The 57005-nt window shown below is 34.5% G+C and overlaps 5 protein-coding genes and 1 pseudogene across 5 annotated transcripts; 4 read left to right on the top strand and 2 right to left on the bottom strand.

Annotated features, from left to right (window-relative positions):
• The first annotated feature begins 4177 nt into the window (after nt 1-4177).
• Nucleotides 4178-6682, top strand: LOC108207614 (short-chain dehydrogenase TIC 32, chloroplastic). The gene is made up of 7 exons (XM_017378050.2): nt 4178-4468; nt 4790-5021; nt 5293-5526; nt 5724-5802; nt 5913-5997; nt 6084-6130; nt 6294-6682. The coding sequence occupies exons 1-7, from the start codon at nt 4363-4365 to the stop codon at nt 6468-6470; spliced, it is 960 nt and encodes a 319-aa protein (XP_017233539.1). The 5' UTR covers nt 4178-4362; the 3' UTR covers nt 6471-6682.
• Nucleotides 6683-12912: 6230 nt separating this feature from the next.
• On the bottom strand, nt 12913-18276 carry LOC108207613 (mitogen-activated protein kinase kinase kinase YODA). Its single transcript, XM_064086902.1, has 13 exons — nt 17750-18276; nt 16954-17607; nt 16590-16677; nt 16428-16490; nt 15628-15788; nt 15359-15434; nt 14979-15038; nt 14774-14881; nt 14393-14614; nt 14215-14286; nt 14059-14070; nt 13385-13476; nt 12913-13156 (listed from the first exon to the last, which is right to left on the bottom strand). The coding sequence occupies exons 1-13, from the start codon at nt 18274-18276 to the stop codon at nt 12913-12915; spliced, it is 2379 nt and encodes a 792-aa protein (XP_063942972.1).
• Nucleotides 18277-23078: 4802 nt separating this feature from the next.
• Nucleotides 23079-25427, top strand: LOC108206021 (small ribosomal subunit protein uS4y). Its single transcript, XM_017376181.2, has 3 exons — nt 23079-23230; nt 23734-24115; nt 25071-25427. The coding sequence occupies exons 1-3, from the start codon at nt 23203-23205 to the stop codon at nt 25252-25254; spliced, it is 594 nt and encodes a 197-aa protein (XP_017231670.1). The 5' UTR covers nt 23079-23202; the 3' UTR covers nt 25255-25427.
• Nucleotides 25428-32097: 6670 nt separating this feature from the next.
• LOC108207612 (ABC transporter B family member 19-like) lies at nt 32098-35019 on the top strand (annotated as a pseudogene).
• Nucleotides 35020-37441: 2422 nt separating this feature from the next.
• LOC108210227 (uncharacterized) lies at nt 37442-40645 on the top strand. The gene is made up of 3 exons (XM_017381525.2): nt 37442-37580; nt 38397-39983; nt 40348-40645. Exon 2 carries the CDS (start codon nt 38399-38401, stop codon nt 39938-39940), a length of 1542 nt encoding a protein of 513 aa, XP_017237014.1. The 5' UTR covers nt 37442-37580; nt 38397-38398; the 3' UTR covers nt 39941-39983; nt 40348-40645.
• A 3016-nt stretch (nt 40646-43661) lies between these two features.
• On the bottom strand, nt 43662-45499 carry LOC108207930 (uncharacterized protein At3g28850). Its single transcript, XM_017378362.2, has one exon. It carries the CDS (start codon nt 45022-45024, stop codon nt 43870-43872), a length of 1155 nt encoding a protein of 384 aa, XP_017233851.1. The 5' UTR covers nt 45025-45499; the 3' UTR covers nt 43662-43869.
• Between the last annotated feature and the right edge of the window lie 11506 nt (nt 45500-57005).

The raw sequence follows: 57005 nt of genomic DNA, 5'->3' as shown, positions 1-57005 counted from the left end.
TATGATTGAATTATAATATTAATTAGTTATTAGTTGTAATTAATTTAAAATATCATTAAATTGATATTTATATAGATTTTTGAGTCATTAATTTCATTTTGTATTAATAATTTACATGAAATGATATAAATAATAATGAAATAAAAGAAAAAGAATCTGATTCCAGAAACCCATGTTCCATACCCACCTTCCCTCGGGTATCAAAATCTCATACGTTGTGGGTTTGAGGAATGGGGTTGATAAAAGAATATTTTCAACCAAACACCATGTATGAGTTTGGAATGAATAAAAATCATACCTGATAAGCCCCAACCAAACGATCCATATTACGTTTCGTATTATCAAATAGTAAAAAATTGATGTTATTAGGAAAATCGAATCTTTAGATTAGATATTACGACTAATAAAAATTTACTATATATGATAAAAAGTAATTATCAAAAGAATATAATATACATGGTTTCAAAAAAAAAAAGAATATAATATACATAATATCTTTACTTGACTGTTTCGTGATATTATAATATTTTTCCTATAGTAGTAAAATGAGAGGCCCGGCCCTTTAAAATATATAGCCCCTATAAATTTAGCAGCTGCCTATAACGTTTTCGCCGCATTCTCTAGCAAATCTCTCAAGTTACCTCACAGAGAGTACTCCACAAAAGAATAAACAAATTCCTTTCAAAAGAGTAGCCATGAAGAGAAGAGGGTGCAGCAGCAGTACTTCAGCTGCAATCGAAGATATGAAGAAATTCATGGATGACCAACTAGAATTATTCAAATCTGAAACTGAGAAAATGTTGGAACAGATGATAAATCAAGTGATTGAATTGGCAGCTGAAGATTCTGCCAAGCTGAAGCGACTAAAGAAGAAGGCTGAGCGTAAGCCTAAGACTGCAGGCCAAGCACAAAATGAGAGAAGCTCTCAATCAGGTATATATAATGTTTATGCAAAATTAATTAGCATACTGATTTCTTCAGTTTTTTCATTTGGTTTTCTCCCTGTATTCGTATTTACCCTCTATCTGTCCTCAGGGCCACAGAACGTGATTGATTCATCTTCGAGGAACTGCAGTCCGCCACTGAATGATGTGAGAGCCGGCTCAGCAATAGTTGCAGTGGATAATGATTTAGAAGCTGAACGCCAGAAAGATGGCTCGAATTACTCAAAAAATGAAGGCGAGAATGAGAAAGAAATAGAAGATGCTGGCATAGAAGATCTGTCTTCAGTGAAGGGTCGAAGAAAGTCGCGAAGGACCATCAAGGAGCCAGCATGGATGAAGGATTTTATGACGGTTTGAGAGAAAATGGGAAGCAAGATATATAACTGTTTATTCACCTAAATTATCTTATTCTATATTTCCCTATATGAAGCATATATAGTTGAGGTAGGTTATATGGCTTAGTGAGTATAACCCTAGTTATTTTACCAGGTGGTAGAGAGAATCAATGGAATCCTCAAACCGTTCTATCTAAATTTAGTGTATTTTTTGCTTGCGTTGAGAGTCACCCTAGCAGACCCTATATATCTAAAGTTCGTAATTAAGGTGTATACATATTTTATGTACTATCTTTTTCCGGAAATTAACAAGATCTCTTTGTTGTTGCATTTGGATGGAGTGGTAGCCTCAAGTACCTCATATACTATCAGGACAACAGGAGTTAATTTTGACAGTAAAAAGTAGGGGTTTTTGATAGATTATTTTCGACACACAGCTTATTAACTATGACAGCTTTTCGTCAAATTGATTATTAGTTTCAACAAAATATTTTTATCAGGTTTTAAGTTCGACGGAATCCAATCGAAAATATCTAAACTAAATTAGTATTTTTTTTTCTTTTATAGCAATGGATGGCCGACGAGGACTGACACTACAACAAAACAAGGTATTTACGACGGAAGTCTTGTGCGCCTAAATTTACGACGGATTCTGAATTTCCGTCATAAATTATTATGACAGATATACGACGCTTGACTATACTTACTACGCATGTGAACTACTTGAGCAAAAACAATGGAAATATTCCGTCGTAAATTCGGAACTTACAACGGATAATGGGCTTAATTTCCGTCATAGATACCCTGTTTTGTTGTAGTGTGATTCATTGTGGCAGCAGTTTCTTCGTTTTGCTTTGAATCTAGGGGGACAAGCTAACTGAATTTTTCCGGATCTTTACCCTAACAGCTACATCGATCTAGTCCTAAATCTTAAAATGAAATAGAAATCATATATAGATTCTTAAAAATAACAAAAATAACATAATTCTATATCCACTTTTGGTACTAAAATCCGTATATCCATTTTGGAATTTCAAATTTCCGTATAAAATAATTTCTTGTTGTTTTAGAGTATGCTTGACCTGGGCTTTGTTTTTTACCCGGCCGGCCTTTGGAATATAACTATATAGGACACTCGAAGCATGCAGGGGTGGGTTTTTATTGGCATCGGGTCGGGTAAGAATTTTTCCGAATCACGTGTAATTTATTAATTTAATTATATTTTGACATATATATATACACACACAATATAGGGTCCATGATACACTGATATAAAATATTATTATAATAATAATTTGGTGATAGTTATATATATATATATATATGTATATATATATATATATATATAGGCTCATGATCAAATAGAAATCATCCTTAAAATAAAAACTAGAAACCAGTTTCTCTACCACTATTTATAACTACGGGTATTACTAATTTATACTGCACTAATCACTATTTTTATACAGGATGTAAACAGCGATTTTATTGAGAAAATCTACTTATCTAAATCATTGATAATCGATTATAGATGATTAATTTCATCTGTAGGAAGGTTCTTGGTGATAGGAAGCCGCAAGAGAAGTTGTATGATGATGGTAAGTAGTCGTTAGTTTTGTAGGTTATGATGGAAAGTGTATGTGACTATTGGTGATGATAGACAATGGTGGCAAGTCATAAAAACGTTTGGTAATGGTGGTAAAATGTCCATTATTACGATTTGGGTGAAGATGATGGTCATATACGTCGCATATATGTGTATATATATGTTTATATTCGCGTGATATGCTATATATAAATTAGTGATATGTTATGTACAAATTAGTGATCTCTGTAGTTAAATATTGTAATAAAAAACTGTCCAGAAATTGATTTTTAGTTTTTAGGCTAATTTGGTTTCTATTGGAGTAGGACTATATATATATATATATATATATATATAGGGTAGCACTCCATAGCATACCCTCTTATATGGAGTTACGTAGCACACCATTATAAATATATACATAATATATATTTTATTATATTTTTTATGAAATATAATTGCAAATTTTGATTATTAAACCGAAAACGAAGTTATACAATTTTTTTATTCCAAAGATCATCTAAAATTATGCAATATCTCAACATGATTCTATAACAGAATAGTAATTATTCAGAATTATTCTGTTGTAGAACCAGTTTCAAAAATATATCTTTTTAATCAAATTTTAAGTGTTAAATTACTTAAAATAGATATATTTTATAGTATTCTATATTAGAATCACGTTTTATATGTATTCTATAACAGAATTTATAATAAAATTGATGATTTATAGTGCCGCACTATGTAACTCCATTTAAGGAGTCCCTCTCTAGAATGTTGGCCTATATATATATATATATATATATATATATATACATATATATATATATATATATATATATATTCGACCAATCGATTACATATTTATTTGACGTAGATCTATTAAAATAATAAACTTACGTCGGAGCTAGAAGCAGTAAATTTGTCGTAATACCTTACGATGGAAATCCAAAAACCGACGCGCAAGACGTCATAAATATCCTGTTTTGCTGTAGTGTTTATAAGAAATATATGAATAACGTAGCTAGCTACTGCTTCGATCTCCTCTGTGTTTGCTTGAGAATTGCTATGAGCATTTCCACTTTCCAGAGGCGGAAAAAAAAAGTCAACGCCATATATTCATATTTGAGGCATAATCTGTTATCCAACGAGCAAGGACCATCATAAATTTATGAGCCTGAATATATATTGGTGTATAAATAGTCAAGTTTGTAGTTGAACCTAGTCTATTGCTGAGGTCTATATTTAATGATACCTATAACAACGGAAAAATTAAAAACCAACCAAAAATACTATCATCTTCTTCATATTCTTGTGCATACAAAACCAGTAGGTTGATGAAAAACTAGGCTCTTAAACCCCTCTTTTAGAGAAGCCATCCTTCTCTAAACAACATAGGGAGGGAGCCGGAACCAAGTAATATGACATAATTATTGTATTGTTTTTTCATAATTTATTTGGTGTTTTCCTTCTATTGAATCCTCCAATTCTTTCTAAAGAAATGTGGATTTTTGGAATCAAAGGAAAAACTGGCTTCTCATCGAATAACACAGCCGAGGAGGTCACGGAAGGAATTGATGGAACCGGCCTTACTGCCATTGTTACCGGTTAATTTTTTTTCCTTGTTATATGAAAACTAATTCCATGCCTCAAAATTGATAAACGAGATCATATGTTGTCATCGTAATCAGAATACTGGATTATTGCTCCAGTTTTATTCTGGGTGTTTCATGCATGCATGATTGATTGATATATAATTTCATTCCATTTCCACATATTTATCTTTGTTATCATAAGTTTAATAACATTAAATTTGCAACTTATCTATGCAAATTGATAAAGGCAGGTGCACCTTCGGAAATAAGTAAGACGTTTTTTTGTACAGGTTACAAGAACCCAAGTAGCGCTAATATTGTGTTTGATTTTAGGGTCGACAAATGGGATTGGATTGGAGACTGCACGGGTGCTAGCCTTGCGGGGAGTACATGTTATAATGGCAGTAAGAAATGTGAAAGCTGGTGAAAGAGTTAAAGATAAGTTACTAAAGAATATGCCTGATGCTAAAATTGATGTCATGGAATTAGACCTCAACTCCCAGGTCTCCATCAGAAAATTTGCTCAAGAATATATTTCCTTGTTTCTTCCCCTCAACATCCTTGTGTAAGAACCAACACTTTAGCTTTCGTATATAGAACCAAGCCTAGCCAAGAAGCACTTGCTTCTTAGCAGCCAAGTAGCTTTCTGTTTATACTGTGCTAGTCGCAAGAATGTTTAATAACTTATAGCATTTATTGATATATACTTTGGCTTTTGTAATTAAATTCTACTGTATTTCTGTTAATACTATTAGTTGCAAGAAATTAGCACCAAATTTCATGGTGAGTACTTGCAGGGAAGTTATATTACTAACATAACTTTTTGTTGCATGAAGTAATAATGCAGGGATTAATGGACCTCCGTTTTCCATTTCTGAAGACGGAATTGAACAGCAATTTGCAGTTAACCATCTGGGTCGATTCCTCTTGACAAATCTTTTGTTAGATACCATGAAAAAGAGTGCAAGTGAACGCGGGATAGAAGGTAGAATTGTCAATGTAAGCTCAACTCTCCATGCTTACGGGTACAAGGAAGGGATTCGTTTCGACAAAATAAATGATGAAAAGAGGTATACTTTTACATGCCTAAACTTTTACAGAACACACACACATACACTATACTTATTGAGCTCTCTGTTTTGGAGAGCCAACACGGCATATTCAGTAAACGTTTGTAAGGGCTTAATCAGCGTAATTGCTGGAGATAATTAGCAAAATTATTCAAATTGAAAAGAACTTGATGTTTTAAATCATTATTAATTTCCAGTTACAATCCCACGGATGCATATGGACAATCAAAGCTCTGTACCATGCTGCACATTCTTGAGCTTTCAAGGCGCTTAAAGGTAAAGTACATTTTAAAAATTCTAATTTTATTCTAATTAGTAAGATACAAGCCATATCACTATCATCGACTGAATTCACATTATTTTGTAACCTGAAATTGATGTTGCAGGAGGAAGGAGTTAATATTACTGCAAATTCACTTCACCCGGGAATGGTTGCTACTAATATTAGGAAAGATCAAAGTACTGTCAGCAGTAAGTATTTGAGTAATTCGCCTACATTTAACGCGTTTCATATGTGTGGGTATAAAGTTATAATTTTTACAATTTCTGAATTACAGAATTCATTGGTGTGATTGGGAGAATTGTGTTTAAAAATGTCCAGCAGGTAATTTCTTATTATTTACTTCCTTAATTATCCCCAGAAACGTATATGAGTCATATTTAGTGCACAATACTATCACATCACATCAGCAATTTTATTTTCTTATAAGTTGGGAGAGAATTAACAATTGAATCTGCTCTTATCAGTTTTAATTGTTTACATATAGGGTGCATCAACGACATGCTTTGTGGCTTTAAGTCCTCAAGTAAAAGGAGTGAGCGGTGAATATTTCATGGGAAACAATCAGAAAAGCCCCAAGGCATCAAGTTCCATGGCCAAAGACACAGATTTAGCCAAGAAACTCTGGGACTTCAGCTTGACCTTGACCCAGCCGCCCCAGTAGTTTCTCATGATTTGAGACGAGGCCTCCTCTTGTTAAAACTTTGGCACATTCACAAACAAATTGTGATGTATTTATACGTATTAAATATAAGGAGTTTCTTAGTTCATCATGATTCATGGGTTTGATTAAGCATGATACATCTAGATGTACAGTTTGAAGGCAATTTTGTGTATTAGAATACATTTCATTTTTGCAAAGGTAAATATTTTAAGTTAGAATATGTTCGCTAAAAGTTTTTCCTATCAAATTCAAACAAATTTAAGATAACCTGAAGTCAAATCTCAATTAAATATAAATTTGACTGAGTTTGTTTGTATTTAGTCGATCGTTTTAACGACATATTGAATTTAAATGGTCATTTTTATTTATAAAGCTGGATTTTCTGCTCGCTCCGCTGCGAGCAAGTTACCAAAGGAGTTGATGACAAAGTAGCCATTGTTACTTGTATTTTTTTTCTCCCTCTGCTATTCCCTACACACACTGTATGTATTTTTAGTATGGTATGAATGTTTTGGGGGGTGTTCATTATATAGTTCTTGTTTATATATATATATAGGCTAATGATCATATAGAAACTAATCTTAAATTAAAAATTAGAAACCAATACAAGTTAGTGATATTCTCAATACAATTTAGTGATATTCTCTTTAGGATTTAGTGATCTGTGTTGCAATAATTAGTGAAAACTTGCAGAAATCGCCCAGAATCTCCATATATGTTTCAAAAACTGCTCAAAATTTCCAGATCTGTTCACGTTTTCGATTCAGATGGTGGTGACGGTGGTGGAGATGGTGGAGGTGAAGGTGGAGATGGAGGAAGGATGATTGTAGCGAAGGTGTGGGCGGCTTGAAGTAGAGAGTTGAAGCGTTGCCGGAATAGTAGCGGCTCCGCCGCGTTTTGAAGTTGAGCCGAGGTGGAGAAAGAAGTATGAACGTGGCTGAATGAGGTTGAAATAGCGACCAAGATGGGGTTGGTGAAGATGGAGGTGGAGATTGTGTTGTTAGAGAAATAATGGAGGTGGAGATGGAGTAGGCAGGCAACATAGAGGTGGTGGTGGTGGTTATGGAGGAGGTGACGATGGTGGCAGTGGTAGTGGCGGATGTGGAGGTGGGGTTGGTGAAGATGGAGGTGGAGATGGGGTTGTTTAAGAATTTAGTGGTATTTGCTTTAGGATTTAGTGATATTTCAGCTTGGTTTTTAGTTTTTAGAATAAGGAGGTTTCTATTTAAGTAAGACTCTCTATATATATATATATCAGAATTAGACTGTCAGAAGGCAGATACTCTGTTTTCTTGATACCCTTGTGATTGCATTAAATAAATGAAAATACGCTAAAGATATGAAATTGGGTCAAAACTAAATATCAAATAACACGTGTCATTTTTATTATTTAGAACTTAGATAATAGTAGACACGGTATTTAGATTAGTCTTTCTAAATAAATTATTTGAATCTACATGTACCCAATTTTGTACATATAGCATTATGCTAAGTAAATTAAGCTGAATTGTTTATATGTTTAAATTAGTCAAATATTGCTGTATGATTGAATTGTGACTTCATCCTTATTTCTCCAGAAGAGAGCTAAGCCCCCACTATGGCCTTGTGTTTCCACTGCATGCACACCTTCAAAACCTATAATGTCTCTAACTTTTGCTACCCTTTCTTTCTTACACAGAGTCTCACTTAGAAAAACAAAATTCAGATTTTTTTGGAGTATAGACTCCTTAAGGAATTGAATAGCCCACGGGGTCCCAATCCCATGGCAATTCCAGCTCCACGTACTCATAATCCTTGGCGGACCCCTGTTGCAGAGCCCGCCATTTGCCCGTTTTTTGAACCATCGAACTTGTTTGAGTTCCTGTGCATGTCTTGATCCATTCCCATAACGTACTCCTCATCTGAGCCCATATCTAATTCTGTGTTATTGTTTGTTGGTCCATCTAGATCCGGCCCATCACCAGTCCTCCGTTTTTTATTTTCGATAACTGATATCCCCCTTTTGTTGGGATTTGATTTATTATTTTCCTCCCCCATAACTATTTCTGTTGGGATTCCCTTTTTCCCTCCAGCATCATTATCAGGATTGGGCTGTCCTCCTTCATGTAATGTTTGAAGACTTGAATCATTAATGAAATCTCTTCTTTTTTTGGGCAAAAAAAAAAAATTAGTCAAATATTGGAAATAAGAATATGTGTGTATGTGTGAACAAAGTTCCTTGTAGACCATATTTTCATTGTAGTATTGTAGATCAACATCTTAGCCATTCATTTCTTTTAATCTAACAGTCCTTATGATTCTCCTTTAACCAGTTTTTAAATAATATTTAGTGGGTGAATGTTAGATATACCACTACATTTTCAAGATATATGGTACTGCAAATCCGTATACGGGATTGTTATAATTAATAAAATATGTTTTATTTTCTAAATAATCTTAGTCATTCGTTCGCTTTATAGAACAAAGTTACTTGTAGACCACATTTTCATTGTAGTGTTGTATACCAACATCTTAGCCATTTATTATTTTATCTAACGATCCTTATTATTCTCCTCTTATTATTTTTTAAACTATGTTTAGTGGATGAATGTTAGATATATACTATATAAAATAAGGCAGTTATATTTTTTTAACAGTTACAACCACCAGCTACAATCAAGGTAGTAATATTTATAGTTTTGTGTTTTATGTATCTCTTTCCGGACTCTACAATAGTTCTGCACATCTATTCAATTGTTTGCCTACTTCGTTCATCATCGATTTTCGTTATTCTTCTTCATCTTGAAGTCAACAACCTCCATCGTGTCGCACCTCCATTTGTCTGGTTAATTTTTATTCTTAAAATAACTGAACATGATTAATGTCGATGAATCTTCAGGTTTTCACGATCGGGTTTCTAATATATGTTAATAGAACCATTGAGTTGTAGACGTGATTACGTACTACATCAAAATAAGTACTACGCAGAATCCAAGGTTCTGCAGCAGATCTGCATGAAAAAAATGCGTTTATGTATTATATTTTAAAATTATTTTTGAACAAACACAACGATGCAAAAAACATGTATTTAGATTTAGATCCTAAAAATCTATTTACAATTTATGGTTCTGCACCAAAACCTTAGTGGTTCTAAAATCCTATTTTAAGGATGGGTTCTCGTTTGAGCACAACCCATATACATATGTGTGTGTGTGTGTGTGTGTGTGTATAAACCAGATGCATGAGATCGTGAAGGAGTCATAATATGTCAAATATTATGTACACGTGTACATCATAGCAGATAACACTTGTATAAAGCAGTTACCATAGTCGTATACAAATAGTTTAGGCCCGGTAGTAGGAAATTTCACTACCTTCTTCCTCTCTTTATCTCTCACTATGTTTAGCATTTTTATGACGATAATAAGATCAACAAAGTAAAAAGATTGCATCAAGAAACAAAATATTAAATGCATTAAATGTTGCTGCTAATTTTTACGAGCGGTTGGTAGATAGCTGACGAACGACCTCTTTACTTTTGAGGGCCTATTTTGGCTATATAAAGCATCGAAACACGGTTCGGTGAAAGCATCTTCAAGAGCAAGTAGTTGAGCAGATCTTGCTCCCATAACAAATATACATAAATATATTAACATATATAAACAATCAACACGAAAATTGATACAATCCAACGGGATGTATCCAACGCATGTGCACCAGTGGCTGTTATTACAACTCTACCTCCACCACTTTCTCCCTCACGGAGAAAAAGAAGGCGACAACAAATCACAGGCAATCACAAATAAAATATATATGTAACTAGTAAAATGATAATGGCATAATAAATTGCACATAACTTATTATCAATTGTAACAAATTTAACATCTTTTTCCCTTTCTCCTGCAGATGATGAGGATGCAGAGGTTGTTGCACTATCAGCAGAGGAAATTAAAGCCAAAAAGCTGTTCTTTTGCTAGTTGTGCGACAAGTACTTTATCAGAGAACAAAATCTGATAAGGTGTATGTGTGTCCCATGACCTCCTGTACACATCATGACCGCCCTAATGCATTAAGCGGTCTTATAGTTAAAAATCAATACTAGCCCCCAAAATTTCTAGTTACAGACTTACAACTACCAATTTTCTGGTTTCCGGTTGTGATGTACAATATTATAATATAGGCAATTCTCAGTTTCTGGTTGAATTATTATGTGATCCAATGGCTTAAATTATGTCAGTATGTTATGTTGTAGTGTGTAGATGGGTTGAGGATTGTATAAATGCCCCATGTATCTAAGTTTATTAATCATCAATTAAATCTCTTCTTGAGTTTGAAAAGAAAAGGTTTGTTCATATTGGTTTTTACTTTACCTAGTCCAATTCTTTTCTTAAGATATTAGAGTTCATATTGATTGTATCCGTTATAAAAGAAAATATAGTACACCTGTTCCCCTTAAGCCCAAACATGGTAAATGTTTTTCAGGCTGAATTAGGGACCTTGCGTTTTGCATTAAGTTTCATCATATCAATCTAAATTTGAAAAAGCGGCCTAGATCTGAAATGTACGATGTCGCTTCCAATAAAGATCACATCTCTATTTTTTGGATAACAGTTCTCATCGGCAAATAGACAAAAATTTCTCTGTTTAAGTTATTGTATGCAGCAAAAAATCTCAGTCTTTATTGACGGACAAAATGAAATTTCTCTATTTAAATCATCGTATCTTTTTATCTTTGAATTAATTCTAGTTTGTAATAAATATTCATAGATAAGCATGCAGAGTGAGAACTTTTGCTTCATGTACTTATAAATTATTATGTTGAAACAAAATCATAACAACTAATATGGTATGAGAGTATAAATTGTGTCAATTTAAGTTAAAAATGTTAATATTCTGCTCCATTTCTTTTAAGTTTTTTAAGAAATTTTCATGAAACATTACAAAAATTGTAGTTATAAATTTATCTCACCTATAATAAATATACATCTTGTAACTTGATCAATATTTCTTTGTGTGAAATAATTTTAAAACTTAAGAAAACTCCAAATTATGAAAAATAATAACATCAATTATGATGATCTATAAAATAATCCTCATAATGATGATGAATATAAATTATTATTTAATAAAAATATTCTACTAGCATCTTGAAACTTGAAAGTTTAGAAAAATTAATAATTTAACATGATAAAAAAAGGACTTCAGCTTATAAGGTATTTTAAGTTGATTTTCTTCCATCCTTTTTTCTTCTCAATTTTATCAAATGTCAATATTTTTTTATTATTTTATGAATATTTAGATATTAAATCAAATTAACTGAAATTTTTTAAGATTCGTTCAAAATATTTATTAAAACGGTCAACATCGTGTGGGGATTAATAGATATCATTAGATATCATTGTGTTAAAATAGTTATACTTTTTATTAAATTTCTTAACAAAAGTTCATCAATACTTAATAAAATATAAAAATATGAATATTAATTATATAAGACATTATCTTAATCATATTTTGATAATATTAGTTTATGTATTTGTTGCGTAGAAAGTTGTTGTCAAAGTGATATACACATTGAACACTCATCTTAAAAAAAATTAATTATTCATAAAATATAGTCATAAATATGTTTTTAATATAATAAGAATTATTTTTCAATTATTGACAGAGCATAACAATTGAAATAATTAAAATTTTACATATTTATAAATTTGTATCAGAACCTTCTATCCATTTCTCTTATTCTTTTTGTATCTGTATTGAATTATAATATAAATATAATTTATAATTTATTCATTATGATTATTCATAATCTTGAAGAAAAAAATCTTGAGTATCCATAATAATAGACATCATTATTCATGTCAAATAGGTAAAAATCATTTGATATTTTTATAATAAAAAATAGGAAATTTATCAAAAACACCACATTTTCTAATTTTTTTTGCGATTTTACTATCTTTTGACAAAAATTGCAAAAATACTAACTTTTTAAATTATATTTACAAAAATACGGTCCGCAGCTAATTGCAATCATATGCAACTTCAGTTAATTGCAACCATATGCAACTCCAGTTAATTGGCCCCGCAGGGGTTGCATCTGGTTGCATTGCATACAGTATTTTTGCAAATATCATAAAAGTTTTGTATTTTTGCAAAATCTTTAAAAAAAATGTATTATTTTTGCAAAAACAATTTTGGACTCTGGTATTTATGAGAAAACCTCTAAAAATTATTCTTTGTTAATAATTAATTCATATAGTAAAATCTAAGTATTTATATTATTATTTTCGAGATATAAACCATCAAAAGGTCACCCGCTTTACACGGTTCACCCATTTTACCCTTTTTGAATTGTGCTGCTCTATTTACAGAGGTTCACAGTTACAGACCGGCTGAAGTGAAACCCTTTCTAGATTTGACTACTGCTTCCTGATATATATGATATATAAGCTTTTGATGTATCTCAAAATAGTTCAGGTTGCAGCTCTTTGTAGGACATGCGATCATTGGAATTAAGACTCTCCTGGGACCTGGAATTCATTGCCATGCCTTCATGCAAACGACCACTTGTAAGAACCCTGGATACACCCGGGGAAGCACATAGCATTGGAGTCGGATGCCAAGGTGATGATGGATGCAGCAGAGAGCTGGTAGGCTGTGGAACTGCTGATGGTAATGGTATATTCCGCGGAACATAAGCATTATTACTGCATATCAGGAAAATTAAGATGTCACGAAACTTTAAAGTAAAAATTAACTGAAACACAACCGACGTATGGAAGTGCGAATAAAGTAGACAATCTCCGGAAGTGTGAAGAGAAGCCACTGTAGGGCCCGTTAATTTCTTGCAAAGTAAATATTCAATAAAAATTAGGCCTGCGTTTAAATGCAGGAAACTGAAGCAGATTTTTTGTGTGTGTGAGAGAGGAAGAGACCTGGAGCCTGAAAATATGTTTGGGCCTCTAGAATGCTTTCTCGCTGCTCCTTTTCTGTCCAAATGTGGAGGATTTTGGGCATGTCCATAACCCTGAAAGCAGATGTGACCAACAGTTGAGACAAATATTATGTAGCTAAAATATCCCCATTTCGACCAATGAACTCTTAGTTCAACAGTACTGCATCTCTTTCGCTCCTTTTACATGATGGCGAGGGTTAAATATCCCCATCTGGCTCCTACTTAGCCACACTCAAGAAATAATCACACATTGAACCTAAATTAGCTATATTTAATTAATAATGCTCCCTCCGTGCCAGATGTTTTATTTGACTTTTTTGTCGTCAAATTGATCAAATTTTGACCAAATAATTGCACATAAAATATAAATAGATCATATATAATAGATAATTTACCACTAGAAAGTACATTTTATCTACTTCAATATGTATTTTTCAAATCTTCTAGATTATAAAAAGATAAAAAGTAAATGATTGTCAAAATTATGTCTATTTGACCATAAAAAAAATTAAATAAGATAAAAGATTTGAGGCGGAGAGAAAACGAAAGTAAACCTATTACGAATCATATAATGCAAGACTATTGGCTTTCTGAATGTAATATAGAACATGAAAATTTCAGAGTTAGTGGCATTTACATGCTATATATACTTACATTATTAGCATTCTGAACGTAGAACATGAAAATTTCATTAAAAGTTTATTCATATCCACTTATCTACCTTTATCTTGTTTAATTGTCTTAGAGTTTTAGGCGATCTCAAATCAAGACCAGTCCTGATTAAACTCTTGGGGTGGACCAGAGGCAGACGAGATCAATTCTGGTCTCAGGAAAGCTCTCAATAGCTATAACAGTGTCATAGATACAGTTCATTGCTGAAGCCTGAAGAGAAAACCCTCATGTCTTCGGCTTTATGAAGTTTCACTTACAGGATACAAGAAGTCGCAGTGGGAATAATTTAATAATATGAAGATACTGGTGACCTTACTTGTACTGATGGCATTGTTTGTAAAGGCTGTAGACATGGCACAAGCATTGGCGGAGGTGCAGCATTTTTTACAAATGGGTGCTCCAGCAGCTGAGCAGCAGAAGGGCGATCTAATGGATTACGCTGCAAACACCTTCTAATAAAATCCTTACCATCATCTGAGAGATTTTGGGGCATATCGGGGAGCTCCTTGCTGTGACCAATCTTGAATATAGCAGCAACCTAAAGAAAATTCATATGATTGATATCAATCACGTTAAGATGAAGCATATAAAGTCACTGGTTAAGGATAAAATTGACGTCAATATCTGTTAATGAGTTGGTAAAAAAATTGAGGCATCCAAGATTCAGTGAGTTCACATGTAATCATTATTTACTAACCCCTTCAAATTGGCTCCAAGGTGGTTTCGTTGTGGCCATCTCCAAAATGGTGCACCCAAGACTCCATATATCCACAGCTACATTGCAGCTACTTGAGTTCTTTATAATCTAGACAAAGAATAAGATCGAACTCAAACAAAAAAAAACACAATTAATTAAAAAGCTTAAAATTATATATATAACATTCTATTAATATTCAGCCTACCTCTGGTGCCATCCAGTAAGGGCTTCCCTTGAATGATAAATGGCACGGCTGTCCAGAAATCTGCAGATGTTATAAATGAAATAAGGTGCACATATTTGATCTGTATGAGCCAAAATACATTCTGAAGTAGTCAATATTCCCCAAAACAGCACTATAAAATAAAATAAAAACTATCCTCTGAAGTTACAGAACAATTTCAGAAGAGATGTGGATATTTACGAGCAGTCCTAATTTTGTATCAATATAAATTCTAGTGATAATAAGTTATGATCAAAGCTATGTTGCGCATTTTCACATCCAAAATATTACTTCTTTTTACTTTAATAACTTATCCTTGTCTAATTAAGAAAGCTGAAAAACTAAAAATTAATTTCTCTTACATGCTTGGCCATTCCAAAATCTGCCAACTTCACTCGCCCATTTGGATCAACCAATAAATTTGCGCCTTTAATATCCCTGAGTAAATTTTGAACAAAATTTCAAACAATAATCAATAGTCTTATAGGGTTCTGGCTCAGCGCAATTTTAAAGGAGAAAGTTAAGACCGGTCAGCCTTTTACTTCTGCCTGATAAATATGCTACTTGTTCAATTTGTTTTCCTCAATAGTAAAATAGTGAAAATAACCAAGGTATCTGCAACTAGGCTTACCTGTGAATTGTATGTCTAGCATGTAAGTATGCCAGACCGGATAATATTTGCTGAGTATAGCTTCGGATTGCAGCCTCGCCTAACTGACCATAGTCCCGAAGGAGTTTGTAAATTGAACCACCTGAAACATACTCCAGATATATATACAGTTTGTCGTCTACCTGCAGAGGAATACCAAAACCATGCATGAATGAGCATTAGCATCATGGGAGGCCCTATTAAGAGGTTTCTTTTTATGTTATATGAAATGGATTCGGATGATGTTAACGTTAATGAATTAGAATGTTTTTTTCCTCATCCATGATTTTTTAAAGTACAAGTTAGTCTCGTGATTGCAAATCCTGGGCCTGCCACTGATTAATATTAAGGCTTTATTGACATCAAGACGTAATGATTGATCTATTATTTCATTTTTTTATCAGTTTGTCTAGTGTGTGCCCATTATTTCATTATTTATCGGTTTGTCTAGAGTGTGCGCATGGGCACATGCTATGGGCACATGCTAAGAACGAAATTCTATGCATTTGGCTCATTTTGATTGGTGTGGTTGTTGTATATGCAAGGGTCCACCATTATTAAAAAGTAGGAGCCAATCAAAATGAGTTAAATGCATGAGATTTAGCGTTTAGCATGTGCCTATGGCCACACCGTAGAAAAACCGTTTATTTATTTACACGCACACACAAGTATACAGCCATGCTAGTAAGAAAAGCTTTAGGCTGCAAAAGATATGTGATGCAATGCTAATGCTAAACTACTCAAAGAAAGCATATAACTCACAGGAAGCAAATTAAGCTTACCACTTCAGAACCAAGATATTGTACAATGTTTGGATGCCGCAAACGACTTAGTAATGCAACTTCCTGCCAATAACAACAAAATTGTAAGTTCTTAGAAAAGAATTAAATTGTTTATCTCCTAACAAAAATTGAATTCCAGGACACTGTATGGAGAAAACTCACCTGCCGTAGCTGTTGAGCACTTTCTTTTGATTTTGGGTCATCGGAAAATAGTGTTACCTCCTTCATTGCGCACATTTCGCCGTTTTCACTACAACAAGAAGGTAGAAAGGATCAGAATGATGCTAGAAGAAATTGAGGACATCTTGTTTGAGGTAATGATGATATTTTTTATGTTAATATTCTGCTCAATATGCGAAAATGTGATTATACAGAAAGTTGAAAGGGAAAAAAAGTTTGGTATCAACTATCTGTTTGAAATAATGCTTCAAAAAAAGACAAAAAATTAAAATATTATGTTGAATTTAGTAACCGGAAAGATCGATACTGAATGAGCTTATATCTCAGTATGGTGACAGTGACAGACCTATCAAAACCAACATACACATGACCAAATGTTCCTCGGCCAAGTAGCTGCCCCTTCTTCCAGCGAGGGCCATGACTAGCCCGACTAGGACTTCGAGGAACTGGAGTTGTTTCAGTCGAATATGAAGTATAATTTATTGGCGGAAGGGGAAGCCTGTGCCCTTCATGCTTTCCATCAGGCCAGTGTGCGGGTAATTCTATTGCCTTTCCAGCTCGAGGGCGCAAAGGGGTGACAGCTCCACTCTGTATTTTGGGGCTGGGCCCGGGGCTTGTGATCATTCGGGGACTTGGTATTGGCGAGCACTCGGGACTACCCCTACTGTGCCGCCAAATCATGAATTGATCAGCCAAATTTTTACCAACTGAATTGTGACCTGAACCTGGATTAGAGCAATGTCCAGTCCCAAGCATAGGCAGATCCGCACAAGGGTTTTCTGCGCAAGCACCAGAGTTCATGACTAACTCTGGACCACAGAGTCTCACTTGACTTGGGGAAGGACTGGACATCTTGCTGTCAGGATCCCTAAAATATGCATCATGCCGAGGAATTTGTAAATTAGGCAGATGAGAGTTTTTGCCACTCGGCTTAAGTGATGCAGGGACTGGATCGTTCAAATTTTTCACAGACTTGGGCGACTGGTTCTTCTTAATTACACTGTGAAGGAGGATTAATAAGGTTATTATATAAGCGTAAAAATATAAGGGTTAAATTCGATAAAGGAAGAACCAAGGAGAATATATATGGCACAAATTGAGTGAGCTTAAAAACCCAACACATAGCTTAATGCAGAACACACCTAGAAGGACTGTTCCTTGCAGCTTTTCCACTTTTGTGACCAAAAGCTTGAGGACTTGGGAAACATGAGTCTGATGTATTATCACTATCCGAAGATTTATCACTAGAAACAGAAGCAGTCCCTATATCTGCCTCAGCATCTTCAGGATCTGGCCCATATGGAGGTTTAGGGAGGGGGCAAAACATAAATGATTTGGAACCATTGCTGCCTTCAGCTTCAGTTGCTTCTATGTTACTAGAAACATCACGATGTTTTCTGTTATGTTGCAGTCCAGGAAGCGGAAGTGGGAGGGCTTGAGGCCTTTCTCCAAAGCTCTCACGTCGGGATACTTGTGAGGAGGGTGATATTGGAGAACGAGATGCATGTTTACTGTCACAATGTTGCTTACCTGCAGAATCTCCTGATCCACTGTTGTTTTTCCCTTCCGATACAATCCTAAACTTCTTGTGTATTGTATTGATAAGACTTCCTATGTTTGATTTCTTATTTCCGTCTTTTGATGAGGATTTTGGCCACCAAGAAGGCATGGCTATACCAAAAATTTTGTTATTGAGCAATTTTTTGAGAAGTAGCTCGTACAAGGAGAGTAGGAGTTGTTCCGACTGAATTGTGCACCTTATAGCCTGCGTTAAGTTGCATCATATCAGTCTAGCTTTAAAAAAGTAATGTAGATGGGGAAATGCATGTCTTGATACGTGTCGGTCAGTAAACATCACAGCTCTACTTTTTTATCACAGTTCTTATCGGCAGACACACTGAAATTTCTATATTAAAGTCATCGTATTTATCATGAAATCAAGTTATTCTAATTTGCAGAATCTATCCTGCGATCAACTAATTCTAGTTCAGAATAAATGTTTACAAACAAGCGCTAGAGTGATGAGAACTTAAATTCATTTCCTTAACGGCTGCATTTACTTATAAATTACCAAGCGGAATAAAAACCATAACTACCAATGTACGTGGTATGAGAGTATTACGTGTGCCAGTTAAGCAGAAAACGATGTATTCTACGTCATTTCTTTGGAATTTTTAGAGAAATTTCCACGAAGTGTTATGAAATTGTATACATCACAAAGTCTTATCTCTTCTGCTCTCCATAGTTGTACATTAAGTAATTTAACTCTTATTTCTTTTATGATAACTTTAACACGTAGCATATTTTTGCATAAGTAAATAAAGCAGTGGCGGAGCCACATTGGGCCTAGGACCTGCCTGGGCCCCTCCTGAAATTCTTATAAATACTTGTTATATAATATGTAAGCACAAGTGATATGTAGTTCAAGTGGTTTTACTTGGGTTATAATTTCCTGGAGAGCTGTGTTCGATTCCTTGTGGAGTCATTTTTTCCAAAAAATTTTAACATGTTTTGACCCACCCTGGTTCCAGTTATCGGGGAAAAACATATTTTAATAGTACCCGTTGATTAGAAAACTCATCAACAAAAAAGTCATTTTTAAAAATTCGTAAATTAGCGATTAATAGTACAATTCATTGATGGATGACTTAGTAATCGATCAACATATATGTAAATAGGACGGTAAATTGTACATGTCGTATGTCATATAAAATAATTACAAGTGAAAAGAATATCAACAGACGAATCTAAAGTTATCAACGGATGAAGAGTAAATTACTACCAACAACTAGCATTTCAACTCAACGGTTAAGGGTTATTTGTTTATCAACAAATGCAAAAAACATATTCAACGATTAATCTAGCAGTTCCAATTTGAAAGCAGCTATTCATACAAATCAACACATGAATTGACACAATTAGCAGATGAACTTGGAAGCCAAACAATTTTGAGTTGGAGAACCTCGAAGAAAGAAGCTTACAATTCCGTAAAAATATTTGAGAATGTATTCAAAGCAATCAGACACGGGACACACAATATTTTCAAATAAGCATAGTAGCATATCGTACTAGAACAAGAAAAAGAAATGTCATGCGATCTAGTTTGATGATTTGTAAACTAAGGTATATAAACAAATGTAGTAGTGTGTTTACAAATAAGAAACAACGTTGACTTAATTAGAACTGATAGGAAACTTTTTGTAAGTAAAAGCACTGTAAACTACATTTGTGTATTCAAGTTAAATATCACAAATTTTATTTCAAATTATATACCTAGGGTGGATCAATCAAATCCCCTCGAAATTTAAAAAAACTTATATCTTTTAAATTTTTAATTTATTCAATTCAAATGTGTTCTTTATCTTTTTAAAAAGAAAATAAGTTGTTGAGATGGTATTCAATCTCCATCTACAGTCTATTGGTTGCATTGTTGAAAAATAATAGTGACCGATAAAAAAAACCTTCATCATATAAATATATATTATCATATAATAAAACTTCTTTTAAAATTTTGAGATTTTAGAAAATTTATAACTTAACATGATATCAAAGAATTCAGAGAATGCATAGATTCGATTTTCTACCACTTTTACATCCCTTTCATTTCATCTATTATCAATATTTCTCAATTGTTTAATATGATGAACCCTAAGATGAATTATCTTCTTAAAGATACATATGACTTATAAAATATATATGTTATAAGATGTGACAATTAATCACGATCAATTACCGAGCAATCATTGTTTGGTAGCTCCTCCGATTCAAAATTTATAAAATCAAGTCTGATATATGAGAAATTTGGATGATGATTAATAAATCAAACCAAAAATCGGATTAGTTGGTAAAAAAATTGTTGCCTATAAAATTGTTAAATTTCTTATGTTAGATGACTACTTTACGAACTCTCTCAATATTTTTTCTCAAAATGACTTCAAATTTAAAAGTCGGCCTTTTAGATTATAATACTCCAATAGTAAATTATTTCTTGACTGATCCCTATTTTCTAATAAAGCTACATATAAGTGCTCAAACCCAAATTACACTCTACATTCGATGCTTTGACGTAAGTTTGGAAAATTGGACATTCCTTTCTGTCAAATGCATGAAATTCTATAAAATTTGTAAGATATAATATACATACATACATACATATATAGACACACACATATATATATAATTACACGAAAAAGCAACTAATATAAAGTGTAGTAGGGAACACCTTTATATATACACAAAATACATGTATTAATCATATTACTCATCAAATATTTAATCGATAAATAACAAAATAATATTGTAACATTTTTCTATACAAAAATCTTAAAATTAATAATAATATATATTCCTTCTGGCAAAAAAAATATTAAATTTCCAAATATTCTAGTGTAGAGTTAATTATATCTGTTCAAGTGATTCTACAATATGACCAAATTTTAAAATCGAAAATTATTTATGAGATTTTAAAGAAAAACAAAATGGTTATAATATGATTATCTATGGAACAATGGCCTACATGTATACATTCCATTATATATACACATCCTTCTCCTCTCCTCTTATATATCTCTTCACTTATCTAAGAGGCAGACAGGGTGACTGATCGAGTTGGTGATAGGTTGGTTGGGGGAGGTTCTGACTGAAGGAAAGACACTCGCGATGAAGGAGGTGCTGAAAATGGAAGTATGATCGAAGGTGAATGATTTAAAGTGTGAGCTGCAGAAGTTTCTACAACTGTTGTAGTTTCAGAAACAAATACAGAAGGTCCAATCCGTTTTCCATGTCTACCAGATCCGAAACATGAGTATATGCTCCAGCAGCCTGGCTCCCCATCTCGTTTTCTGTCATTTTACAGATGTTAGTAGTGGAGAAATAACTCTAGTTTCATTTCATATCCGACTAAAACAGCAATTCAGACTTAATTAGTCTACAATGTGTACCCAAGGACATTATTACCAAAACCCTTAGATGTATCCTGTGTATATGCGTGCAGAAACACAAATGCTGAAAATGGTGCTGCTGGTACCAGAGTTGGCTACAGCCTACGGCTTATTGTGTATTCGAGCCTCCGGAGCTTTGAGAATGAACCAAAGGCAGGCTCCACGTAGCAGATAATGAAGGGTCTTGTAGCTTCCACGTATTTCCTTCCCAAGCTGCTGGACACGTGGCGTTTATTCCAGTGTCCCCAAACCCGGTCTCCATCTGGCATGTATAGCTCGTCCCCTCGCCTACCTAAAGTATAGATTGCCACCTTGATTCCACCAAGACCTGAGTATGGATATATATATATATATATAGCTGGAAAACAAAATGAGAGTTTTTTAAGTCACCTGGAGGCAAACGATTTGCAGTTGATGTCATCGCAGTTGCAGCTGCGTTTACAATGTAGACCTGTCTAAGAAAAATGTTTGATGCACAAAATTGGATATTATTTTTTTAATGTTTTTCTCAATAAAAATATGATATTAAATTTTTGTTCAGGATAAAAAAGTATAAAATAATATATAGAAATATATTTTTATCACATCATAAATTACGTGTAAAAAGTTGAAGCGGCTATTATTTTGGAAGGAAGCGCTTATTTTTATTATTTTGTTTATTTTAGTGTATAGTACAACCACTCACAAGATAAATACTATATTATTGATATTTATATTATTTTATTTTATATGAAACTACTTATTTCATTTTATTAATTATTATTTATTTTTGGTGTACATTGATACAACCCCTACAATACCCTGCTGACAACATAAACAGTATATTATTGATATTTATATCTTTTTGTTTTTTTTAAACTACTTGTTTTTGAAATTAAGTATTGATACTTATTTTAAGCCAAAAATATTCTTTCTTTGATAGCAATAAATATAATCTCCAAATTTTTTATATTTGTATAATTCTCGAAAATCCCTATAATCTTTATATTCTTTATAACCACTATAGGTTGAGCAAAATGTACATAATGTATTATATGTCCAATTTTGTCCACCATTTTAACCAACCTTTCAACAAATTTTTCATAGTTTCTTATGTCCAGTTTAGCTAATCATTATATTCAGCTTCATTTTAGCCGATCACTCAAGTCAACTTCATTGGAAATGTTCTTATATTCAAGTTGGTATTGTGATTGCGGCATTTATATATTTATATGGTATGCATGAAGATGAATTCATATGAAATATATTATGTATATATGTGCAACATTTTTTTTTTTGCTAAGTTATATATGTGCAACATTTTGTTCACATTATGATGATTAAATCATCAATTTTTTTGGTTTGTTATTTATTTGTATAGGCCATGAATATTTTCAAGAACAAGTTTTTTTTTTTTTGAAATAATTTTCAAGAACAAGTTAAAACCAAAACTAGGACATGGATCTTCAACTAAAATAAAATAATTAGGAGAAGTATGGGCTGTTCCAATGGACGCTAGCAATAAGAGCCCAATCTAATATATTGGAGTATGGGCCTAGCCTTTTGGGTTTTAGGGTTTACGCTTGTACAACAAAAACAATACTCTTCATTTTTATACACTTCGGCTTCGCTCCTCCTCTCTTTCAGATCCTGACGGCAGCGCGAACAAAGTAGCCATGGTTCACGTCAACTTCTATCGCAACTGTAAGCTCTCTCTCTCTCTCTCTCTCTCTCTCTCTCTCTCTCTCTCCCTCTCTCTCCCTCTCTCTCAATCTCAACTCACACATGCTTTAGTGATTAAATTGCTTTTATTCTATTGTCGGTATCTATTAGAAATTAAACATGGCATTGCAAAGTAGCATGAAAGCATTACTTTTATTGATCTTATTATTCATATATCATATTAAGCTGGAAATTGTCTAGAATTTAAGTTAATTTGGCGACTTTATCGGTAAATAGAGGTGTAATTAGCATACATGTGATTTGTTTAACTGCAATGAGATGATACAACTTATCTAGTAATGTTGCTCAATTTTCGACAGAGGTAAAACCATTGAATTGTTACAATTTTACAAATCGGTGTCTTGAATTTACTATACTGACTTGTAGCAGAAAGTATGATATGTCGAGTTCATGTTAATTAATTTGAAAGATGAAAATGTACTAGTGCCTGATATGTTTACTCATGCCCTTTTTTCGTGTTTTAGATGGTAAGACATTCAAGAAGCCTCGTCGTCCTTATGAGAAGGAGCGTTTGGATGCTGAACTTAAGCTGGTTGGGGAGTATGGGCTGCGCTGTAAGAGGGAGCTTTGGAGGGTTCAGTATGCTCTGAGCCGAATTCGTAATGCTGCTAGGAATCTTTTGACCCTTGAGGAGAAGGATCCTCGCCGTATCTTTGAGGGTGAGGCTCTTCTTCGCAGGATGAATAGATATGGGTTATTGGATGAGAGCCAGAACAAGCTTGATTATGTCTTGGCTTTGACTGTGGAGAACTTCTTGGAGCGTCGTCTTCAGACCCTTGTGTTTAAGACTGGCATGGCTAAGTCGATTCACCATGCCCGTGTTCTTATTAGGCAGAGGCATATCAGGTAAAAAATTCAGAATCAATAAATTTTAAAGCTCAGCTGAATTTTGTGTATTTCTGGAATAGATTTAATCTTTATTCTTTATTAGGGAATGAATATTTAACTTTATTTCTTAATTGTATAAAAGCCTATATGTTTTAGTAGATTTAAAAATATATCGGTGAAATATAGATGGCTGTATTAGATAATTTTATCTCAGTTTCCTTCATGTTAAGTGCACCCTTTGTCCAGTGAAAAGTAGGTTTAATTGAACTTGTAATTAGTTCGAACCCTTACCATCAGCAAAGAGCCTTCTGGCCCATGCTTTTTGGCTCCTTGCATCCTGTGCTCAACTAGCATAAATTGTGATCACTCTGCCTTATATATAACTGATATATTGATATATTCTTGATAATTGTTATCTACTTCAGTTTGTTCAGATGATTATTTTTCTCTCGAATGATATCATAGTTTTTTCTGTTTTAGAGATTATATGCTAAATTGAAAAATCTGTTTGAAATTTCCTATTAAATGATTTTGAATGTTAAAGTTGTCTGCCATTTATAATCTTTACTGATTCATCTGAACTGCCTAGTCTCCTTTGTGTATGGCTGTTCTGTTTTGCATGCAAGTGATCTTGTACTAAATAAGATGGGGGGAGGGGTAGAGTCTCTGCAAGAGACTTTTTTTAACCTTATATGAACAAGAAACAATCCTCTCTTAAATTATTTTAGTTTGAACAATATATATTTGACTAATAGAGTTCGGTATGACTCATCTGCTTAAGAATGAGATTGCAAGTTCATGCATGCTTGTATATTTCTTTGGTCTTGTAATTTCTTCTGCTTCTTTGCATATTAGTAGGTATGAAAGGTTTTGGGTTCTGACTCAGTCGTGCTATACTTCGTTTATGTTTATTATAATGTTTAATCTGAAATAGTTAAAAGCTTTTGGGTTCTGACAAAATTTACATGATCAGGGTCGGAAGGCAGGTGGTTAACGTACCTTCATTCATGGTGAGGGTGGACTCACAGAAGCACATTGATTTCTCCCTCACTAGTCCTTTCGGAGGCGGCCGTCCAGGAAGGGTGAAGAGAAGGAACATGAAGGCAGCGTCAAAGAAGCAAGCCGGTGGTGATGGAGATGAGGATGATGAAGAATGAGTAGTGAATTTTGGCTTGGACCTGTAAGATGTTTTGTTTTGCGTCGGTTGCTTAAAGAACATGGTAGTAAATTTTGCATTACATTATGGGATATTTTGGTTTAGGAACTTTATGAATTATGATAAACTGCATGGCGAAAGACTGTTGTTATGTGATATTCAGTTGCGTGTTAATTGATATATCTAAATAAACATGTGCTCTGCTAAACTAACCGGTAAACATCTTTTTCAAATAAAATATAGACTTCCAGAAATAACATGACCAATATATAAATTATGCACAAGATGACAATTAATGAGCCGGTATTAATATTGTCTACAAATGAGAGTAGCTGAATGTCAGCTGTTGGATTGGAATCCTAGTTGAACAGAAGGATGAAATTAAAAATTATAATTATCAAAAAGTTGTTAGCGGAGCATAAATTAAAAATTAAATTAAGAATTAATTTCGGCTTTTTTGCATAAAAGATTATAATCCGTTTCTCTGCATAAAAAGGTTTTTCAGATTTTGACTACACGTCAAAAATTAACTTTTAAAATTTATTACACAAACAATATATATAAACTATTTTTAATTTATAATTCCTGAAATTAGACTTTTAAGTCGGACCAAACAGGCAAACACTCTCGTTCTTCTTCCTAGCACAAATGTCAATTGACAAGCGGCTGGGTTTGAAGCAGTGAGTAATTAAGATCTAGATGAGGATGAAAAGGTAGTGCGTTTCTCGTGTTCCATAAACTAGCCGGCCCACTTGATTTGTTGTAGGATCTGATTTATATTTTGTGATTACATGGCACGCTCGCATTTGCCTCGTATCACTTGCGTTTACACTCCTCGCTTTTTTTAATTACCACAAACTCAATTATCATACTACTTGACTTGCCCATTTGGATCTTGTGACTCACCGTTTCTGATGTTAGACACGCAATTACCTGTTCTGTAGGCTCGATTATCTGTTTTGCGTATCGTGATTATGTGTGTATACCTCGTTAGCTCTGGTTGAGTTTTTTTTTTAAGTTTTGGGTCATTTGAACATTACCTTTAGGCTATAGCTAATTATAAACAGGATGTGAATTATTTTCTTCCTATTTAAAATAAAATTTAATATTACGTCAGAATTATGGAGGCTTCTTTTAGAATTCTTAGTCTAAATTTTTTTGAAATCCTCTTTATTTTTAATATTGATTAGGATTTTGAAACAAAACTGCACATGCATAAAATGTCGTGTTTATATTTTGAATTTTTTTTGAACACATGAAATAATGTAAAAAACTTATATTTAGATTTAAATCTTAAAAATCTATTTGAAATTTAGATCTCTACCACAAAATTTTATCGGTTCTATTTTAAAAATGATTTCTCTCCTTAAAGCGACCCAAACAAAATCTAATTTATGATTGTAGAAATTTCTTAATATCGGGATTTGACTTTTTGTCTGTGCTGTTTGGTCCGTGCTTTTGTGTTATCAAAGGGTCTGTTTGGGATTACTGTTGAAAATTGCTATTGCTGTGAGTAAAAGTGCTGTTTAAAAAAATGATGTTTACAAAAGCTGAGACTGTTTGGTAAACTTGAGTTCAAATGTGCTGTTTGAATAAAAGTTGAAAACAAATTGTTTGGTAAATTTTTTGTTAAACTGCTGTTTAGAGTTATAATTATAAATAAAATAATATTTTATTCATTATTTCATAGACAAATATTAAACAACAAATATAATTGTGTAAATTTTGAAAATTAAAACAAGCTGAAACCTATGATTCTTGATCTCATGTTAAGCTTAAGTTATATGGAGACCACAATTATTTGGAGTATTGGAGTCCTACATCTGATCCGTTCATTTTATACAAATCCAATGGCCGTAACTTTTTTCTTTTTTGTTTCTTAAAACCTGTGTATATGTATGTAATTGTACGTCTACTATCCTTTTACCGTATACAAAGCTTGTAACTGTTATGTACGATTAAGCGATAAATCCGTCTTCAAACTTATCTTCAATTTGTTTATCCGTTCTCTCTCTAGCGGATTGCAGGATTGTTGCTCATTGTTTTTTCCTGTCCTGTACTTTCATGTTGTCCCGCAAATGGGTAATAATGGAGAACAATCATATACGGTTTTTGTATACATTATTTATTTGAAAGTGTTTTGCAGATATTTTTTCATACATCTTTTCATTTGTTCTGCAATCCCCCTGAGATATTGTTTGTTTGGAGTTGTTCTTCAATTTATATCTGAACTTGTTGTTGTTGTTTCTCACTAAAGTTATCCTTCATTGAAGGTTTTGTAATGTATGTCGTTGTTCTGCAGTCAATTTGAATTGTTGTTCTTGTCCCGTAGATTTTTGAATTTTGATTTGGGGGAGAAAGTGAAGGATGACAATTGACTGTAACTGTCATATGAATGCTCTACACTACGGCTAGTGGATTGTGTACGAAACCGTATACACCCTTTATCCAATATTTTTTAAAATATAAAAAATTGACACGTGTCCTTCAGATCTGTTGTTCATTGTTGTTTTAATTTAAAGGTATAAGATAGGGTCTCCATAGACTCCAAATTAATTGGTCTCCAAGGATCCCAACTCTCTCATGTTAATATAAACGTAAAGTCATTGTTGTTTAATACAATACAAATTACAATGAAAAAAGTTTTATACGGTGTATTGCATGCATGTTTTGGTGTTCTATTAACAGTTGCAAAACTATAAAATACTTGTTTTCTTTAAAATTTAATTGATTATTTTGTATGATGTATGAGGATTTTAAAAAAAAATATTATTAATATATATAATTTTAAGTAATGATATTAAAATCATATTTAGAATATAAAATCATATTGGAATAATCAATAAAATTTATGACTTTTTATAAAAATTACGGTATTCTACTTAAAAAACTACATAATTTCTGAAAAATCATTTATATTTTACACACAAATATAAAATAAAAATAATTTCATATTATTAACATACAATATTTTTTTATGTGATTGAGACTACTTCTATTTTATTTAGAACACCAATATTAATTTTTATATTTATTTAAAAATTATATAAAAATCTATGCCATTTACCAAATATACTACTTATGTTTATTTTATATATGTAAATATATAATTTTCTTCTTCAATTAATATATATTACTCAACAAATTTAATTTTTGCCTCTATACTATAATGAAATTTTTTTAAACAAAATTTAATGAAACCAAAAAGATATAACTTTAAAATTCATTTAAACAATATTTATTTCAAATGTTTTCATTTAAATTTTTATTAGAAAAAATTCAGCAACAATAATCATGTGTAGCCAACAATAATCCAAAATATAATAAAATGTGTGTTATATGTGTGTTTTGTTATTTTGTTTTAAGGGTAAACAGCTACAATATATTTTATAAAAAATAGTTGCTTCTGTGAGGGTTTGATGCTGGGTCTGTAACAGCTGCGCGCAACAGCTGTTTTTGTGAAAAGCAGGGGTATACCAGCTTTTACAGAAAGCTGCTTTTGGACAAAAAGTGTGGTTAGAAAAAGCGCTTTTAAATTTTACCAAACACTTTTTTACAGCGGTTTGAGAAAAAGCTGCTGTTGTGGTTTGAAACCACAACCCCAAACAGGCACTTAGTTCATTTCAAATTCTAGTGTCGGGGTGGGGAAAAAAAATAAAAGATATGAAAATCTCATATCGTGTCAGTTTGAAGAATAAGTGTCATAAAAGAAAATTTTTAATCAAATATCACATATAGTTCTGGAATGAATAAAACTTATACTTTAATACTTCGAGAAACTCGAATCGACCTCTAAATCTAAATACACTCATCATGGTAGGTTGGGGTCGACATTGGGAGAGAGTATTATAAATGGTGTGAGTTATAAGACAGTTAACATTGAAATTAGTATAAGATAAATAATGATATAATAAATCTCATGATATATTATTTGGCAAACGATATTTTCTAAATCAATAAATGTTTTAGGTTTTTAGAAAATGTTAGAAATGATCAATTTTGATTGACACTCTCACCCAACAACATTAGTGTTGATGTATGACAGTCTTTTTAACATTTCCCTTTAGAGAGCAGTTCGAAATGAAGATAGAGATATGACGCAACGGTCTATGCCATGGTTACGGTGGGAGAAGCTGACGTGGCCGCACAGAAAGAAACGGATGACCCGAATTTTCAGTCCCTAGCTTGGAGTCTCAGCACCACACGTCTTTCTGTTTGAATCAGCCAGACACGCGTCACTGCTCCACCCCATCTCCACCCACATGCTCCAGGTGTAAACACCAAAATTACATTTCAATTTCATATTAAATAAACACAAACTCACTCAGCTCCCCTATATAAACACGCATTCACCCACTTGCTCTGTTCAGCATTTCATATACATTCCCACTATATAATTAAGCCATGAAGATGAAGGGTGTTACAAAGGCGTCTGGTGCAGCCACCAATGATTCATCCTCCGATCATGATGATCGAGCCGGGTGCTTCTACGCCAAGTGCAAGGCGCTGGGCGGAGAGATCTTGGACGCGGATCAGGAGAGCGCATGCTCGTCAGAAGATAACGAGTCGCCGAGATCTGTGGTGAGGAAGGGACCGAACGTGCACAACCAGGTTTTGAGGATTCGAGAGGAGGATTCACTTATCGGAGAAGATGTCGCGGAGAATCTCATTAACAAGAATTATAATAATCGTCGTCGTTGTACGAAGGCTGTTGATCGCGACCATGTCTTCGTCTCGTCACACGCCCCCGTCCCCCGTCCTGCTTCGCCACTTGGCCGATCGTAATAGATGTCTTTGTTCATTGAATGAGGTCTCAAGTTTAATTCTGCACGTAGTTGTAGTTGTGAATATGTCTGTTTTTTTTACTCTGTAAAGGTTTTTCCGGTTATGTTTGTAATGGAATTTTGTAGGATGCATGACCTTCGACTTTTGACACGTTTTATAATTTTATCAGAATTGTCAGATCATGGTGCCGAATTGAAACTCGACTCGATTTTAGATGATATCGGTTTAAAACTCGATTAGACTTTAGATCATGATTCCAACCGGATCCGTGATCCATGATGGGGTTTCAATTCATAATCCAAATGACAAGTACAGTAATCAAACCAAAAACATATACTATGAAAATTTCAATAAGGTCAACTTTGATTATAAAAAATTAAAATCAGGTTAATTTTGATCATTGAAATAATCGTTGGATCAATACTTTAACTTGCAACAGGTTAAAGCCCGCATTCAGAGTCAAAAAACAAGAAATCTAGATCAGGAAAAACAAGCTGTTTCTTTATGCTATCACGGGCACAGATCAAAACTGTTTCTTAAGAATTAATACCCGGTACAATATCATGAGCACAACTATAAATATAATCTAGATCAGAACTATATCTTTTTTTTTTTTTTTTTTTTTTTTTTGACAAAGATCAGAACTATATCTTAAGGATTAATCGTCAAACCTGTTTTTTCAATAAAGTTAGAAGTAGTATTAGTATATATACACGTGAACTTGGACTGCTCTTTGTATCACACAAATTAAAGAGATGATCAGTAATTAACTAAACTCAAATTAATTAAATACAGGTACGCATCAAGCTTTTATAATCAAGGTATGATATGGTTACAATTAAATAACAATTAAAGAAACTGTTACATCAGTCCTGGACCAAAGAATTAAACTACATTAATTCCAGAACACGTACGCTTCTTGCTTGTAGCTCCCAATCATCACCATCAACTAAACCACAAACAATAAAATTTTCTATGCTTCCCAAGTAACTTTCTTCCAAGCAGCTTCTTCAAGTCCTCCTGATATTTATCAAATTTATTAAACTCTTTCAAGAAACCGTGCTCCATCAACTGGCTAATTGTTGGTCTCTCCGATGATAACTTGACGAAATCTTGCAATAATACCGGCAACAACATCTTTTTCTCCCCAGACTTTCCATGATACAAACTGCAAGCTAATTCTCCAACCATCTCAAAATCGATCTTTTTCATATCCAGATCAATCTCTTTCTTCTTAGTATATTCCAAATCCGGATTATTTATCCGAGCAGGAAACCCTAGTTTCACGATACAATCCTTGTCCAAGAAAACAGTGTTCAGATTAATGTTGCCATGCACACGATTTCCACGTGAATGGATGCACTGTAAAGCTTCCAGAGTTCCCCTAATAACATACGAAACGTATTCTTCTTTTCTGCAGCCCTGCTTAAACAGAGAGAAGGAACTTACTGATTTAGCGGATTCGAACGACACTAAGATCTTTTGATTTTGCACCGTGCGTTTACAGCCAAGAATGTTTTCATGGCCGCAGCACTTATGCGTAACGTGAAGTTCGTTTAGCACATGATAGAGACTTGCGCCTCGGTTAATATCAACTTCTATTGACGCCATATACAACTCGATCAAGATGATTTCTAGACAAACAGGAGATTATGAGAAATTATGCAATTGATAAATTACAAAAAGTAAAGTTCTCTAGGTTTTTATAACAATGAGAAAACCAGAAAGCAGAGAAGGGATAGGAGATCTAAGTACCGATTTCAAGTAGAACTGACGAAACTTTGTTTTCCTAATACTAGTAGATGTACACTTGTTAGAAAATATATTATCAGCTAATTAAAACTCGAGTTCTACGTAGTACTATTTATTCTATATTTATTTTTAATATATTGTTTTCTATTCTAGTATTTCTATTAATACTACACGCATACAATTTTAAAAAAATATGATATAATATTAGAATTATTTTATTAATAAATAATTATTCAATTATTAATATTATTTTTATAATATTTTTAATTTATACTAATTAAAAATGTTTTGTTTGTTAGAGGTTTTAATGGAAGCTTTATTAGCTCTTTGGCTTTTGAAATCTCATGCATGCATGTCATGGGCCCTTTCATTTTGGTATGCAGGGGTATGTATCAAGAATGACCAGACTGATGGTGGAAAAGCTGTACGTCACAGCTGTTTTTTCTTCAATTGTTGGCGGCGTGTAAGTTCTTCAAATTGCAATTACTGCTTTGCATTATACATATCTACCGGACCTTCTCTTGATGGGTTTGTGATAATTGATGGTACCAGAAGCCTGGGACAGTCATTTTCCAGTCTTGGAGCCTTCAGCAAAGGAAAAGTGGCTGGTTACAAGTTATTGGAGATTATCAAGCAAAAACCAAATATCATTAAAGATCCATCTAGTGGAATATGCTTGGCTGAGGTGAAGGGTAATATTGAATTCAAAAATGTGACCTTCAGCTACCCATCAAGGCCTGACGTTACCATATTTCAAGGTTTCTCCATGTCTATCCCAGCAGGAAAGTCTATTGCAATTGTTGGTGGAAGCGGGTCTGGGAAAAGCACTATTATTTCAATGATTGAAAGGTTTTATGATCCAAGTGAAGGTAGCCTGTCAATTCATAAATTTTTAAATCTTGTAGGTTCATTGTGGATACTTCTGCTAATACGTTTAATTAATTAAACAGGTCATATTCTGATGGACAATGTGAATATTAAGACGCTGCAATTAATATGGTTGCATAATCAGATCGGTCTTGTGAACCAAGAGCCTGCACTTTTTGCCACCACCATACTTGAGAATATACTTTACGGAAAGCCTGGTGAAAGTATGGATGATGTTGAAATTGCTAGCGCAGCTGCTAATGCTCATAGTTTTATCACCTTGCTGCCTAATGGATACAACACTCAGGTCTGCCAGTTTTTTCTAATCATCTTTGTAACTATTAGGTGCAAATGAGTGAATCGGAAACTATAACATTTAAACTTAAATGTGTTTAGCAAAAACAGAAGTTAATGGAGATTCAATAGAGCTCTCAGGCCTCAATCATCTTTGTGAAAAGTAGTTGATGCCTAGTAGCTTAAGTGTAATGGCTTATGGGATTAATATAGGTGGGAGAGCGAGGAGTCCAACTCTCAGGTGGTCAGAAGCAGAGAATTGTGATTGCAAGAGCTATGTTGAAAAATCCCAAGATCCTTCTGCTTGATGAAGCAACTAGTGCTCTTGATGTAGGTTCTGAACAAGTTGTCCAAGAAGCTCTAGACTATCTGATGGTTGGAAGGACAACTGTGGTTGTTGCTCATCGCCTTTCTACCATAAGGAATGTTGACTCAATTGCAGTTTTGCAGCTAGGACGAGTAGTTGATACAGGTACTCATGAAGAACTAATTGCCAAAGCTGGTGCCTATGCTTCCTTGATTAGATTCCAACAAATGGTGCGAGATAGGGACATCGCGGATACCTCAACCCATCTCACAAATTTAATTAAGGTTAAGGCACCATTCGTTATCGACAAAGTCTCTGAGTATTCTATCTGGTAGCTCCAGATCTCTGAGCCATCAATACAGCAATGATTCTGATGGTCATTTAAATATGGTCTCATATGCAGATGCTGATAAGAAAGAATCAGCACAACAGAACTATTTCCTCCGTCTGCTAAAATTAAATGCTCCTGAATGGCCTTATATAGTCATGGGAGTTGTGGGATCAATTCTTTCTGGTATCGTTCTTCCAACTTTTGCCTTAATGATGGGAAATTTAATTGAGGTATTCTTTTCTAGCAATTATGCAACTATGGAAAAGAAAACAAAGGAGTTTTCATTCATTTTCATAGGGACAGGTATATACTGTGTTATTGCATATTTAATACATCATTACTTCTTCAGTGTAATGGGAGAAGCTCTCACTACCAGAATAAGGAAGATGATGCTTGCAGGTACTAATTGTTTCAAGTTCTTATTCGGTTAGGAGAACATAAGCACCAACATATACGCGCACATGAACAAACACAAACACAGACCCTCTCTCACACACACATCAGGATTTATGCATAATCAAAATAAGTAACTAGTTCATTAATATTCAGCAATCCTAAAGAATGAAGTTGGATGGTTCGATGAGAAGGAGCATAACTCAAGTCTTATTGTAGCTTCAGTATTCTCTATTCTTGACAGATCAACAAATATAGAACCTGATGATCCTGACGCAGAACCAGTTGAAAATATTCACGGAGAAATTGCACTTAGTCATGTAAACTTCTCCTACCCTACACGTCCTGATGTCATTGTTTTCAAGGACTTTAACCTTAGGATCCCAGCAGGTCATAGCCAAGCACTTTTCGGGGCTAGTGGATCAGGAAAGAGTTCTGTCATAGCATTAATTGAACGGTTTTATGATCCAATATCAGGGAAAGTTATAATTGATGGAAAAGATATTAGACGCTTGAACTTGCAGGCCCTGAGGCGTAGAATTGGATTGGTGCAACAAGAGCCTGTCCTCTTCGCTACAAGCATTACTGATAATATTAAATACGGTAAAGACGATGCTAGTGAAGCAGAAGTCATGGAAGCAGCTCGGGTAGCCAATGTGCATACATTTATTAGCAGCTTGCCTGAAGGCTACAAAACCTCTGCTGGTGAAAGAGGGGTTCAACTCTCCGGAGGACAAAAGCAAAGAATTGCTATTGCTCGTGCAGTTCTCAGAGATCCAAAAATACTTCTACTAGATGAGGCTACAATTGCAGTTGATGCTGAATCAGAGTATGTGCTCCAAGAGGCGCTTGAGAGGCTAATGAGGGGTCGCACTACTGTACTGGTGGCTCATCGACTTTCGACAATTCAGGGGGTTGACAGTATAGGAGTTGTTGAGGATGGACAGATTGTAGAGCAAGGCAGCCACAGCGAGCTGATCAGACAACCAGATGGGATTTATTCAAGGTTCTTACAGCTACAAAACCATCAAATGTGAGGCAACAAGGAAAAAGTAAGTGTACTGATTAGATCAGTCTTGGCAATTATGCCATGCCTGTAGAATAAATTTGTATGCATAAATTGCCATCTGCAATAAATATAGGCTTGTCATATGTATTGATAACTCCAGATCCCGTTCCGGCCTTTTCTCCGCCGTGCTCCGTCGTCTTGCGGTGTAGCTGCTGGTTGGGTGCCTACAAAACAACGCCGGAGGGGGGTTTGGACCCCGAGGCACCTCCGGCGTGAGAGTAAGAGCGGGCTTGAAAGTAGTCGGACGGAAAATAAGCTACCTATCAATGTAGAGGGTGTGTGTATGGTGGCTGCTGTAGATGGTTGTTTAAGTGTTTATATTTGCTGAGTGCCTGTGTGTGTAAAATATGTGTGTGGAGAGAAGAGACCCTTAAACCTCTTACCCTTGGTCTATGTATAGGCCAAGGGTTAGGGTTTAACTGTAGAGAACCTGAATCGTAGCCATACACCTGCATGCCCCGCACTCCCTACACGTGTCTTTATGTCAGCGATGTATAGGCCAAGGGTTAGGGTTTAAGTGTAGAGAACCTGAATCGTAGCCATACACCTGCATGCCCCGCACTCCCTACACGTGTCTTTATGTCAGCGATGGAACAGTAGTTTGGAAGGTTTAGGGACTTGTCGTTTCTTGACAGTAGTTGACCGTTCAGGTCACGTCCCTATCACCTGTAGGCTGTAGCTTCCATTCGTCGTGTACACAGCGATTGTCGGTTTTGGACTTATTCGACTATTAAAGGGGGGACTCCCTTAATTGAGCGGGACTCCTTCGACTGAGCGGGACTCCTTTCACTGAGCGGGGCCAAGTCGGGTTCCAGAATTGTGCTCCTTATTATGTCAGTCTAGATTATGCTGTATCATGTATGTTTCGCATAATCCTCATTCAACTTTTGCAAAAATCTAATACATTAAACTTGATCGAAATTAGCAGAGTACAGGTAGGCGGGGGTAAGCCTGTAAACGGATCGGATTTGGATCGGATCTAATTAAATCCATATCCTAATCCATTTAAGTTTATCGGATTCGGATCGGACCGCATCAGGAGTCGGATATTTTACAAGTCAATCCATATCCGGTCCACTCAGATATGGATAATCGGATCAGAGCCCCGATCCATCAAAAAGTATGAAATATATTTTTTCATCGTGAACAATATTTTAACTTCCATAAAAAAAATGATATTTTCTAGCTATATTAATTCATAAACTTTAGCGTAATAGTAAAAAAAACTAATAAAGCAGTATTTAATAAAAACTTTATTGGTTGTTCCTATAAAAACTTAAACACAGAATTTATCAAGTAAATAGAAAAATAATAAATAAGTTGCTTAATACTTTTGGAGGAAGCAAATTATGATTTGCTCCTCTATTAATAAGGATTAAAATCGATAAATATGTCTTAAATACGGAACTAGGTGATTGAGGAGGTTTTAAGTGGAAGAGTTAGCTCATGTGTTTATACTCACTCTACATAAAAAAAAGAGTGATTATTAGATTAACCGGATAACAAGAGTGAGAGTCATGTCAAGAATTAGGAGCGGCTGATCGATTATAAGAAAATATGATTTAGGGTTTTGTCTTGTATCTTTAGAAATTTTTATTTTGTATATAATATATTAATAATATTATATTATATTATAATACAATATAATATAAAATATATAATATAGTTAAGCATGAATCGGTCGGATTGTTAACAGATCGGATTTGACCATATTCATTCTTTATCGAACCGAATTATTAGCAGATCGGATTTTTTTAATAAAGATCCATATCCATTTATTTAACCACGGATCGGGTCGAATCGGATATCCAATCCATTTAGGCAGGGGCATGAGATAATAATGAAGAATTTTGAAAAAAATGAAAATAAAAATTGTGACAACAAAATTCACAGAACGAGTGATGTGTTTGAGGATTTTCTAATGTCACGGACTAGAGCTTTTTATTCCCGTACTATAATCGAATCATAAAATATTTTGTATGAAACCTTTTTCAATATTATATACTGACACGTTAAATTAAGTTATAAAAAATTAAAAACTCACAATACAATTTTTTCACTTTTTAAGAACGGTTGGTAATTATGTATTAAAAAGGTGATTTCATGTTATAAATTAACATATTGATATGCATTTATTGTAATAACATACGTACAAATGTTGAACCTATATAGTTAGTTTATATTCAAATATTTTTTATCTTAAAATCCAACTTAAAATTATTTGAAAGAAATAAATTGGTTATTATTTTACTAATACATAAAGTAAATAATTCTCAACATATTAGCAGTGATAAAATTATTTTTTTATAAATTAAAGTTGTCATTTACCAGCTTCATGTAATAAATAAAAAACAATATAAGTAAATTATATTTCATTTTGCCGACTCTGTTTCAGAAAATAAAAAAAGTCAGTCAAATTGGTGTAAACCTGATAACCACCGCCTATAAACCCTATATAAAACAGTTTGTCATCGTTACGCCGCCATTTGTTTCTCCACCGCTGCAAATTTCGTTCTCTCTCGGCGTCCTGTAAGTATTATGCTTTACTTTCTTATCGATTATTCTGTTGTAATTGTACGTTTCCGTTGTTTTTACATCATCCTGCTACACTGTAAACCCTAGAACCCTGATTTTTCATTTTTTGATTGTATTACGAGTGTTGGGTAATAGGCTGCGTATGTTTGAAAATTCATCTGTTTTTTTTTATTATTTGTTGAATTATATTCAGTTTTTATATTATGGTATTGGAATTTTATTGAATTTTTTTGCCAATCTGTTGCGAACTTATTGTATATATATCGGCCTGGTATTGTTCTGTTTAGGGTTTTGTTTAGCTAATTCTCATGTAATTTGTCAATAGTAGAAATTAGTTGTCCTGTGAAGGATCTATATTCGTGTTTCTGTCAGTAGAATTGTATATATGCTGTGCTGTATTTGCCTATTAATATCTTTTGCTGCACATACTAATTGCCTAAACGTACACACAAAGAAACGAGACGTATGATCCCCTGCCAAGTATATTAGTATATTTTGCCTGATTTTGCTTATATGGCTGTTTATTTTTGTGGTATTACTTGTACAATAGCGAGCTGAATTGAATGATCAGGGAAGTGGGGGTCAAACGAGTTCCTCTGTTTAAGATACAACATGTTTGTAGACTCGATTGAATCTTTAAAACATCATTTAAGTTCAGTCTGTTGGTTAATTTGTAAGGGGTTTCTTTGTTATTGCCCTGAAATTTTTTTTCTTCTTTTTAATTCTGTCTGTCCTATAGTTGTACATATGTAGTGTGTGACTGCCTGTAATTTTTTTTAAATGTTCTTCTAATCTATTTTGCTTCTACAGAAATGGCTCAAGATGCAGGGATGTTTACGGTTCAGCAAACTGTTGGCAGCGTACTATGCTGCAAATGTGGTATTCTGATGGCGCCAAATGCTGCTAATATGTGTGTCAAGTGCTTGCGCTCTGAAGTTGATATAACTGAGGGTTTACAAAAGCATGTTATTATCATCCACTGTCCTGAATGTGATACCTACTTGCAGCCACCCAGAACTTGGATTAAAGCACAACTTGAATCAAGAGAACTCTTGACCTTCTGCGTTAAAAGATTGAAGAACCTAAACAAGATTAGGTTAGTTCATGCAGAGTTTATTTGGACTGAACCTCACTCCAAGAGGCTCAAAGTCAGACTCAGGGTACAGAAGGAGGTTCTTAACGGCGCAGTTCTTGAACAGACCTATATGGTTGAATATGTTGTCCAAGATCAAATGTGTGAATCTTGCACCAGGGTGCAGGCAAACCCTGATCAGTGGGTGGCAGCAGTGCAACTAAGGCAGCATGTTTCTCATAGGAGAACCTTTTTCTTTTTGGAACAGCTTATACTTAAGCATGAAGCAGCTGCCCGAGCAATAAGAATTACGCAAATGGACCAGGGAATTGATTTTTTCTTCGCTAATCGCAGTCATGGTGTGAAGTTTGTGGAGTTCCTGGGTAAAGTTGTTCCGGTCAAGAGTAGGACCGATAAGCAGCTTGTTTCTCATGACACCAAGAGCAATAGCTACAATTATAAACATACTTTCTCTGTTGAAATCTGCCCAATTTGTCGGGAGGATCTGATTTGCTTACCTCCGAAAGTTTCAATAGGCTTGGGCAATATTGGTCCTCTTGTGATCTGCACAAAAGTAAGCAACAATATTGCTTTATTGGACCCCTTCACTCTGAGGTACTGTTTTTTGGATTCTGATCAATACTGGAGAGCGTCTTTTAGGTCCTTACTTTCTAGTAGGCAGTTAGTTGAATATATAGTATTGGATCTGGAATTTGTTTCTTCAGAGGTTAGTATTGGTGGGTCGAAATATCGTCTAGCTGATGCCCAAGTAGCACGTGTATCAGATTTTGGAAAAAATGATACTATATTTTTTGTAAGAACACATTTAGGTCATCTTCTATCTCCTGGCGACAATGCTCTTGGTTATGACTTGCACGCAGCTAACACCAATGACATGGAACTAGATAAATACAGAGGACTTGACCTGCCAGATGTGATTCTGATCAAGAAGAGCTATGAGGAGAAACGTCTGAAGAAGCACGGGAAGCCTCGTTCGTGGAAGCTTAAATCTCTTGGCATGGAAATTGATGACTCTGCTAGAGGTAAACTTGATGAAGAAAAGCTGAACTCAGAATATGAGCAGTTCTGTAGAGACTTGGAGGAGAACCCTGAACTGAGGTTTAATATATCATTGTACCGTAACAAAGACTACCAGCCATCAGAAATGACATCTGTGGCTGATGGGGAAGATGACCCTTCTGTGCGTTTAGAAGAGTTGCTTGCTGATCTTGATCTAAGTGAAGCAGAACCTGATACCGCTGATGATAGCATGAAGGAATGAGTCGAAGCTTGTTCAATGGCAGTTTGAAATCCAAGGACCATTAGTAAGTACTAGTCTTAAATTTTGTATGACTTGCCTCCATTCAAAAATTAACAGCATTGCTTGCTTTTTGAAAGTTGTCTCAAAATTTAAATTCACATTGAATATGGTAAAATAATTTAATTTCTAATACATCAATCATGTGAAAAAAAAGGTTATATCTATGATAGTACTGATGCACTATCAGATGTTAAGTAAATCAATCGGAATATGACCGTCTCTGATTGGCTTGTTAAAGTCGAGAACTCTCATATTCTTGCAACAAAATAGTTTGTTTTTGGCTTTTAGGCATGAAGTTAAAGAAAACTTGCTTCATTTACACTTTACCTGAATTTGTTTCATAATTCATTTTCTTATACCTATTTTAGGTACAAGTTCTGTTGATTCCGAAATTTTGAAGAGAGAAGATGAAGATATGTGATACAATTATATTCTAAAACTTTGATGGCTTTATTATGTTGGTGAGCAACTGTACTGCCATCTTTAGATGCAAGGTTTATTTGGTTTGTAACCTTTTAATTTCTGTGTACGTGCAAAATTTGCTCATATCCTCTGTTGAGTATTGTTGCCTATGCTCGTGATTTTATTATTTTTCTTTATGCTCTGGTTATCGCTACTCTTGGTTCTGATGATACTTATCTATGATACTATCAGTTTGATTGTTAAGTAGTTATAGCCAGTTGATTTTATGATAATTCTGCAGCCCTGTACCTTACTATTGATAAGCTAATCTGGATTTTGGCTTTTTTCTCCTATGCATGTTCCAAAAAGATTATAATTCCCTAATCTGTGAGTTAACTTTCTTGGTTTAGAATTCTATTGATGAATAATTGGTGGTTTTGTCAGTTTAGAAAGAGATTGTGTTTGGAATCACTATAATGTAGCTCTAATATTTCGGGGGAGAGAAATTCATGTGATAGAGATGAGGATAGTTTATTGCTTCAATAGGAGGATGATAATTAAATAAAGCAATGTTGGTCTTATTGTATTCTGGTTCTTATGCTTGTTTAAATTTGGAGAAGTCAGTGAACTTGGTGTGGGCTATTGCTGACGGATCTGCTAAATGACAAGTATAACACCTTTCTTGTTCATTTGACAGAAAGCAGTCGCATATTATAGATGCAGCACAATCACACTGAGGTTGAACCTGAGATTAGGAAAGATAATTTCAATTTAGTTCGGATAGCCGGGGTTCGCAGGGTTAATTTGTTGATGAAAATCAGTGTGATGTTTGTTACTGGAACGTGTGAAACTAAGTTACCAAGTCTTGCTGATCAGTTACACAATTTTCATATCCCTATAAAATGTGTGGCGATGATAAATATCGATTTCTACACAGTTTATGAGGTGAATGTTTTGCATGGTAGTTTATGTGCCTGAGAGAGCTGTTGCGCACATGTTGCGGAAACATGACGTGTAGCAGAAAACTGATTACTTTCTTGGTCATAGTTGCACAGATGTGCCTTTCACTAGGAAAATGCTTGTTCATTCAAGCTCATTTTGCAGAGACTAGTGTCCTACTTATCTAACCCCTAAACATAATATCTAAAGAATGGGGTTTCCCTCTTCTGCTAGTTACCCGTGACCACTGACCCTATCATAAACAGTTACATTCTGGCATTTATATGTGAACAATACATATAGCCATGAATGAGCAGGTAACCCACATATGTCCTTATCTTGCTTTAGCGCACAACTTGTTTCTACTAATTCAACATTTTGTTGATGGAATTGAATCAGTTATAATCACAGATAGAAAAAAAAAGTGTACTAAATGTCCAGCTGAGCACCGTAATGTGTGGGACTAATTGGATCATATGCTTGAATTGTTTTAGTTATCAGTCAATTCAACCTAGCTACTGCTGTCAATCCCGGTCCTACTGCAGTTACACAAACCTCTTTCCTATTGTCCGAGTCTTCTTTAAATGCACGATACCTGGACTTAGCACCACACTTTCGAGTTGCATTGTGTTTATTAATGTAAAGTGGGAAACATCGAGGGAACCCCAGATTTGCTGCTACTAGTAAATAGTGGTAACCAAGTGCATGGAAACATGATTGCCCCGCCCACCATGACTACTTTACTTTCTGGTCATATAAACTGCGCTGTGCCTTAAAGTTTCTTATTCCATGACATGCTTTCCCGTTAAATTATCAATAAAAATCTCTGTTAGGTGGCTGCTAATTTTGTTAAGGAACTGGTTAGAAGTTGTAGTCCTGCAGTGGTCTGTGGGTATTAATTAAAGACTAGGTTTGCCTTTGTCAACAAACTAGGAGTTTGGTACCTTGTCTACTTGTATCATTTTAATACAGATCACAGAGCTCGATCTCTTCTTGACTGTTGTTTTGTTAATTCCTAAATGTGTTACACGCTCAGACTTGAGCTGGTATTTATGGGAAGGCCTAGTGGACCTTGTGGTCCATGAGAGGTTTAAAATATAGAGGAGGGTCCCTAAGAATGTGTAGTCAGGTTCAGTAATTCAATCTTACAGGAGTATTAGTATGGGTTAATAGGCAAAAAGATCACTGAACTCATGGCCAACTTGCAATTAGGTCACTGAACTCAAAAAGTTTGCAAATAGATCACAGAACTAGATTTAACTTGCAGTCAACTCACTGAACTAATAAAAGGTTGCATTTAGGTCACAGCGCCGTTAAGTATGAGTTGACTTTAACGGAATCCGTTAAAAAATATAAAAAATAATAATAAAAAACTTTGAAAACAAATATGAAATTTCATTTTTCTTTGAAAAATTTTGAAAACTTAAAAAAAATCTGAAAATTTTAAAAAAATATGTAAGTTTATAAAAATATGGAAAAAATGTAAGAACTTCAAAAAAATCTAAATTTTTTGAAATTTTAAAACTTCAAAAAAATATATGGAAATTTAGAAAAAATTCTGAAATTTTTTTAATTTCAAATATTAGGTATATTTTTTGAGTTTCGAGATTTTTTAAATTTTTTCAAAATTTTTGGATTTTTTTTAAAGTTTTTACATTTTTTCATATTTTTTAAAGTTTTTTCAAAATTTTCAGATTTTTTTAAGTTTTAATAATTTTTTAAAAAACTGATTTTTTTTTATTTTTTTAACGGATTCCGTTAAAGTCAACTCATATTTAACGGCGCTGTGACCTAAATGCAACCTTTTATTAGTTCAGTGAGTTGACTGCAAGTTAAATCTAGTTTTGTGATCCATTTGCAAACTTTTTGAGTTCAGTGACCAAATTGCAAGTTAGCCATGAGTTCAGTGATCTTTTTGCCTATTAACCCGTATTAGTATAGAATCATAAAATCTACTAGAAAGTAGATCACGGGGTCTGATAATGGTTCGGGTTTCTGACGTACGTAGGTTCGGGTTTCTGACGTACGTATATTAGTCCTATGCCCTATGTTCTATAGAAAATTAGTGGAAAAAGGTGACCTGTATATAGGGGCGCGCGTCTTCTTCTGTTACTATGAATCTTCGAACGTTAAGTTTTCAGTTTTTAACGAATATATAAGAGCACTCGTCTCTCACGGGATGTATGCTAGTATCATTCGAACATTATGAAGATGCCGCATTATCTTGCACAATCTAATATGGCATTTGCAAGGAACATCTATTGGCTCATCAACTAGTCTTTTGGAGTAGTAGTAAATTTACCTACATTAGTTACTCTACATTGGATCACTACACCAAAAATTCTAGTATTCTCAGAATAATAATATATCAAGAAACAGAGGATGCTCATTCTTATTACATACCATAAACTCATAACACTAGTAAAGTAGGGGAGGAAATGTAAATATCTAATCGTGTAAACTACTTTGTTTTCGATCCAAATCACCTCTTAACAAGTATTCAAACTCTGTACACAAAAATCACGGAATATTTGCGTGTATGATCAATCTTAATTACAACACAATGGACACCTTATGAGTCCATTCTCATTGCAATCAGGACATCTCTGAAACCCAAATTCAGCTTCCTCATCTTCTACTTCTTCTTCATACTCTTCAGCTTCATAATATATCTTGCAGCTCCCTGAACACGTCTCACATGGGATAAATCTGACATCTCCGCATCCCTCGCATACTGCAACGCTACTATGTCTCCTGCCATCGCCATCATCCACCTTCTCGCAACCTGCTAGAACCTCGTCAAGCTGCCCGTCTTCGTTCATTCGTCGTACTTCCTCAGCCCCGCCAATGTACTTCTTCCCGATAAACACCCTTGGCAAACCACCGCCCATATTACTTCCCAACAGCTCCTTCAGTTCCTCCCTGAACCCGGAATGCATCGAAACATCCCTTTCGTCTACTTTCACATTCATACCTCTTAATATAACTCTGACGTGACAACAATCCTCGTAAGTCTTCCTAACACCTCGAAGAGTTGTAAAATACAAAACCACCCTCTGTTTACCAAAAACATCATCTTTATATCCCCCATTCAAATTCTTGAAATCTACAACAACGCCAGCCATCGGCTTCAAGTGAAACGGATTAGCTGGCGGCAATTCCTCCAGTGATCTCCTGAACTGCGCAATTATATCAGGATCAAACTCAGATATGATCGACGTAGCATCCAAATTCAAGCGATCATTCTCCTCAACCGGATTCGAATTCACACAAAACGAAAAACTCCTGTAATGCCTATGCAGAGGACTCGAGTCCTCGAGCCCTTTCATCAATTCAAACGCATCAATCACCTCAGGCTCACCAGGTGGCGTCTGAATCGGTGTCCTCGGAACAACCCTCGTGATCTTTTCATCGATCATCCTCGACCAAGATTTGGCCTCGATCATCCCCATCGAAAAATCCTCATTTCCCTTTTTCTTCTCACCAATGCCACCACCACCCTCCTCTTCATCGACTAGCTGGTTCTGGAGATAAGGTTCGTCAAGCTTTATCGAGCCCAACGTGGAGGACGTGAGAGCCACCACATGGTAGGTGTCGCCGACACGTTGAGGAGGGTGGTGGACGTGCACTGAGTAGCTGCGGCGAGCCAATGGCTCATGACAGTTGTTGCAGACCTGGTCTTTCTTCGATGTAGCACAGCCCATTTGATCACCAAAATCCAATTTTTTTCGACAAATGAATGTGGATCAGACGAACTAATTTAATTTAACAAGCAAAAAAAGGTCTCGAAAGAAACAATCTTTGCAACACAGTAGTCTATGGACGTGTGAGCGAGATTAACAGAACATTCCCAACTGGATGAGCTGTATTAAATTAGGCAGAGAAATCAAGAATTTCGGTATTTAAATAAACACGAAATTCTGAAAGAATGCATGGGCATTAAGAAAGGCTCTTTATAATCAAGATGTCTGAAAATGTGTAATAATTTTTTTTATTTGTGGGGTCAAAGAGAAGAGCAAATCAGGAGGAGGAAGAGGAGATGAAGAAGTAAAGTAGCCCGTGTCGTTCTCCCTCCGGCCGAGAGAGAATGAAAAACGAAGAAAATGAAATGAAACAAAAAAAACAAGAGACCCCGTCAGTCGTGACAAAAGATCGAGTGGTGCGTACCATTCATTCCGTGTCCAAAAACAAAGCCCCTGTTTTAGGGGTTATATGATATCATGCATACATTTGAATTATTAAATAAACAGAGCGTAGCTGATCTTTCAAAATTTTAATGTTCTTAATTTATAATATAAAGGACCTTAATACTGTGTGTATATTAGACATATTAACAACTACTTTTCGTTTAGAGAGAGAATTTTTGTTTTTGAAAATTTTTGTGCATGCAGAAATTATCATTATTATTGAAATTTTAGCCAATACAAATTTTCTAACTACTCAGAAAATGATTGTTGCGCTAGAAAAACCGTAATATTAATTGACGACCTTGTAATTTGACTATTCAGTATTGTGTGTGTCTTAGATAACCCAATGCAAAAGTGGGAGATATGGATTTGGTAAAGAGGATCTTAAATTTTGGCGAGAGGAGCGGGGTTTGTTTCTCGAGTGACCAACTCTTTTCTATTTTCTTTTTTTTTTTTTACGTACTCCGCACCCTTAATATTTTAATTTGAAACATGGTCCTAGGTAGGTTGTGTGATTTTTAAAATTCTAAAAGGAAGAAAGAATTTGTATTCAATAATAATATCGGAAAACATGTAGGAAACAATGTTGTTAATAGTTTTTCCAGATGAATCAACTGAGAAAGATATTTTGACCAATAAATGTTCTATCAAAAGTATGGGGCCGTTTGGGTGGACTTAAAATAAGTGCTTCTTGCTTAAAATAAATAAGTGGAGTACAAGTTAGAAGCAAGATAAGACTTATAAGTGATTAAAGTGTTTGGTAAATAAGTAGAAGTCCTGAAACAAAAGCTAGCATTCTTAGCTTTTTATAAGTGCTTCTTGACTTATTACACAAACGGTACGAATAAGTGCTCATAACTTATAATCCAGAAGCTGGGCTTATAAGGTCGAAACAAACACCCACTATATAAGAATAAGTTTGGTGTTTATTCTAATTCTCCCTGGCCTCTCTCTTCTCGTAGCCGCCTGGGGCTTCCATCGATTTTTACCGGTGAAAAGCCCTGAATCACTTAATTGCTTTGTTTTTCTTAGTTTCTGAATAATACATCTTCTCGAGAAATTTAGATCTAAAATCATCGGAGATTTCGCTGTCTCTCTACCAAGCGGGTGAATTTCAGTCCGATTTCACTTGTTTTTGTGGTTCTGCTCCGGATCAATTCTCGGGAGAATTCTTAGATCTAAAACCATCGGAGATTTCGTTGTTTTTCTTCTCTGTTTCAAGCGGGTGGATTTTCAATCCGATTTCTCTTGTTTTTGTGGTTCTACTTCAGATCTAAGGTTGTTTTCTCCTCCTAGTGAGAGTTTTGTTTTTCGCTTCTTAATTGTAAGCGGGATCTTGATTTGGTGATGAAAGTTTGTATGGAATCACCGTTTTGGTCGATAACTCAAACGATAGCTCAGTAATTCAACGAGGATGCATGAAGCGGGTACTTGTATTTGTATATACATTTTCTTCAAAATATTGTTTAACTGTCTATTTATGAGAACAGGCGATTGCAATTTATTGTTTGTTCGACTCGATCATTGGAGTAGATGCCGTATGGTTTTTTATTATTAGATTAACACCTTTGTTTTAAAAAAAAGTTTGGTGTTTATTCAAAATACAAAATTTAAATATGTATTTTGAGAAAGTTCTTTTTTGGCGCTATATTAATTTTAAAAAAAGAAAATTACTCTATTATAATAAAGAAAAATGTGTCTCTAAAACTTACTTTTTTTGATTCACCATTTACAAATAATTTTCATAGAAGCCATTTAAATTCAGAAATATAATTTGTCAAGTTTTATTTATGAGTAACCTGCTTTGTGGTTGGTGCCAATCTCTCGCTCAAATCCATTCAAGGGGTAAACAGTTGCTCTACGAGTATCAACGTTCATTAGACAAGGCAGTATCCACAATGCCTGAGAATTGAGATGATTAAGAAGAGATAAGTTTTGTCCCATTTATAACTCCGGTTGCTTTTATTACTTCTGTTAAAATTTCAATTTAGTAATAATGAATTAAGAATAAAATACTAAGTAATATTCTTTGATGATTGCGATTTATAGAGTGATGAATGGGTTCGGATGATAATGCAATTACAAGTGCGGACATCATTAATCTGAAGTTTACGTAACGTTTAAATTTAATCATACTCGGAACTTTTGACTTGTCTTGGTGCTCGGCTAGTTTACACTCGAGCAATATAGACCGTAGTGGATGATTTTCATATAACATAGTTAAAATAAGCGAGGCGAAATTTTGTCTTTTTAGCTCATCTCAAAACATGTATAGCATAATAGTACTAAAAATGTATGAATTCTATGCCATACGAATTAATATAATGACACTTGACGCAATTTTTTTAGTTAGAAACTTCTAATAATAAATAGCATGAGCTACTTATACAGCATCTTTAATAAGTTAAAAAAAAATTCTCGAAAAAACTCATAGAAAATATAGATGGAATACGAAAACAAAGTTAAGCAGAACGCAAGACAAAGTTGTGTTTTAACATCTTAAAACATAATTTAAAATTGCGTTTGGATATATTAAATACAACTTCAAATTGCGTTTTAATTATTTTTCTAAAATACAAAATTGCTTTAATTTATATAATGTAAGACGAAGTTGCGTTTTGTTTTTACATTCAGAATCATATTTCAAAATATATTTACACATTTTCTCCTTAAAAAATGACATATGAAACCAACGCCCAGTAATACCCAAAAATATGTTGTAGAAATTTGGTGGTAACTTGGATTTTTCTGAAGTCGTGTGAACACTTTCAGATTGAAGTTATTTGTGGTTCACCAAATAATTCAATCGGATAAAGTCAGAAATTCTGCAAGAAGAGAGAATGTGTTTTGTTGTGTATTTCAAATGAACCATGTACTTGAAATGATCAATGCAACATCTATATATAGATGTCAATAGATGTGTCTTTTGACAATAGACACATCTTTAATCCAAATAGACTTGTCTAATGACAATAGCCACATCTTATCCCAATAGATGTGTCTAATGTCAATGGACAAATCTAATGCCAATAGACACTTCTTTTCCAATAGATGTGTCTAATGCCAATGAACATGCCTCATAAGCACTAATAATCATAATAAACTCAAACTAAGCATACACTCCGTACTCTCCTGACTTGTTCGATATAATATTATGATTACATTGATCAACTAGTTAATTCAATTACACTAAAATAACCAACAATCCTCCCCCATTTTAGTGTAATCCATAATCAACTAAACAAAATCACAACAAATAACAAAGTTATGCATAAATGAAATATCATGACGATTGAATTTCACATTAGTATATTACACATTTCAAATATTCGAATATCAAGGTATCGCGATGGATTGAACCTCTACTATTCATAATGAATACATGAAGATAATATACACATAACTTTACATTCTCAAATTTTCTTACTTGACACTATATTTGACTAGCCTTGTGTCCCAATCCTTCTTAAGCATATCAAAGCCAAGTCCAAGCTTCTTGAAGCGGCTAAACTTCATGCTCAAATAGGTAGTTCTTTTATTCTCGCACCTGCATATGCGATTTTTCAAAAGAACTATTAAGAAGATAGACTTCAACCTCCATATCTTGCAGGTCTGAACACATAACTTGGGATGATGCTTTAATGTGTTCCAATCTCTAGATGTTAAGTTTCCACATTGAATTCAACACCTGATGTAATCTTAGGTGAGAATTGGGTTTCTCAACATGAGAGACTTTTAAATGGACTTTAATCCCATCCCCATAGCCGACTTGTGCACAAGATCTCTACTCAATCCTTTGGTAAGATGATCGGCTAAATTATGTTGAGTTCTTATAAACTCCACTGATATAACACCGTGATTGATAAGCTCACGAATCATACTATGTCTAACACCTATGTGTCTAGATGTTCCTTTGAACACTTGTCTATAAGCATTAGACAAGGCAGATTGGCTATCACACCTTATTGATATGGGTGATATAGGTTTTGGCCACAATGGAATTTCATATATCAGATTTCTTAGCCATTCAGCTTCTTTACCAGCAGCTGATAATGCCACAAATTCAGATTCCATTGTTGAGTCGGTAATGCAACTCTGTTTCTTTGATGACCAAGAGATAGCACCTCCCCCAAGGAGGAATACCCATCCACTTGTGGAAGAATGATCTTCCTCATTGGAAATCCAACTTGCATCTGAATGACCTTCAATAACCGAAGGAAATCCAGTATACGTCAAACCATAATCCATGGTTCCTTTCAAGTACTTGAATACTCGGCTTAAGGCTTGCCAATGATGTGAACTTGGTTTGCTAGTATACCTACTAAGCTTTCCAACAGCATAGGCAATATCTGGCCTAGTGCTTATCATGGCATACATAAGACTACCAATAGCCCTTGAGTACTCAAGTTGAGATACTGAAACACCTTTATTTGGTAGGAGTTTAATACTAGGATCAAGAGGAGTGCTAACTGGAGAACAATCCTTAAAATTAAATCTTTTCAAAATCTTCTCAATATAATGAGATTGAGAAATTGAAATACCATTATTCTCACGCTTGATCCTTATACCAAGAATCACTTCAGCCTCCCCCATGTCTTTCATATCAAAATTAGATGACAAGAACTTCTTGGTTTTATCCACTTGATTTTGGTCTGTACCAAAAATCAACATGTCATCCACATATAAACAAATTATAACTCCTTTACCAGAAGAATCAAATTTGCTATATACACACTTGTCTGCTTGGTTAATAACATAACCATTAGACAAGACCACTTTATCAAATTTATCGTGCCAATCCTTAGGTGCTTGCTTTAGACCATAAATTGATTTCTTCAATTTACACACCTTGTTCTCACAACCAGGCACAACAAACCCTTCGGGTTGTTTCATATAAATCTCTTCATCTAATTCACCATTCAAGAATGCAGTTTTTACATCCATTTGATGAATGACAAGGTTGTGTATAGCAGCAAGTGCTATTAACAACCTAATAGTTGAAGTCCTAGCAACAGGAGCATAAGTATCAAAATAATCAATCCCTTCCTTTTGTCTAAAGCCTTGGATTACCAATCTGGCTTTAAACTTATCTATCGAACCGTCCACCTTTATTTTCCTTTTGAAGATCCATCTATTCCCCAATGCTTTACAGCCAGGGGGCAAATCACTCAATTCCCATGTATTATTATTCATGATAGAATCCATTTCATCCTGGATAGCTTCCTTCCAAAATGCAACATCTCTCGATGTCATAGCTTCGGTAAAAGTTTTTGGATCCTCCTCAATAATAAAACAATATTGGTATTGATCTTTAATTTCATTTCTAGAACCCTCAACTAGATAAAGATGAAAATCATCTCCAAAAGACTTTGCTTTTCTAGCTCTAGTGCTTCTCCTTGGTTCAGACGGTTGATGAACATCTTCAGTAGAAACCGAGTTCCTACTAGAAGAATATTGAAGCATGTCCCTCGGTCTAGGTATAGATGTAAATCTGTTTTCATCAAAGATAGCATCTCTTGACTCGATAATCGAGTTCACAGGCACATAGCCATTAGATTCTAACACATAGAATCTATATGCTATGGAATGCTCCGCATAACCAACAAAGATACAATCTATACCTCGTTCACCCAAGTTTCTTCTTTTGGGTTCAGTGAGTCTTACAACTGCTCTACATCCCCAAACTCTCAGAAAACTCAATTTTGGTGACTCTTTATACCAGAGTTCATAAGGAGTAATTTTATTCCTCTTACTAGGAATTCGATTCAATAAATAACAGGCTGTCAACATAGCCTCACCCCAAAAACCCTCACTCAAACCCGAGTAGGACAACAAGGAATTAACCATTTCTTTCAAAGTCCTATTTTTTCTTTCTGCCACACCATTTTGTTGTGGTGTATAAGGAGCCGTGGTTTGATGTATTATACCAGTAGATTGAAAATATACCGGATCATAATACTCACCTCCTCTATCAGTACGTAGATTTTTAATCAAGGTACCATGATGATGTAGCTCTACTTCTTCTTTATATATTTTAAAGGAGTCAAGAGCTTCATCTTTCGCATGCAACAAATATACATAACAATATCTAGAAGCATAATCAATAAAAGTAACCACATATTTTTTATTTCCTAATGATGGTGTAGAATGAAAATCACACAAATCACTGTGTACCAATTCTAATACATCAGACACCCTATTAGCAACTTTAAAGGGCTTTCTAGTTATCTTTGTTAACATGCATGTTTTACATTTTTCATTGTTTAAATCAATAGTAGGTATGAGGCTCATTTTAGACATATCCTTTATTCTTTTATAATGTACATGTCCTAGTCTAGCATGCCATAATTCTGATTTATTCAAATTTAGGCTAGTACTAGTAGAAGCCATGCAAGAAGATTCATCATTAAATGGAGTATTTACATTCAACATAAACATGCCATTACATAAGTAACCAAAGCCAACAAAAGTGCCATGTTTTGACAAGATATACTTGTCACTTTCATAAACTTGCTTATATCCACAATTATTTAATACAACACCAGACAAGAGATTCTTTCGAATCCCAGGAACATACAACACATTATTCAAATATATACATTTTCCAGAAGTAAACACTAGCTTAACATTTCCTAGCCCTTTGATCGGTTCAGTTGCAACATTTCCCATCTTTAAGATAGATCCATCTTCAATTGGTTGAAATTCTGTGTACCAACGAAGATCTTTACATACATGACTTGTTGCTCCAGAATCAATCCACCAAGCAACATTATCATCCTGCACATAAAATGCATCAGATATCAATGATACATAATTCTGACCAGAATTACAATTTTTGATCAAAATCTGACCTTGTTGCTTTTCTGGATCCTTGGATCCACTTGGACCAGCATTAAGCCTTTCTTGCTTACTTTTACCAACCCGACAATCCTTCTTGAAATGTCCAGGTTTGCCACACTTCCAACATGCAATCTTAGGCCTCTTGTTGGAAAAGTTGTTGTTGTTTCCTTTGAATTTCCGTTTGTCACCCTTGTTGTTTTTAGGATTCTTATAACATCCACCATCTTCAACCATATTCACAGAAGAGTTACCGACTTGGTTCTTGCCCTTAGGATTATTCTCATTTTCTTGAGTCCTCAAAGCCTCTTCAATTCGGAAGTGACTTCCAAGTTCAACCAATGTCATATCTTCTTTATTATGTTTCAAGGTGTGTTTAAAATCCTTCCATGATGGCGGTAGTTTGTCTATAACACCATAAACTGAGATAGATTCATCCATCTTCAGATTGTGTTGAACAAACTGTCCCAGAATCCTTAACAATTCATTGTATTGTTCCATCACCGGTCTAGAATCGACCATTTTGTAATTCATAAAATTACTGACCAGAAACTTCTTACTAGAAGCATCTTCTGCCATGTACTTGGATTCAAGAGAATCCCACAATTCTTTCGCCGACTCAACATTTTGATATACATCGAAAAGGGAATCAGACATACCGTTTAGGATGTGACCGCGGCAAATGTAGTCATCGTTTTCCCATTTGCAGCGTTGCCTTCTTTGTTCAATAGTTTCATTCTCAATCTCTTCGGGCATGGGAGTACTTAGAACATACACAACCTTTAGCGTGGTCAACAAAAAATGCATCTTCTTTTGCCATCTTCGAAAATCTTGACCCTCAAATTTGTCCAATTTTGCAAATTTACTTGTCATGTCTTTTGCAGATTCTCCGTTCGTCATCTTCAGAATATAATAACTTCAATCTTTGTTGTAGAAATTTGGTGGTAACTTGGATTTTTCTGAAGTCGTGTGAACACTTTCAGATTGAAGTTATTTGTGGTTCACCAAATAATTCAATCGGATAAAGTCAGAAATTCTGCAAGAAGAGAGAATGTGTTTTGTTGTGTATTTCAAATGAACCATGTACTTGAAATGATCAATGCAACATCTATATATAGATGTCAATAGATGTGTCTTTTGACAATAGACACATCTTTAATCCAAATAGACTTGTCTAATGACAATAGCCACATCTTATCCCAATAGATGTGTCTAATGTCAATGGACAAATCTAATGCCAATAGACACTTCTTTTCCAATAGATGTGTCTAATGCCAATGAACATGCCTCATAAGCACTAATAATCATAATAAACTCAAACTAAGCATACACTCCGTACTCTCCTGACTTGTTCGATATAATATTATGATTACATTGATCAACTAGTTAATTCAATTACACTAAAATAACCAACAAAATATTTACTAAAATGTTGGTACTGTAAATCCATGTGGACGGCACACAAAAAGTAGAAAAACCGGCAAATGAAAACATCGGACGCCCGATTGTTTTAGACGATGCGAAAAAACAACCAACTCTTGCATGTATGTGTTATACTCTGGCTTAGAAATCAGAGGCCCAGTCCACACGTAAATTAGACTGGACCGAGTCTACATGAGCTTCACCGGATCGAACTGAAAATATCTCATCTCATCCCGTCTTCAATCTCAAAATAATTAAGGATCGTTGTTATCCGATATCGTCCTACACAAATTCTAAATTCTGAAAAATCTAGACCGGACTTGAATACATGCATTTAATATTTTTATTATTTCACTCCTTAATTCACCTATTTTAAAGATAAAAACTAAAATCCTTCGTATTGAAGTATTTTTTATTGAAGGATAAATAAAATATTTGAATATGAAGGATTAATACAATAAACTAAATAATGGATTATATATCATAAATTGATAAATTCACATTGTTAAAGATATCTATTTATTCTTAAATTTATATTAACTCAGTAAATGGTTTAAATCCAAAATGGTCCGATTGGTATTATTCTTGTCTCGTCCGATTTAAAATTCGAATATAATATATTAGATAAATTCTAAAAATTCCAATTTTTGGAGTGTTTCGTTTTCAGACTTTTATGCAATCCAAATCATCATGCACTAGTTTATATATATATATATAAAAAAAATGTGTTTCGCATGTGGACAGTGGACCGTAGTATATTCACATACAAAATATAGCTGATCACGTAGCATGTGTGTGAGTAATTAAATTTACTTGTATTTCTGTAAAAATTTAATTATTGTGTTAAAATGAACATTATTGTATAATATAATTATAGAAATAGAACAAGATACAGCATACTTGCTCTCTTGCATACTTATTCTCTTGTAAGTAGAGGCAAACCAAATTCTAGGCTTAACAAAAAAAAGACCGAAATTCTGAGGCGCCCTTTCTGTTTTCCTGCTAATTAACAAATTTTAATGTTGTCACTTGTCTTCGAACATTCACAGTACTGCGGAGTTGACATTATATACGCAATTAAAGAATAATCAATGTCATTACAGACCTGGATAAATATATAATTAATCGTAATTAGTTTGAGATAATAGAAAAAAGCACATGCAAACATGTGAATGAGAATAAGAGGGTGAAGAAGAAATATACTTTGGGAGACAATCCCGAATAGAAGCAGTACCGCTCTAGATTTATTACAAAAAGCCATGTGAGGAGAGCTTGTTTTTAGGCGCAACTGGAAGATATTTAGTTTGTTAATACTCGCTCGGTCCAATGAATTGTATACAGTTTACTTTTTGGGACGTCCCATCAATTGTATACATTCCAAAAGTAGTAAATTTTTATAATATAAAACATCATTACACCAACTACTTTCTTCCACTATCTCCATTCTATAATAATATAAACACTATTACACCCACTACTTTCCTTCATATGAACATGACCTAGTTTATGTCACCATTAGAGCTCTGTGCATAAGCTTGAGAGAGAAGAAAAGTAAACTGTATATTATTATGTAAAAAGTTGTTACAAAGCTGTGCTACATTTCTCTATTTATAGAACAAACTTACACCACTACTTCTAACTGTATCTCATGCTTAGCTGTCAACAGTCTGTTATTTCATAAGGCTCTGTTTGGCTAAAAGCCACTACCAACTTATGCTGCATGTGTTGCACATCTATTGCTGATGCTGCTATCTGTGGCTTAATACTCCCCCCTTTGTGAGGACCTGCTTTGTGATCTTCCTCTGTTATGTCAGCCCCCCCACAAATTGGAGACGTGGTAGAAAAAGTAAGTCCCAATTTGGAGCAACAGGACCAATGTGGCACCTTCCCAAGTCCTTTAGTAAGTATATCAGCAGGATTAAGCTTGGATGCAACTGGAAGCACACGGACAAGACCCAGAGCAATCTTTTCTCGAATAAAATGGCAGTCGATTTCAATGTGTTTTGTGCGAGCATGGTATACTGGGTTGGCAGCCAAGTCAAGAGCAGATTTACTGTCACAAAATAGTTCAACAGAACCAGTCATAGGAAGTGTCAACTCAGTTAACAATTGCTTGAGCCATAAAACTTCACAAGAAGCATCCGCTAGAGCACGATATTCAGCCTCTGCAGAGCTACGTGAGGTTAATGCTTGCTTCTTGGAACGCCATGAAATCACAACTGGACCTAAAGTGAAAGCATAACCACCCACAGAACGACGATCAAGAGGGCAAGCACCCCAGTCGCTATCAGAAAATCCTTGGAAGCTGAGAGAATTATCTGATGGGAAGAATAAACCATGTGACATTGTGAGCTTGAGATATCGTAGAACACGATGAACAGCTTCCATATGCTTAACTCGAGGAGCATGTAAAAACTGGCTTAACAGCTGAACGGAGAAAGCAACATCAGGGCGAGTGGTAGTGAGGTACAAAAGCTTGCCAATTAAAGCACGATAAGTGGTTGGACTGGCAAGGAGAGGACCAGACTCATCAGAGTCATATAATTTGATATGGGGATCTACAGGGACTGAAAGACAGTTGGCCTGTGTCAAGTTAGCGACCTCAAGTAGATCACTAATGAATTTCTGTTGGCTGAGAAAAATACCCTTGTGATTTCGCTTAACCTCCAAGCCAAGGTAGTACTTCACAGGGCCGAGGTCTTTGATGGTGAACTGCTCATGTAAAAGATTCTTTAGTTGCTGTATAGGTGTCATGTCGTTGCCAGCAATAAGTATGTCATCGACATACACTAAAACTGCTAGGAATGTAGAACCTTGTCGAAACGTGAATAGAGAAGGATCAAGGAGAGACTGAATATAACCAGCAGAGGTGAGAGACGCTGCAAGTTTGGTGAACCATTCACGTGAGGCCTGTTTAAGGCCATAAATGGGCTTCTTGAGTTTACAGGCTAATCGAGCTCCAGGGACTGTTTTATACCCCAATGGCAGCTTCATATATACGTCTTCGGAAAGGTCACCGTGTAAAAAGGCGTTGTTGACGTCTAATTGTTCGACAAACCAACCTTTAGCTGCTGCAATGGCTAGAACACTTCGCACAGTTACCAGTTTAACAACAGGGGCGAACGTGTCATGATAGTCTTCTCCTGCTGACTGAGTGTACCCTTTTGCCACGAGACGTGCTTTGTACCGATCAATCTGGCCATTGGGCAGGTATTTAACCTTAAAAACCCATTTACAAT

The sequence above is a fragment of the Daucus carota genome, chromosome 2 (genome assembly GCF_001625215.2).
Source record: "Daucus carota subsp. sativus chromosome 2, DH1 v3.0, whole genome shotgun sequence".
Taxonomy (NCBI): Eukaryota; Viridiplantae; Streptophyta; class Magnoliopsida; order Apiales; family Apiaceae; genus Daucus; species Daucus carota.
This window is presented reverse-complemented; position numbering and strand designations above follow the sequence as displayed.

What these genes read in the sequence shown, in the direction of transcription:
- LOC108207614 (XM_017378050.2), top strand. Translation starts at nt 4,363, where the DNA reads ATGTGGATTTTTGGAATCAAAGGAAAAACTGGCTTCTCATCGAATAAC. An exon ending in AGCTTTCAAGGCGCTTAAAG is followed by an intron (nt 5,803 to 5,912) that starts GTAAAGTACATT and finishes TTGATGTTGCAG; the next exon opens with GAGGAAGGAGTTAATATTAC. An exon ending in TGTTTAAAAATGTCCAGCAG is followed by an intron (nt 6,131 to 6,293) that starts GTAATTTCTTAT and finishes GTTTACATATAG; the next exon opens with GGTGCATCAACGACATGCTT.
- LOC108207613 (XM_064086902.1), bottom strand. Translation starts at nt 18,276, where the DNA reads ATGCCTTCTTGGTGGCCAAAATCCTCATCAAAAGACGGAAATAAGAAA. An exon ending in AATATCTTGGTTCTGAAGTG is followed by an intron (nt 15,789 to 16,427) that starts GTAAGCTTAATT and finishes ATTCCTCTGCAG; the next exon opens with GTAGACGACAAACTGTATAT. An exon ending in ATTTTGGAATGGCCAAGCAT is followed by an intron (nt 15,039 to 15,358) that starts GTAAGAGAAATT and finishes TAACATCTGCAG; the next exon opens with ATTTCTGGACAGCCGTGCCA.
- LOC108206021 (XM_017376181.2), top strand. Translation starts at nt 23,203, where the DNA reads ATGGTTCACGTCAACTTCTATCGCAACT. An exon ending in CGTCAACTTCTATCGCAACT is followed by an intron (nt 23,231 to 23,733) that starts GTAAGCTCTCTC and finishes TTCGTGTTTTAG; the next exon opens with ATGGTAAGACATTCAAGAAG. An exon ending in ATTAGGCAGAGGCATATCAG is followed by an intron (nt 24,116 to 25,070) that starts GTAAAAAATTCA and finishes TTACATGATCAG; the next exon opens with GGTCGGAAGGCAGGTGGTTA.
- LOC108210227 (XM_017381525.2), top strand. Translation starts at nt 38,399, where the DNA reads ATGGCTCAAGATGCAGGGATGTTTACGGTTCAGCAAACTGTTGGCAGC.
- LOC108207930 (XM_017378362.2), bottom strand. Translation starts at nt 45,024, where the DNA reads ATGGGCTGTGCTACATCGAAGAAAGACCAGGTCTGCAACAACTGTCAT.